Source organism: Temnothorax nylanderi, unplaced genomic scaffold, assembly GCF_030848795.1.
Source record: "Temnothorax nylanderi isolate EJ_2023f unplaced genomic scaffold, tnyl_v1.0 TNYL_tig0008_pilon, whole genome shotgun sequence".
Taxonomy (NCBI): Eukaryota; Metazoa; Arthropoda; class Insecta; order Hymenoptera; family Formicidae; genus Temnothorax; species Temnothorax nylanderi.
Genome location: NW_027249070.1, coordinates 473,589 through 534,618, shown reverse-complemented (window position 1 = coordinate 534,618; position 61,030 = coordinate 473,589). Strand labels below are relative to the sequence as shown.

Below are 61,030 nucleotides of genomic sequence, written 5' to 3'. Positions count from 1 at the left end.
CCGTTAGCTCGCCCCGCTATCACCGCTTTATCACCTTCTCGTCGATCTGCCTTTTTTGCGCCCGCGAAAATCAAAGTGCCGCGGCAACGAGAAAGATTGTGACCAACAAACAATTTTTTCGGGCCGGTAAACAGGTGCATATTGTGTCGTACAAGCGGATAATCGCCAAGAAGTAACCGAACTCACGTTAGAGACATAGTTTTTCACGAGCGAACCCACCAGTGACTGTGATTAAACATCAGGGTGTTGTGGGAATATAATAGTTTATTTAAATAAAAAAAAAAGAGAAATTTTGTGTGCGTGAAAAAAATGTTTCAATACTTTATATACTTTTTAAGTCAACGATGTCAATTTATCGCAATTTATATTTTTCACAATTTTTTATAATTTTTTGTAAAAAAATTTACACTAAAAATGAAGGTAATTTTATAAAATATGTCAAATATAAGTTTTTAACTATTGTTAAAATAACACGCTTAAAATGTTCTCCAAGGCATTAATATATTTTTTAATTCACGATTATTTATCGAAATCATCTTGCAAATTTTGATTAAACCGATTATCTATTAACGTAACTTTTTACTGGTTCTTTTTTTTCAACAATGTATAAGCTCCAATTATTCCTTGCTAGGCAACACGTCATCGACAAATCCTGTCGATCTAATTGGTCGCCAGCAGATAATTGTTCGGCATCGATAATTGGTCCAATTAATTTGAACGGAAAAGTGCGTCGATAATCGTCGTGCATTCATCGATTCACCGATTATGTGAACCGTGTCGTATGCGGGTTATAGAATATCGTTACCGTCGAAAGGACATCGGCGAAAAAAATAGCCGAAACGCAAACAGAAACCAATCGTTTTGGCTGCGCGTGGTAGTGAAGTTATTGAGTTTTTATTTTGTTGCTATTCACATCGTATGATTACAATGCTCGTCAACAGATATTGGAAGACTATTAGATTTTAAGCGCATATAAAATAAAATAAATATAATATCATACGTATTTTTTTGTATAAAGACATGATAGTTTATAAAAATTTTGCTATCATCGAGGATATCAAAGATATAAAATAATATATTTTTAATTGTTCTTTCTTTTAAATAATCAGCAAAAAGTCATATTTATTAAAAATAATTTAATATCGCGCGCATGATTAAATATAAATTCTTTTTTTTATATAACGATTTTCAGATTATATATCAAATCTACAATACTTGATATCGCACGTTATGTTCGATCTTTTGACACTATTTGTCTGCCAACGGTTAAATTGCCCTAGAGTTTTCTTGGCATACCAATCGCATTCTCTCTCACTACATTCTCACCCTAACTCGTTTCTCCTACGAGACAAAAATTTAAAAATGTCACGCAATTCCGAAACATTTTTTGACATTCTCGAAGGGTAAAACTATATTTCTCATCTTTTTCTAACATCTCTCTTTTATTTCAAAGTAAAATTTATACAAAAATGCAACATTCGCAACATTGAAATTTATTTTAAATTTTGTCCTTTGAAACATGTCTATTAAACTATAATAAATAAGTTACAATGCTCTTCTCTCAATGTTATATCTTTTGTAAAATACATACACCAAGGTCCGGAATACTAGCGGATGTAATTGAAAGGGGACATCATTGCACAGTGAAAGAACCTACGCATGACGAAATGCATCTCGGAAGGTCTGCATTTAGGGACGCGGAGGCGTTGCATTGTTCCTCGTAGGGGCGCAGGATTATATAGGGGGCTCGTCTCGTTTAGGGGTTCTCGGCTCGGTACAGATACGTTATGATCGATAGTCTCGTGTTGTCTCTCGAAAGAGTGACGTGTTACAATTCGCGCGTCGCGTTCCGTTTTATTCAGTAATCTACAATCCATCCTTCAAATTCCGTCGGCCGCCTCTTATAATATGACAAAATTGCTTTCATGATATAAGATCAATGATTGATGAAATTAAACGTATGATCTTTGTCATAAAATTAATAATAACGTAGAAAGAACACGAATGTAAAAAAAATTCACATTATTAAAATTTTCGTAAATGCAATGTTTGTATTGTGTTTATATCTTTGCTATAACGAGTCACATCATGTCATGTTGCGTACAAAATTTTTGTGATATGTCTTACCATAATTTATGCCATATTTTTCTTTATTTGGTCTGCTGAATCTGGTCTGGGAATGACTACTTGTGTGTTACAACATGTCCCTCTCTTTCTCTCACCCTGACTGGCGGCGTTCGTCTTCGACTCCGTTCCTGGCCCACACTCTCCGAGAACCCCCAAGCGTCGCACAACCCCCGTATTCCTCGGTGCTAAACGCAACTACACAAGGGGCCTTTCTGCAGTCTTTGTTTTCCCTTTCTTCCCAGTGTCGTTTCGCAGTCTCGCGCGGGGTGATCGCTGAACGACGGAAGCAGGAAGAAATCAACCGAGAAGGGCAAAAAGCCGACCGACAGACAAGCGATCGCGCGAAAGAACCATCAAAAATATTGTTTACTTCTGACAAATGGATCTTCAAATACTGCACAAAGTTAATTAATTGTTTTTATTTGATATCTGCTACAGCTGCATAATCAAATCACTCTACTAAAGTAGATTAAAAAGAAAAAAAAGTTAAATTTCTTTCTTCGCGAATATTAATACAATATTAATATTAGGTACAAATTTTATTAATTAATTTATTAATCATCATGTATGAATAAGTGATCGGATCTAATTTGTGAATAATTTAAAAAGTTTAAATAGTGACACTAAAAGTGAAACATCATGATGTTTAAAGTGTAATTACAACGCTTCATAAATACTAACAATAAGTAAAATTATCACAATAAAAAATTCGTGATATGTTTCACATATAACGTACGTGCGAAAAAAATATTTTTCTCGAATGTTATTGTTGTTGAATGGCAAAGCGAAATAATTTGTTACGTAGTGTGTGCTATCGTGCACCGTGTTTGGATCTATATCCTCCAAGACGTTGTCTATCCGTGCTTCACGTAAAATGTCTCACGACTGTGTATAGTTAAAATCATCGACTAGAGTGTCAATCTCGCACCGCAATCATGCGGCGCGGTGATACGCGGTGCCGAGATTCATCTCCGGAAAATCATCTCCCCCTGAACATCCCACGGGTCCCCCGTCGTCCGGTGCAACGACGACGGAGTCCGGAAGACAGCGCGAGGTTTGAGTAGTCCGCGAGTCGTCATCGGCGGCAGTATCGTCAGGAACGCGGCGGCAGTCCTGCGGGAGGTTGTGCGCGCAGCAGTGACGGGACAAAGAGAGAAAAAGAGAGCCCAAGTTCCAGAGAGAGAGGTAGCGAGATTTTTCCCCACCGCTTGGAAAAACCAACCCCCCACCAGCCGGGTACCGTGGGGGCAGGCGGCGGTGGCGGCGGCGTGGAAGAGACGCGCGGCGGGCTGCGGGGGCGACGAAAAGAGGGGGCGAGGAGGGTTACCCAGGGTGGTCTCGGTGGTGGCTGGGGGCGGCAGCCTCAAAAATACACCGCAACCACACCGCGCGGCTCCACCGCAGAAGCCGCCATCTTCCACCGCCGAACCGAAACGAGACCGCGCGAGTTAAACACCCTATCCTACTTCCTCCGAGTAGAAGCTGCCCTGCCACCCGCCGAAGCAACGGCCAGGTGAAGAATCACCATCGCCGCGACGGCGACCGATTCTGACGGCGAAGGACATTTGGGATAGACATCTGCGATCCTTGAAGCAGAAAAATTTCGGATCGGTGTTGATGTGCGCGAATAAAGATATACTGCGCGGATTGTGATCATCGCCTCGATTGCAAGTTGAAATTCCAACGTCAGTGTTCGCGAATTTTTAATCGTTATTTGATATGTACAGGTAATACATTTTCGTGATTGATCAAGACTTCGATCGACGAGAGAGATACACGTGACGTGCGCGGTCCTCGCCAAAGTTCGGTGAAACTTGGCGCGGTGAGCGCCACGTACGGAAACATATGGTTTGATTTGAAAAGCTTTCTGATATATATCCTAATGCAATTTTAGTGAAAATACAGAAAAAAAAGAAAGTGTGTGAGCATGATGCCATCAATGATAAGGATCACCTGTGCGAAACAGTGTTTTAAGCGCGCGGTAAGAAAGCCATCTCTCTAAGTCTGTTTCCGAAACTGGACTTTCGATTCGATGATCAGATTTAAGTGTTTCAAACAGTCGCGAGTGCTCCTTCGTCTTCGATAAGAAGACGGCAGGCTGAGGACTCGATCAAAGAATCGAGAATACGTGGAAAACAAGGGTCGTCGAGATTGCCGACGATTCCAATAAAACGAATTTTCTCCGCGAGTTGGCAATCGAGACGAAGAAGAATTTGCAAACGGATGCCCTTGCCTTCGCCCCGCAGCAGGATAATGAAATAAGGATCAAAGAAACCTAAGGCCCGCGAGGGAAAGCCCGAGAAAGCCGCCGAAAAGTCGCGCGTGCCTCTCTATTCCGAAGAAAACAAATCCAATTCTCGCCGGAAGAAGATATCGGTGTACATTCGTAATGTGTTCCTCGCCATTGGTGAGACCAATTTGTGCTTGTAAGATTCTTAGACTGTTATCGAGTGGACTCGATATATCGACTGATCGCGCATGTCGAATATAACAATCAATTCTAATGACAAAACTTCAGTTTGTGGAATAAGGTATTGTAACTACTTACATAATAAAGTATATCACAAACGCAGACGTATCATCAAAGGACCAAGCATCATATCGAAATTGATTACAAGGATCGATCTTCTCACGGGGATCACGTGTACAGATACTTCATCTAGAATTCGGGAAAGACAAGACGTAAACAATTGAGCAGCCGAAATCATTCGGAAAGCTTGCAGGGAAAGGTGACATCTCGATCAAGAGAATCAATGATATCGTTCTCATGACGAATCCTTCGCGAGATGTTCGACCCGAGGAACGGCCTCCCGGTCTAGACTATCCTGATCCTAGATCAGTACGCGGCAGTCATCAGGCACATCAAACAGTGAGTCAAATCGGCGGGCCCAGAATACGGAGGACCCGGGCTTCGTCCTCGAGGAGAAGAATGCACTTGGTCAACGAGGTTCCTCCTCAAGGTTCGGCCGGCGGAAATCATCTCCCCGATTATGCTCTCACCGCCGATTTGCTTGCCGAGAGGACATTGGATGGACTTCTCGCCGAGCATCCTGGCGAACTTGTTCGCACAGGTAAAATTATATTTAAAAACAACATTTATATAATATATAAAAGAAATTTTACTATACACAATTATTTACTATTCGTTATCATATTTTTATCATAATCATAGTATACAAAGTAAAAAAAAAATGTAGTAGAAATGTAATTTTAACTTCTTCAGAAAACTATATAGAAACGTTTTATTTTTTTTTTAATAATCTTAAGTTTCGGTAAATAATCTTCTAATATATGAGATATAAATCCGATGGTACTATATGATTGATTAATAGACTTAATGAAAACAAATTTGTTAATGTAGATAAAGAATATAGCGTTTTTTTTTTTATGTTAATATAAGGTTCCCCACATGTGGTGTGCACGGTATTGCCGTCACATTGGAGATCGAACAAGACTTTGCCGGTAGCCTTCAAAGTAGTAGCCCTCGGCGAGGTCGGAGATGGTACCCTCGTGAGCGTTCGGGCTGGAAACGATGAGAATTGTTGCGCGGAACTACGAAATTCTACTGCTCTAATGAAGAACCAGGTCGCCAAATTCAATGATCTTAGGTTCGTCGGTCGAAGTGGTAGAGGTAAGTCCTACACCGTACAACCTACATTTCCTTATATAACAATTATTTTAAAGTAATCCTTACCTTAATCTATATAATTACGCTTTAAATATTAATATGATAAAACACTGAAGAATATATTTTCTCTTTTCTCATTCTTGATATCTTTGTATATTTGCTTTATAAAAATAACTCTCACTGATTGACGTCGAAAACTTGATCAGTTTTCTGCTGGTTCACCTTCTCTTCCTATCTTAAATCATTCAGACCTCGCTACATTAAGGTGGTGCCCCGACTGATGGCCTCGTTTTTCCCGTGTCGAAAGCCAAGCACGGGCTACCACCTGGCCCCTCGTTCCATCCTCATTTTTAATTCACGCGACAAATATCGTGACCCGGTATCTCCTCACGACTGCCACCCACTCCATGCCATGCCAGGGTAAGAGAGCGCACGCGGAGATTTTTTAATTCCCGGCTCCGCGTTTCAATAATTCAACGTTTCTTTCGTCCGAGAAAGCGGAACGTAGGGCGACGAGGGGAGAAAAAATTGGGGTCCGAGGTCTCTGAATAATGCTCCCTAATAATCGCAGCCATTACGGACGGTTAATGCAAACGTTCGCTCCTTGAAGAGGAGCTGAAGTAGGGAGAGGGGGGAAGAAGCGGCACGAGAGAACCTAGATCGCAGCAGGAAAGGAGCAAACTTTCCAACATCCTTTTTTTCTCTCCCTCGTCTCTCCTTTTTCCACGTATAGGAGTCGAGGTAGAGAATCGGAAGATACGAATAACGAGGCGTCCTTTAATTCCTTTAATTCGACCGAGTTGCACCACCGTTCTTTTCGTCCGCCTTCTCCCGTCGCTCTCCCTTTTCTCATCTTTTCCCGACGACGTCGAACTTTCGAGAGAGCAGTCACGGGCGTACCCGGTTAACGAGGGGGTGGTCGACTTGTTTATGGCAAATTGGAAAAGGAAATTGCGGGGTTTGCAATATCGGTGGGTTCCGCACTACTTTTGTCCGACGGTAGACCCTAAACGGCACTCTCCTCCCTCCCATTGACTTACTTCGACGATTCGTTTGGGGTGCAGAATGATAAATTATTATTATTTGTTGTCGTATTTTTGTCTGCATATCAACCTATTTACGAGCGATATCAATTTGAAGCGTCATCCAAACGGCACAGCGGCGTGTTAGGATACCGTTGGTCCCATTCCACATTGGCCTTTTCCACTCCAAAAATGGAGAGATCCAAGATACTCGTTATAGAACAATGGAGACCGGGAAACGGTTTCGAGGATTTTTTAGCGGGACTCGCGAATGAAGATATCGCGGATATATAGGAAATTGTGGGATGGGATGGCGAAGCGCGAGCGAGAAGGACTGAGTGCGAGGGGGATAGATGGAGGTAGAGTGGTTGGCTGTAAGCGGCTTTGGTTTCCATGGCAGTAAGCCCTCATTACTGTATTACGGGCAGCCCCTAACTACCGCCGGTATGCAACGATTTGCCTCTAGATTCCCTATATGAAAGTGATGCAAGATCGTTCCACGCGCGTATCACAATCTCGCCGCTGGATTTTTCTTTCCGCATATCTGACGCCAGCAAATTTCCGTGTTGAGATAAATTTGAATCCTGTCCATCGCAATATGTTTCAAATATACCAGTTGGAAATTATGCGCGCGCGCGCGCGCGACAAATGCAATGAAAGAAAAGAATATTTGAAAAAAAGGGAAGAAAATTAAGCGCGCTGTGTAAAGACCAACTATAGAAGAGGTGAAACGTGTTATTATCTTCAAAAGAAAGGGCAAACAGATCCTGTTAAATAAATCAAAAATTTATGATGTTTGTTAACGAGTCACGTCGCGCATATCGCGCTGCATAATACCACAACGAGACGAGGAGCCCCGGATGCATTTTATATACAGATTCCTCACGCGTTCCACTCGCTTTTTTGCCTTCGTTGTTTTGCACGCATCCCGTGCTCGCGCACTACCGACTTTTTCGGCTGCAAATATTTGTCTCATGCTCGCCCGCGGGCTTTGTCAGGCCAATTTAATATTGCGAATGCGGACGTAGAGAATTGATCGTGGTCGAAATGCGTGACGACGTTGATGGGGTGGCGGCCGAAATCCGCGTACGAAGAAAACGAAGAGTAGAGCTTATCTGCTTGCGTAGTTCTTGTGTCGGTGCAAAATTGCCAGTCATATTCGCCGAACAGCAGATTAGTTTAATAAAGTATAAATTTTTTTAACTCTTAATTTGTACGGAACAGAGCTCTTGGAATCTTGGAAATATTTCTAAATACATAATTCTGCATAAAAATAATTTTCTATATAAAAATAACGGATGATGATGAATTTAGCATATCGTCATGTTTTTGGACGAAATACAATTTGTCCAGTTTATCTCGCAGATGCTAGTTGATTGTTTCCGGAGAAATCGTCATTTTTGTTACGGATAAACACGGATAAAGTCGAATGTGAGAAAAACTTGGACGGTGTCAAGCCGACAAGTTTTTTCCTGACTCGCCGATTCGCTCCGACCCTTTTTAATCGACTATAATCGCTTTCATTCGGTCTTACGCGCTGACCCAAAAGAGGGACCTCTTCTAGTGCGATGTGTGCGGCTAGCGAGTGTAACGACTACGGTCAGGGGTTACGGGGGTGACGGCGGAATATTATCATACCGGCGCAGGGGCGTATATCACTCGGCCACCCCTTTCGCTCCCGACAGGGATTAGCGTCAACCTCCGACTGCTAGGAGTCACGGGCCGTACGGAGACGCGGCTATATATATACGTGTTTCTCTGCGATGCATTGGTGTTGGGGCGCGGATGAGCGGAGAGCACGGCACGGCGCGGCGCGGTGCGGCGCGACGGGAGAGGGTGGCGACGGGCGTAAAAACGACGGGCATAAATACCGGAGTTACCTGTGTTTTATGACGGTCCGGCCGAGGTATAGGCAGGAAGAGAGCGCGAGAATCCGAGGGAAAGCTCCGACTATCGACAGCCAGATCCTGACCGATGTCCTGGCGCAATGGATCCCCGTCTCGCCCGTAGAGCCGCCTCCGCTCTCCGTTCTCCGTTCTCTCTTTTTCTCTCTTTTTCTCCCTTCTCGTGGAAGGAGGACTCGTTTTAGATTCGCCACCGCATGGCAAGCGTTGCAACATACGAGCCCGAGTCTGCCGCTGTCACGAATGCAGATCCGAATCTTCGATATCTCCTTTATGAGTCGAAAGAAAAACGCGTGGTTCGAATATCGAACCTTTGATCATTATTATCACACTATAGAGTGCTTCTAAATTGCCAAGATTTTACTACGTGCAGCGATATTTCTTGTCAAACAAAATAATATGTTCTCAGTTGATTAAAACTATAAACAAATAATTATTATTTTATGTAAAACAGCACAAAATTCTTTCATGATAACGGAACTGCGAGAAGCTATTCGTGGAAGCTGCCGTGAAGAGTTTCGTACGAGACGAAAATGATTTAATAAGTCGTAAAGGTCCGTCGTCGTTGAAAAGGGTCGACGTTCGTTTTCATCGACCTTTTAAAATAGCGGATCTCTGTTCGGTCGACCGAACAGCTGTTGCAATCATTTGCCCCTGCATCGGCAATACTTTGCTTTGAAGCGTGTCCAATCCACTAAAAAGTTCCCCTCGATTTACTAATCTCCCGAATTATAACGAAGCCACAGGCACTTCATTAGTAACTTTCACCTTAAAAAGTCTGCTGAATAACGAATAAAAGCGTCTTTTTTTTAAAAATAATAATTGATGTGAAACAATTATGGTTTCATTCAGTTTTCTAATAGATTCACTTGAAGCTTTAACAGACGTCAACGTTTCAAAATAAATCTAATTTTGAAATACGAAAATTAATTTCCGGTGACAACGACAAACAATTCCCTAAAGAAAGACTGTAACTTCCAACGTCAGAAGATATTTTAGCGTTTTCAAGAATCCGAATACGCCAGTTTTAAATCTGTGAGAGCGGTTGGCAAATCTCGCCAGCGACCATCTCGCGGCGACGTTTTTTGCCAATTAAAAATTAAAAAATCCATCCCTCGGTCAAGTAAGGGATCGCGGAAGGGACTGCAAGGGCGCGAGGGGAGTCGAGGAACGCACGGTCCTATGGCGGATGACTGCGCCGAGATTTTCTACCGATTAAACATTATTTTCCGCTCTGGTCTGTAGTATGAGTCGCATACGTACGTACATATCCGTTTCTTTCACATATATTAATTCCACGTTTCCCTACTTTATTTTCTCGATATTTTTCGCTCCTCATTCCGTCGCGCCAACAGCAAGGCAGGCTTTTGCAAACGCTTCAATGACCGCTCGCCCGGTCGCGCCGTCGCATCTAAAAGTCGTTATGCTCGACGTTGCGATTATTGCCAGTGGGAATTGATCCTGACAGAAATTTATTCTGCTGCAAGATTCCGGCGAAATCATCGCGGAACAATCGCCAAACATATTTATGCGATGACGCTTTCTTCTTGTAATCAATGATCTATTTTCAACAATAACGCCGTACCGTCAAAAATTTGATAAAAATACAAATTATTAGTATTTATAATCAAATTTATAATAACCAATTTTTACTTTGAACGAATGCGCGTGTGAAATAAAGATAAAAAAGAATTTCCTTTCAAACATGTCACGGCGGCACACGCTCAGCCTCGTTTACCATGATTCGGGTAGTCAAAACGTCAGAATCTTAAAACACGACAAACACTCCGAAATAACGATCCGAGCAACCCTCACACTCGCACTCGCTTCACCGGCAAACATGGGGAGTTTTTAACACTGCATGATCTCTGAGTAAACTTAGGGTAAACGCCAGCATATTCTCGTGTCTTCTAGCACAATTCTTGTCGTGTAAGTAAACGCGAGCCAACTTTGCCCGAATTAATTTCTCAGCCGATTCGTTTGAACTCATCCGAAGGATATCTGAGAACATTTTGCGTTCTTGCAAAAACTTAAAACTGGACGCATCCCAGTTACAATCAATCGCCTTATGCAAGAATTGCATACCCGCATTTTTCCTTTCAACTCTAGATAGTAAATTTTAAACTCTAGATTTAAGAAATGCTAATACAGGATATTGCCGCGTAAAAATAGCGAGCCCTTCAGTAATCTTTCGAAAAAGTCCAGTATGACGAAAAATTCTACATCCCACTCGGACATCATAATCTTTATGGATCCTCTCAATCGCGTCTGCGACCAGGCAATATTTTGTTGGATAAAAGTGACGTACGATGCGTGTGGATTAGTAATTTTTTCAAACTTGTTTGCGAGTACAAAGGATGCTAGAATGAGTAAAATCCTCGGTACATAAAGAAGCGCTTAAAGCAAGAAAGCGGCCAAAAAAGTTTTGCACCAATGTTTTCCAATCTCATAAATCGCGTGGTAAATCAGAATCAATTTTGTTGCAATCGGATTATTGCAAAATTTCTAAGACTGAGAAAGCCATTTTCACGTGCAATTGACCACCATGAATCATTCGTGTACAACCGATGAATTAGAATCTCGCTAGACGTAGATAAGTCGGGGAAGAGGGGAAGAGGGGAGAGTGTTGTAGACCCCGAAGGGTAGATCGTTCTTCCAGCGAGTTACACATAATGCCTCATAAACACCCTCAAAATGCCTGCCATCACCCCTGCCATCACATTGCCGTCGCCCTCTCGCGCCTGACACCACGTTGGCAATAAACTTCGGTCTCGTTAACTCTCAGCCACGAAATCTCTCCAACGAAATCTTTCACACCCATCGTGAGACACGTGAGTTTCGATACATCGTTTTCACATTGAAGATGTGTAGTATTTAAATACGTATGACAAATCACTTATTACTTAGAAAACTGATTTTTTAGGAGAAACGAAAGAAATATAAGATCGAGATCACCTAATATCTTGATATGAAACAGAATACGTGAAAATCAGTCCTTGATAAAACTTTGGATGTCTGGCTGGATAGACATCGTGAAACAACATTAGCGCGAAAATAGCGGCCAATCACCGCGCGACGCAAAAGGGAACGCGCTGGAAATGGCACGGCTCCCTTGGCGAAGTTTAAGTCCGGTATTTCGCCCAGCGACGGGCGGTAAGCCGGTTAAATGTCGTGGTTCACCGTAAAAACGCGGTCGTTTACCGGGGGCCAGCCGCGCCACCATAAAATAAAACTACCCGACCACGCGCGTGTACATACCGGCCGCACTTGGCGACGCCATTATAAGCTGTATAACTTTATTGTCGCGGAGCGCGGAAAAGCGCGTAAATGCCCCGCTTTGTTCTGCATATATTTCGTCGCTGCTATTTTCTTCGTTTGGTATTGCAATACGACGCGATGCGACGCGACGAGATGGCTGGCCGCCCCCGTGTTTTATTTCGCGTACGCGCGATTACCGGGACCGAGTTCGATGCGTCGAACGCGTGACGAATTCCATGCGACGCGCGCGTCATCGATTGAAATATTTGTGCCGAAAACATCGAAATTTAGTAAACGGCCCGGCCAGTTACGAGTCGCGCTTCATCTGCGCGTTTGCCAATATTGTTCCAGGTCATCGACGGACTTGGAGAACGAAAAACGCTAACGTGCGAAAAACATATTAACACACCCATACGAGATATTGAAATTATAAAAATCAGAATCTGTACTTCAATGTATCGTAACTTCAATGTAACCGATGAAATATATAATCATGAGAAAGTATATCGTTGAAAAAATAAATAAATAAAATACAAATATGCTTATACTTAAAAACTATTGAAATAATAAAAATAACAATATAAAGTTCACAAGACAGTACAATTATTACAGTATTGTAAATATATGTTGTTGAAAGCAATATTTCAAGATCGGGCAAATTATCGTCTCAAAATTTCGAAGGGGAGGATATCTCATCTATCGAACTACCGAATGTTGTTGAAAGATAAAACAACGAAATCGCGCGTGACGGGAGACTGCGTATTTTAGGGGGTCGCGTTTAGCGCCGGCAACATTAACATATTCCAGCCTATACGGGAACAAACATCGACGCACTGGCGTCACTCGTTCACCCCTTACTTCCGGCACATTTATGTTTTGTTTCCAGCGAGCGCACCGCGCGCGCATTGCCGTTTTGCTCGTGCATGCCGTCGAGCACATATCCTTCGCGATAGCAACGGATTAAATCTGCCAAGAAATTTCAATCCAATCAATCGCGATCGCTGCCAGCCAAACCGTTCGTGTATTAATTCGATAAATACATAAAGTGACGGTCATCATTACGTAAACGCTTGTAAAATACATTCGTTTCACTTCGACATGCAAATGTAGATAGAGCATTTGGTTAAACGTTAAACAATGCAGAACATAAATCGCGAAAGCGAATGCAATTCATGAGATTGTGCGTCCTGAGAATATTTCTTTTCGTGGTCGGCGAATTGGATATGAATAATAGAGTCTACGAAAACCAAGGAGCGCGGAATCAACCGTGTCTTTATGGTTTTTGATCTGGCAACGGAGCCAAAGCACGATATGCTACATCGTCCCATTGGGAAAAACTCGTCTCTCGTTTTACCGCCAGGGGATAATTCTTTCTCATCTCATTCTTTCTCCCAACATCTCTGTGTTGATTTTTGTTTCAGGGAAAAGCTTCACCTTGACGATCATGCTGCAGACATCGCCGCCGCAAGTAGCCACCTTGTCAAAGGCGATCAAGGTAACCGTAGACGGTCCAAGGGAACCGCGATCGAAGACAAGTGAGTACAACGTTATCTACCGAGGATAATAACTTTTTCCTAAAGTCGAGCTATGTCTATATATGTGTGGAAAAAGTTAATTAAGAATCTTAATTAACGAGACAAACCGACGAATATTATTCGACGGGAAAGATGCACGATCGCGCACTGTCGCGATTTATCATCGAATTGCACGACGACAATTCATGAATTCATCCCACGTTGTAGGACACCAGGCCTTTCATCCCTTTCACTTCGGACCTCGTCCATTCCCCTTCGGACACCCACAGGACCCGTTGGGATTCAAACTGTCGGGTAAGTCGGTACTCTCTAATCAAAGACACACGCGCGGCCTCCATCATCTTCGTCGCGACGAATTTGCGCGGATACCTGGTTCCAATGAGGCTCACCTTCAGCCTCTCGGCACGTCTCCCCGTCGATAGATAACTAAGTTTACAACCCCGTGCCGTGCTCCTCCCGAGAGGAGAGCAACTGCGGCAACTTCGGCGGGCCAGGGTCGACGCCCTCTTCTCGCGCGCTAGCTTCGTGGCTGCGAAGGGTGTCAAAATTGAGCGTCGGCAGGCACCGACTCAAAATTGAGTTTTGCCACCGGCCTCTAAGTGAAGAAGACTCTGATTAAGCCCCGGGCGCGAACTCTGCCTTTTCGTTTCGAGGAAGCCGCTCGGTCCCCGCTTACGGAGAAGTCACGAATAAACTTTAGCTCCCTTAACTTTGCCATCGAGTGGCTTACGGCGCGGTAAAATACCTCACCAACTTAAACGATCAAGTTGAAGCATTTTTTTTCTTTTTTACTTTTAACATAACAATTTTTATATTTGCAGTACTATTCGTAAAAATTTTTTTCTTTTATAAAAGATTTCATTAAATAAATAAATAACGAAATATTGCTGCGGATTGTTTTTAGTGTGTACTCAATCAGTCTTTTTCTCGGAGGGCCGATAATGCGTTCGCTGTAATATAAATGATGGTTTAAACGATTTCACCGTCGCCAACGTTTTCGAAAAAGTTTTCAGGTATCCGGCCGGTTCGACAGGACAGTCGGGTGGCACGAATTCCATTGAAACTCGTTCGAAGCTCCAAATTTTGATGGGACTAGCCCGGAGCAGTGAGGGTCGGGTACTGATACTGGTGCACCGACAGTGTATTGTTTCGGCATGATAAGCGGCTTAACGGAGCTTCGCTCCCTCCTATCCCCGAGGCGTACTACGGGATGGCAGTCCTGCCGTCGATTTCTCGCTGCTACTCCCGTCCGACCCCGCAACCCCGGTCTGCTCAATCAAGAATCAGCCACTACCGCGCCCGGTAGTACGCCGGAGCTTTAACTTTTCTTCTCTTTGCGTCTCTTGCCATCGCGATTCGATCCACGGATTGTTCTAACATGATTTCTCAACAAATCATTGGCACTCGGACTAAATAATCAGAAAAATCATGCAACATTTTTAAAATAAATCCCAGGAACTACTAATAGGATGAAAAAAGAAAAAAAAATTACGTTATGAAAATTTTCACAAGCTCAACTTCGTTGGAATGTCAGAGTTCTTTGTCAATATTAAAGTATATCAATTCGTTAGAGATATAATGCAAATTATTGACGTACGGTTTTAGCACGTCATCGGATTAATTGTATTCGCACAATTGGGTCACCTACATTGTTTCGGCTAGGGTGCAAACGGCACTCAACGAATATCGATCGGTTTATTTCGAGTGATGTGCTCGCGAGTTTTTTCAACCCTTTCGCTCGGGGTTCGCCGGTCGGCTCACAGGTTGCGCCTCCATCCAGTCCAGCAGAGGGTCGGTCAGTCGAGCACCTTTCGAACTTTCAAAGCCGCCCAGCCGCTGGGTATCGCTGACTAGGTAAGGGTGTTCAAGAGGTGGTTTATTAGATATCTGCGCCAGGAGGGTTGATAAGGAGAAAGGGAAGAGCACTATCGAGGGTGTGAGACGAGTGGCTGGCCGTGCAGGGTTGTTAAGGTGCCCATTGAGGTGTAACTAGGGGGATGTTATTAAATTTCGTTTGGGCCTACCTCGACAGCAGGGACGAATTTTATGATCTCCCCAAGGGCTTCGTGAGAACGCCGAGGTCCGACGGACGGGCTATGCGTCTTTTCTTCCTTTCGATCTCCGATATCGCTTTCAATTTCGTCTTTTTCATCAATCTCAATATATCGAAATGACATGTTACTCACTTTTACGATGTAATTAATTTTATATTGCACAAGTATCTTTGTCTCGCTTAGAAAAGCAACATTTACAATTTTTATTACAAAAACATTTTCTTCAATAGTCCATATAATATTTTTCTTATTTTTACTAAAAATCACTTGCATTAATTATAATAGATGCGTGAAGTATTAAAATTAGAATTCTAAATCGCAAAAATCTTGTAATGTTCCAAAAAGCTGTGAAAGGTAAACTATTTCCGGCTTTTCTGCTACAATAATATTTAAGAGCTTCACAATACATTCAGGAGCGATCACTAGCAAGCTCAGGGAAAATTAATGTATCCGGCGACAGATACCACACGGTAGATCGTCGCTGAGATTGTCCACGAACGAAAACACCCCGATCGCGCGCGTCCCGGGAGGCCGAGCCCGTCGTCTTTGTCAGTCTGGCTAAGGGGATGAAAAATCGCGAGGTGCCAAGATTCGAGTTAACAAGAACAGCTCGTGCAGCCCCAATCTGCCCTCCCTCTTTCCGCTCTCCCGTGTCAATTAACCGCCTACGAGGGAGAGGCAGGGTGGTAGAGGAGTTGAGGAGAGAACCGGAAAAATCGCGACCCCTGTTTCAATAAGGTGGCCTTTACCTCATTTGGGGGAGATTGTTAGGAACGCTCAGTTTAAAACTGTCGCTTCGTTTCTGGATCGTTTTGCAGTAAATTCGCGACTTTCTTTAAAGCGGATCTCTCTTCTTATCGAACATATAATTTGCGGCCAACAATTATGATAAGTGTAGAAATTTTATTCTATATACTATATTACTGAGACTTATTTTATGCATATATATCGTTATTCTTATAATATTACTGCTAGAACTCTAAATGTGAAAATATCGTAAATCTTATTGACTGCTAGATTGGCCTAATCGCGACAAGTTCTATCGTGGTCTGCTACGATCGTCAGATTATATTCCTCTTCCAAACTTGGGTACCATCGTACCTGATTTACGATGCGACGCGTTTAAAGGGCTCTTTCACGTATACGGAAAACCGTACGCGGCGGCAACCCTTCGGGCGTGCGGTCCTTAAAGGGAACCTTTTTAAGGGTTGTTCCTGTCCACCCCCGTGTCGAATCACTGCGGATCCTTTAAATTCGCGTCACATTTCACCCCCTCAGTGCGTCTTGCAAGGGCGTCTCGGGGTGTTCCGTCTTTTAATCAGGTCCGGCTACCGGGACCTTTCTCTGGAAGCGACGGTAACTAATGACGCTCTCTCTAGCCTCAGTCTCATCTCTCATCTCCTTTCCTATCGTTGAAAATCCACCGAGCCTAAGAGATAGAAACCCGATAGCGTCTCGCGATATATCCTCGAAATCGATCTATCTCAATCCGATTTCTCTTCAACACTATTCTACATTTATGTGATGTCATGGGATCACATCCACACAGGCTGATACGCGCAGCTATTAAACTTAATACTTACTTTTTTAAACGCTTTGTTAATAATGGTTATAAGAAACTTACGTATATTTAGCAAAGTTTTAATTACTAAATGAAAGAAGTGCTATATGTGTTGATAAAATTAATCTGTTTATTTTACACGATCAATTGTAAAACAGGAACTTAATAAAATTATATGTATAATTTTTTAGCGCACCCATTGAATCAATTATTACACAATTAATGATAATAAATCAACATTAAAATTAAAATTATTTATATAATCATGGAACATAATAAATGATAAGAATGAAAATTTATGCACCACTGAGAATTGCCAATTTCTTAAAAGATCCATCATTTTTGCACTCTTTCTCAACTTCAAAGAGAAAATCTCGCGACAGCAGGATAAAGATAGAGTAGAAGGGAGAGAGAGAGATAGCAATTTTCTCGTCCTTTCTCGAAATATCTCCTCGTAGAGCTTAGATCGGTGCCAGGGACCTTTCCAGGGTGGCATTTTAGGGGTTGCTGCGACGCGATAATGAGAACGGGCGCAAAGGGTGGGTGTGCAAAGACATCCAACCAGCAGTAGCTAGAGGATAGAACACGGTGTGGAAAGAGGAACGACGAACGAGTCGGAGAGAGTAACAGAGAGGAAACGAAGAGGTTGTGGAAAGGGGAGGAGATCGAGCTCCGCAAGGGTTAACGCCTTAGCAGCAAGAAGGGCGTTTTTAACGCCTGTTTTGCATAGATTTGAATAGATAAGACAGACAGGAAAATACGCGAATTAATTTATTATGTATCTCAGAGTGGTGAGATCAAGGAGGTTTAAGGCGAAGAACTTGAAGGACTTCCCCCTCCTTCGTTCACAAGCTGCGTGACAATTTTCAAATCAATGTCTCTAAAACATTTCTTAAGTTTCATCCCTGCAAACCCACGCGTAAAAGTTAAGACGTCGAACATTCAAGACAGTTTATAAGATACGATCCGTTTATAAGATATAATCTACGCGATTTATTTTTAGGTTCGAAGAAACGATATTATAATAGTAATTTAGTGAGCGAGTGAAAAGTGTAGTCAAAATTTGAAATCGTGTCGCGCCAACGAGTTCTGTAATCGACGTGACCAAATTTAATTCACCCCGCGGGTGGCTCGGCGGCGAAACGTATATAAAGCTACGCTTAAAAGCTCATATTACACGTGACGTCACATTACCGCATCTCGGGAACGGCGCGACCAAAGTACGTAGCACATTTTGAGCACGCTGCTCGATAATACATCATCCCTTAAAGCCCCCGATGGAAGGCACACGCAAAGGCAACTAACCCTAGGGCCGTAACGTTTAAGCTTAACATTTCTCACCCCTTAAAGGGTAGCAGCGGCTCCTTGAACCCTTTCAGCCTCGCGTCTCCCGCGCTCTGTCTCCCTCGCTCCTCTCACTCTTTCCCAGATCTCGCCGGGTCCCACCCCTCATTAGTCTTCATTTGTTTTCGGAATTATCGCCCGCCAGCCGAACCCAACCCGGCACGCGAGTTCCGTCGAAAGAGGGTGCACGGCATTTTCGAGGTTTATTAAATTGAAAATATGTTACACCCGTTCTAAAAAGGATGCATGTCGTGTCGAATGTTTTTACTTCATGCGAAATTGACAAAGCTGTTTTCGGTAAAGAGAAAGAGAGAGAGAGAGAGAAAGAGAAAATTTGCTAAATATCCTTTAAATATCAAAAATTTTTTTCGAAAAAAATTTATATTATATCTTAGTAATTATAGAAAGCCCATCATAATTGTTACAATTATTAAATCATGTCTCCTTGTGTAATTTTGTCACACAAATGTTTCACCATTGCGATGTAGTCAATAATCCAACCTTTATTCAAACTTTATCGATGATACTGATGAAAGATTATTTTTAAGGTGACAATCTAAACTTGATTAACAAACGAGAAACTGATTGTCAGTTATCGAACAATGTTCGCACAATGCTTCCGTCATCTAATAAGAATCCGCGTGTCTGGAGAGCTTACCGAAGCGGTTCTTATTCATGCACCTGCCAACAGAAGCCGTCCGTTGGCCTCCGTAAGCTCGGTGGCAGCGGTGCTTTCGCGCGTCTCTTATCGTTTTCTTAATCCCCCTCATAAAGCAGGAGGGCTACGAGCTCTCACACGGCTAGTCCGTTCAGTGTGCCACGCCGGTGTGGTAGAACGCGAGATAGCGGTGTCCTCCCTGGCGAGCGCGCGCGGCTTAAAGAGAGCTTAAAAATCACCCCTTCGACCCCTACCGAGCTTTTTCACATCCCACCACCCGTCGCAGCGCGACTGGTGGGAGCGTACGAGCAACCAATGGGGCGATCTGCGCGTCTTTATGGTCACGCCCTCGTGCCAGTGACCGGACAATTCTCCCCGCTCCGTTGAAGCAAATTTCCCCTGTTTGCCACCCCGCCGGAACTCCTACCCCCGTCGCGCACGGTGGCTTCGCGGCAGCCTTCACGGAATTTTTAAACTGCCCCGCACAGATGACGGCATAATCTGTTATTGATCAAGGTCTTTCGAAAAACCGATACCACGTTGATGATCACGGTGCTTACTTCTTGCACCGTTCTTCTTGCACCGCGACGTGCCGAAAATCAATCACGTTACGCGTTACTTACTCATTATGTAAATCAAAAGAAATGGAATTTTCTTTTCATAATCTTTCGATAATCCAGGTAATCTTTGTGAAACAAATACGTTTTGCTTGTAAAAACATGATGAAAATCAAGTTATTGTTTTATAAATAAATACGCAGTAAGAGCAGTGATGCGACTTATGTCAGTTGGTTTGTCCAACCGATCACCCTTGAACGAACTTTTTGATGTCATAAATTTAATTGCATTCAAACACATGCTTGTGCGGCCGCGCGATATTGGCTATTATCGAAAAAAAGGTGATCGATCGTCTCTGCATTCTCTGTTGGATAAATTTAACTGTCCATCCACGTCAAAACCGCCTCTACGTCAAAGGGATGCGTTTCTACGACTCCAACTGTCAGTCGATCACCGTTTACCTGCCAAAAATTATACAACGCCACCGTGATGCCCAGAAATATGTTACGTCTTGTCACAAAACGATCGTATCAGTCACTTTCAGATGCTGTCGTCTGCATTGCGTTACTCAGTTCTGAAAAATCGTATTCTATTATATATATATAATTTAATTTTTCATATAAATAATTATTAAGATATCTAAACATCTTGAGATTATTTTAATGTGTAGACGTATATAAATTACACATAAAGTATATGTGTCTTTCATTGCAAATATTTATAAACGATATGGAGGTCACCGCGGCGTGGCGTGATGACAGCGGAGACGCTGAACAAATAGAATCCTTGGAAACGTGTAATCTGCATTTCTTTGATTGCACAGGATTGCAACACCTGGGTCTGGAGCAAGGCGCGGGCCAGGGATGGGGTGGGTTACCCCGAGGATCTCTACCACCGCACTGTCTTCCACCGCCTCCCGGTCATCACCCACACACACATCCACAGCCGGTTGGTGCATCGGCCTTCAACCCCTTCCATCATGCCATCGAACAGAGATCCCCGAGGCTGCCTGGACCTAACGCCGGTAAAGATACAAAATTCTCGTTATGAAGAATAAGAATTTCAGAGAAAGTTTAATTCGAACAAGAGAACACTTTATTTGAGTAACACGGCATTTTCTCAGGCGATTAATAGGCGTGTAATTTCATATGTCTATAAGAATCTTCGAGGAATGACTTGGGTCCTATCAGTGTGTCGGTGAGGGAAGTAACGCCGACAACGTCACCCGGGAACCCCGGACCGGGCTTGCTGACGACAGCTTCTGTGACGGCACCGACGCCTCCCGCCGAGTCGACCACTACTACTACGACATCCAGTCCGTCTGGACATCATTCGCACTTTCAAGGTAAAGACATACACACACACACACACAAACACGAGATCTGCTTAAAGATCCGATCCTTCATATAGTCTTCATGACCCAAAGAAGCTAATATCTTGTTTATAACACAGGTCTTCATCTGCTGGGTGCTACGGGATCCATCTTCGGATCGATATTCGCGCCATTGTTACCACAGTCCTCTTGGCTCTACAATCCCCTGTATCACACGCAACAGTACATCCTGGAGCCGGAATGGCACGCTCTGGCCTTGAGAATGGCTCAACAGCGATTGCAGAGGCCGGATCAGGCCCGATTGGAGGAACTCAGGAAACTCAGAAGCAGCAGCGACAGTCCCGAGAGCAGCACGAAAGACGAAGAACGGAGAGGAGACGATCAAGGCGCTTTACGTCGATCCGGACTGGATAGTCCTGACGATAGTATCGAAGTGGACGATAAGAACGATCAAGATTTGAATAGAGACCGCGTTAGAAGCGACGAATCTATACCCGAACAAGATTCCCCGAGAATTTCGCCGATCAGAAGCGACCTGGAGGATGCCGCGTCCACAGACGCCACCTTCCAAGAAGCATCGATCCACCTACGGCAGAGCATAGAAAATTTAAACGACTCGGACCTCCAAATCGATCAGGATCAGATCGCCCGTCGCGGTGACCTCACTGTAAAAATTCGTTTAGAAGGTACGGTCGATCTTAGCACGAAAAAGGGTCAAGATAAGGAAAATGTCGGTCAGGATCTGACGACGCGAAGAAAGGAGGATGGGATAGATGTCGAAAGAGAACCCATTAGATCACGAAGAGAAAGAAGTCCTAAGCCTAGACAGGTGTGGAGACCTTATTAAGAATTAAAGTCAGTATATTTGTTCTGCGAGAATTCTTCAAGCGCGATGATTTTAACGAATTCGATAATCAAGACGAAGAATTTGATTGTCGAACAAGTCAGAATGAATTTAATATGATCTAGGCAAATTTTATCATGTGTTTTTTTCAGAAAAAACTTTTTTTCGTTGAGAAATCAACGAATATTGATTAATCCCGTCGATAATCTGAGACTAATCCCAAAAGTGGAACTTGCACGATGTTGTAGAGTAGTTTAGCAATGCTAAGCGATATATCATCATCGTCAAGTTGTCGAGAGATAAACGGAACATACCCGTTGGGTGCTCGAACATCTCGCGCGTAATGCGGTAATCGTCTGCTTGAAAATTAATTATCAGAACTTTCGGACGAACTTTTTTGTCGAAGTTATTTATCTATTCGTGTGCCCGTTGCGGTATCGTCTAAGAACTGTCATGGACTCGAGGACTAACAGGGTTTACGTTCGCATATAGTATGTACATATATACAATGACGTCCGATTATTATATAAGTTAATGTTTCCAGTAAACGTTAAGCACACTACCCTCTTGTCATTCCAATTAAGAATACTTCAACTTTCTGAATGTCTTATCGACTACACGAATATGCTATTGAAGCGCGCGCGGCGTGCATACATGTGTATCTTAATCCTGAAGAACGAATTTCTTAAATTAGAATATATGTTTTTCCGTGATCGTATTTATTTTACTTCTATGAAATATTGTCGATTTCAGAAAAGAAAATACTCGTGTGGCAGATGACATTTAGGGGGTTTTCTGGTACAAGCGAAATTACGAGCAGCCTACGTTGTAAATATCACTATATTAAAAATTTCAAATCCTGGCCGAGTCACATCCTTTATTAAGCCATTGTCTTCTTTTTATAAAACAACGTCATTTTTGAGGTACAGAGATATCGATATCCAGAAAAATGTCATTATACAATTATCATTTACATGATCCACAAGTCGTTTTGACGACGCTGTATGTATTCGTGAGTATTGGCTTTAATCAAAATCATTCATTGTTTAAGTACATCATCAAATAAAGTAATATCATCCGTTCCCATGATATCGATTTACTCTCTTATGTGATCAGAGTAGATTGCGCTGAAGACGTGTCATGCAATTCAAATTGGTAAGTGCAATATTGTTTAATTATATATCATAGGATAATTATTTATCAAAGCGTTATCTTTTCACGAAAACAATAATTATTTTTAAAATAAAACATCTCATATCCTTTTGATACGCTTTGCGCGATAATTAGTTAAATCACTAACATCAAATAATTGACATTAATATACTCTTGTTTGAATACATGTATACATATACATGTACATACATACATACATACATACATACATACACATACATATATATATATATATATATATATATACACGCTTGAACAATCTTACTTCCATTACTTCTTAAAAATGCATTACACTTGAAATATTCTTACAGCGCTTCGCGATAAAGTGAACAAATTGCAATCGTGTATCGAACGACCCACGCGTGCAACCTAATCCGGTCGGACGAGATGCAGCAGATTCAATAATTCGCCACGATTGCAATCGAGCGGGATGCACCGCACGCAAAAACGGGCAGGCTCGATATCCGCACGGTGAAAAGGTCCGCGTGATTGATGGAAAACAGACAAAGCACCCGTCGGCCCCGCGCGCTGACCAGCGTCCCTAAAATCGAGATAAAAAGACCGCAAAACAATTTTCTACATTATTTTCCGATGCGCGCCGGATCAAATGAGCAATAATGCCAACACGTCGCCTCCACGAATCTCTCTTTGTTTCACATTTTTCAACGAGTCAATCTATCTCCGTCCTGCGATCACTCGTGACATCTTTATATCACAATTATTTTTGTTACAGGATAACTGTCTACATTTATCTAATTATAAATATTTGTACGAAATCCGTAAACGGAAACTGAATCAGTTTGTGCGATTTGCATAAATTGTCGAGAAATATTCGAATTTCCGCCATACAAATAAATTTTAGTCAACTTTTACTTTCGTACCGTTAATGAATGCAACGGGTAACGCGTGTCGTGCTTAGTACGTGGTCGATGTACCGTCCCCAGAAGAGCACGAAAAAACGTATAAAAAAAAGGACGGTTATGTTCGGCGACGGCACGGTTTTCTACCCTTCGTTCTCTTTTTTCCCCGAAATCCGTATATGTCTATACTGGTCGGGTTATCGCAACAAACTACCCCAATGACGACACGATTAAAATTTCACGGCAAGCTGCATGAGCTCGAACGCGCTCTCTCACTTTCTCTTCCTCTCTTCTCCTTTCTCTCTCTCTCTCTCTGAACGAACCGTTTCTATATGATCCCTCTCTGCGCCGTGACTGCCCCCGATCGTCCGGTTGCCGTTCTATCCGATCCCCGTAGCCCGTCTCTCGTCCCACGGCTCCGCCACCCCCTCGTCCCTGTTGGGTGATTGGTACGCGACCGCAGCCACCCCCGCTTTTTAATACACCCGCACCTGCATAGGCTGCACCCGCAACCGGTGAGCTGCCATACCATATATATACATATATACGTGACGGGGTGCATCCAACCCCTCTACGCGAGCGATATCCCCCTCATTCTCCCTTTCCGGCCGGTTCCGGCATGGAACTCGTGGCCCTCGTCTCCCTCGCGCCAACGCGCCGCGTCAACGTCACGGTATACTGAGTGATTCATCGATCGAACGTATTCGCGTCGTCCCTGCATCCATTCCCCAAAATAGCGACAAAGACTAGTCCTCTCATGGCGCGTAGTTCGTACACAGGCTCGCGACACTAAAACCGCCGCCAGCAAGTCGCCGGATATAGGAAAATGCATTTCGCGACAGCTCGTAGGCTGATTGGCTGATTCTTTCGATCACGATAACGAACGGAGCTTTGTGTGCCTTTCACAAATCCTGACAGCTATTTTAAATGCAGAGGAAGTACAACTTTGTTTAACACATTAACCGAATTGGTCATTTATGTCAAGTACTCTTAATCTCAAACATAAAATTTGTATTTGTGTAGTTCTTAATTAATTAACTTTTTAAATAAAAGTTTATGAGAATAATGTACGTTTTCTATTTGACGAATAATAAACATTGACCAAAAAAACAGTTCAACAGCATCAAATATCTATCAAAATTAAGTACGTTCGTAAAACAGACACTGAGGAAGAAGAGATAAGAATAAACATGGGCATATCAATAGAATAGAAAAAAGAAGAAAGAAGCAATCACGGATCGAATAAGAAAGGCAGATCGCTTAAGGGATGCTCGTTTATTCTTTTTCCACGTTGGCGAAGGTGTTGAATCTCAGAGAAAAATATCTCAGCCATAAATAAATTATAAGAGCCGAAAAAAGTTCCCCAGCACACCGGCATCCCGCATCCCGCTGCCGCTCCGAGTTCCGGATAGCGCGACGCTCGCTAGGAGAAGGTCAGAGGTGTACTTTAGTACTTTTTGTCCTTCCAAGCTGCCACCGGCTCCGCCCGACCCCCCCGCCTTTTCCGTTAGGAGAGGGTGTTCTTTTTTATTTTTTCGCTACCCTCTCTCGCCAGCCGAGCACTTTAGATAATAAGGCCAGGGCGCTCGCTACGGACGAAAGGGTAAATTGGGTATTCGTCCGAGGAATTATCTCTCTAATTTCTTTAACGTACCAGTCTCTCACCTTCCGTTCCTCTTATGTATGTATAATTTCCATCGCACCGCGCGCGCAACCCCCTTGCCTCCCACTTACTATCGGGACAAGCTCGAACCCTATCAGCGGATATCAGAGTCTCCTCATGCTTCCTGAAGATGAAAGCTTCAGCCAGAAAGATTAGGAATAGCCGACCGCCTGACGTAATTATCCTGTCGATTCTTTTGATGCGGTTCGGCCAGTTAGATTCGCCACAGCCATTATCATCTTTTCAATATTCAGCATGTTAATTGCTAGATAAACGTAACTTATCTTGAAATAAATTAAATCTATACGCAAATAGAAAATAGTAATCTCTTTCTATTATGCAAGTATCTTAGTATCAAGTATATTAGCATTAAATTATACATATCAAAAATGTTTCAAACATATAAACAAAACTGTGTGCAATGTAAGACGTCCGCTTCCATCTCTTTTTCTCTTTTGTAGAAAATATAACGAAACTATTACATGCTGCACGTTGAAGCTAATAATAACAAACGATCGACGATGCAAGGAGGGATGGCGATGTAATTCGTACAAATGATAGTTCACGACTATCGGTTGACGAGGGTGGAAGCTCGTATCCATCGGAATGGCCCTGAAATTAGATCCTACCCTTGGCGCAGGTCCGAGTTCGACAAATTCGGTTAGCCGGATGAAAAATGAAGCGCCTACTATCGACAGCCCAGCAATGAGATCAGCCGGTCGTACAATTTCTTTTGTAAACTAAAACTAATCTTTTATTGAACCTTAGTTACACGCGATTGTAAACGCAGAATTTCTAAGATTCTATTAAATTTTCGAAATTAATTTTTTACTTTTAAATCTTCTCAAGTAATGTTAGCGTGCACACATTTTATATTACAATGATCAGTTTTGACTCGAGGATTGCTTTACAAAGGATCAGTCCATCGTGACTCTCCCGCGGATCAGATGTCAACGCAGAAATAACTGTAAGAGAAGAGGTTTATTCCTCGTGTAGCCCGAAGCGTTCGTCATATTATGTTTGCTTCTGGTGTTTGCGACTCCCCGTGCTCCGGATGACGATATTTCGAATGAAGGGTGGCTCGGTAAGGTGGATATATCTGTATTTGTTTCCTGGGCGCACGAAATATTTAATGATATGCGACATATAATAATCTAGCAATTAAGAATTATGTTAATCCTGGATATCATATCTCTCTCTATATATTTTTTTTCTAAAAATTATAAAAATAACCAAAATCTCAACGGTAATTTTAATCTTAAGTATTGTTGGTAAATCTTGAAATCCTCTATTTTATTCTAGATATTCAGCGGTAAAATCGAACTGTACAGCAAACCGTCAACGACCTTAATTCCATTTAGGTGCGCTTTCCAAATCGTCGGCAGCATCTTTTCAATGGTTGAGACGAACGAATCGAACGGAACGAGTCGATGAAAGGGGAAGCGAAGCAGGAGGTGGCAGCATCGCCAAAAGCGTAACTCTGCCAAAGACAATATAAAAGTTGGGAGGGTCTCGCGGGATTGGAAGTCGTAAATATCATCTGCTAAATAAAGCTTCATCCTCGAGTACGACTTGGGTGAAAACCCCTTTGCACCACGCGCAGGAGGGGGACAAATCCAAGACAAAGACCCGTAACGCCGACTAACATTAAAATATTGAAAGGAAGAAGAGTGGAGTGTACTAAACGGTGTCTCTGCTCGATCCCTTATTTTTTGCATTTGCAAAATATGTTTCGATTTTCATATTTTAACATTAAGACAAATTTTACTAGGCTCGATTATTTCTTTCCCCCGAATGAAAATTTTAAATCAATATATTGCAACATAAGGCACATTTTTGCGTTGATATTTCGATCGCCCATTATTCGAAATGCAAGTTGCTTAGGAATCGCAAATGACACAGAAGAAAATAAAGCGTTTTAAAATTAAAATCTCCCCATCTCCGTGCATCCTAGAAACTTATTCTTCCGCATCGGAGTGTCACATCATGGTTTGCTTAAGGCATCCCTTCGAAAGAGTCGCGCGAACCATTAAGCAGAAGCGTTTGGCTAACCGAGACAAAAATCCAGCGATATTTTTCTATTCCCTTCCCCGTGATAGGCGGGCGACCGGAGGGTGGTTGAATTCCGTGCGTGCCAGCACGGACAAAAGACAAACGCCGTTGTCGTCGTCTTTCGTTTGTTTCAAGCGTCATTTGTTTGGCGGCCTGGATGGGCTCGTGGCTTCTCGAGATTCGAGGGGGTGAAAAAGAGTTCGTGGTGCATTCGCGGGGAAAGACGCGAGAGACATGGGGTTGTATGGTTTAAAAAGGCTACATTTGAATACCACCGGAAAGAAGCACTCTTGCATCTAGGCTTTACAGTGCCATTCCAATGTCCATTGCATACCATTTCAAGCACGATCAATGTATAAATTTATTATTATTAGAAGCGAACTAATAACAACTGAATGTTTTTACGAAAATTATAACTTGAAAATCGTAATGAGATTGAATTTTAGTGAAAGTAATTATATGAGCGACGGTGAAGTCAAGGAAAATTTAAGCCTGACCTCTTTTTGAGATTCTTGAGATCGCCGAGAACATCTTGGACATTGGAAAGTTCGCAAAAAAAAGGACGACAATGACGAAAGACGCAGCAGTAAAAAGAGCAAGCCACGTCGGGAAGGGGATTTCTTTCATCAAAAAATAATTAAGGTTTTCTATGGAGATGATGGATTCGACGAACCTGCCGTTCGTTCAGTCAATGTCAAAGGTTGACAATAGGTTCAATGGTTGGAACGCTCCTTTATTTAAAGTAGCTTTGTCCTCGCGATTGCCAAACCCTCTTCTTGGCCCCTGGTCCATGGATTTGGATCTAGATCTGGATCACAGATAGATTTGACTCACGGATCCGCTTTTCTATGTGGATGACCAGCAAAATTAAGAAAAGAAAAAGAAACTTATACACAGGATCGTGTCTTATAGTTGATTATATGAAAAATTTGAACAAAATTTGACAATAAATTTAATCAAGAAACACCAAGATCTTTTATATCGATCTATTTTTCCATACATACACGTTTATCGCTTATTTTCGTAGCAATTATAAATCTTATTCTTTCGAATATCGATCTCGATCAAGCACAGAAAATTTGCCTCGTCGTGAGTCAAGGAGAATATTACAAAGCGCGTAGAGGACGATCAGTGCCAGCCTTACGTCTCGTACCGAATCGGGCTCGAAACGAAAACAAAGACGAGCATTTAACGATATCGTCACAGGAATCCCCTCGGGGGACCAGAGATGGTTCCTCCGAGCCGTGGCTGACGGGAACCAGCGCCGGATGTTGGATGTTGGGTGCCGGGCGTTCGGCTGGGTGGTATTATTCCGAACCATTTGTCACTCGGGCAAGCCAACAACCCCTTTCGCTTCTCTCGCTCCCTCGCGCGTCTCCGTTTTCTTCTCCCGCTCGCTGCCTTCGTGAGTTTTTATAGCCGCGAATCGTCGCAATATGCCGACAAGAAGCTTACGACACCCGCCTTAAGAAGAAACTCGACGACAGATTAAGAGGGTGCAAGGATTTTTTTCACTCAGCCCTGTTCCTTCTTACTTAGTCGTCGAACAGATTAAGCCCACCTAATCTAGACTTGGCGAAATCATTTGGTGAAAAAGGAGACTCTACTTGACGAACTGCTTAACGCGAAAGGGTTCTACCAGACTGACGAAGACGTATAGTGTTTGTTTTTGTGTGTTTTTTTTTGTCACGTGTACAATAAAATGGAAATGTTTTCAAGTACTCCCGTCGTCGTTCAATGTTTCGTAAAATAACGACGTTGCGTGCGATGCAAGCAACAAATGCGTAAATTTTCCCAATTCTCGTGAGAAGTCGAGATCTGAAATCACGGAGAGAGGAGAAAGGTACTCGAAAACAGTCGTAATCTTGCGCTTCTTCTGAGCATACGGCGCGGCGTCCGAAAAAGAATCCTTGACGATTTGTCGCGACAGTGCACAGAATGGACCAGCGTGTGCGAAATCGCGAACATGTAATCTGCTAAAAGTCTGCTTAATTATGAGCGGTAGTGGCGCGGGAATATCCGAGGCGAGTTGGCGCGGGCATGCTTCTGTTTTCGGACTTTTCCATTAGCCGGATGAATCGTTAGTCTTTTGTTGACTTTTATTGGGGGATGCTGGCAGACGCGCCTGTGTTGGTACGTGGCTCCCGGTATCCGACGGTGCGGGACCGTGATTAATAAAGTAAGACATCTCTTTTTTGCAACGCGATATAATTCTCATCGTACGTTACATGTGACGATTATTTTGTTCTTATTTAAGCGAACAAACGGAATTTAAGCTACATTAATTTTGATAGGAATGTAATTATTGTTTCATCGAACATCGTCAATTGAAAACGCTACTTGCTCGCTCGGCGACAATCAACCAGATTTCCCATATCAACAGAAGCTAATTTAAGGAGGTTCGATATAAAATGAAAAAAGATTTAAAGTACTCTACGCGAAAAGTTACCAAGGATTTGGCCGGTTCTCATGGTCTAGCTCCATTGGATCGACGGGAGGGTTAATTTTCTGGTCAGTTGGTCGCTTCTGGCTCTCCAGGGTTATAGTGGCGATCTCAAGGCCCGTAACAACCCCTACTTTACCCCCACATAAATATCCGGAATTAGCCATTTCTCCTGGCTTCTCTCTCTCACTCTCTCCTCCTCTCCCTCTCTCTCTCTCTCTCTCTGTCTTTCTTCGCGCTCGCTCGGACTTCTCCCGCTTGCACTCCCCTTCTTCCTGCCGCGACTAGCATGGACTTCGGTCATCGGGTGGGGTCTACGATCACTTGACCGATTAAGGACCAAAGCGGAGGGCTTCGATTCGAGTAGTCGCTCCGTTACGCGGGGGTCGTGAGTGGATTGACGTAATTGAGGAGAAAACACGATGCAAACCGTCATTTCGCGGCAGAATCGAGTAAAGCTCGCATTTCCCCCTCTCCTCCCTCCGCTAGCGTTTTGACCTGCGATTAATCAACTTTCGGCTTACCCTTGGTCGAATAACTTTTCGTGCATATGGTGATTCCGTTCGACCCAAAAAATCACGTTCGCGCTCGTGCTCGTGCTCACCAAACATTTACCCATAAACCGTTTGCAATTTTATTCTAAAATGACCAATTACATTTCAACTTTTAAATAAAAATATACCTATATGAGGCAGCTAATTAAAGATTGTGATAGACATATAATTTCAATTTTCTCGAAAACAAAAATATTTTAATGATATTTGCGTGCCATAATGTTTGCTATTATTTATTTTTCTTGTTCTTTGACAAGTATCATTATATAAATTGATATTATCTCGCGCGCCACGGCGCGCGGCGAGCCATAACTGAGATTGCAACGCGTAAGGAGATTCGTCGAGAAGCTCTCAAGCGTGAAACGTTTTCGGTATTGCATACTAATACGTATAAAAATAAAAGTAAAGATCATCGGATGCTTGTCAGTTCGATGCGAGTTCAAAGTTTAGAGAAACTGTTCCTCAACCGCTACTGATGACGCTGTCAGCTTCCGGCTTGATCCTACTGCCTTCGCGTCGGCGAATAGCCGGGATTTCCTCGCGAATGAGAGACCGAGGAGTGACTGCGGCACCGAGCGGCCGGTTAGATCGCTTCCTTTCGTTTTTACTCACTCGGGATTAAACAAAAGCCAAAGCTCCTTAAACTGCGGTAGCGGCTAAGCTGGATACATGCGAGGGTCCCACGAAGCGGCCTGCGCTAGCTCTCGCTCTTTTGTTCGACCCCGTGATCCTCTTTGCTCTTCGCGAACTGCCACGTAACAACTCTCTCGATACGACACAAGACTGGACCGGAACCTATGTTTAGCTTATTTGGCGAGCGCATTAGTCGAGTACGACCGACGTTTCGAGAATTTCCGAGGCGATTCGGAGAATGAGAAACTCCGACTCATCAAATGTTGCATTATTTAAATTTTATTCGACATTTATAAAATTGTTGTCTTTCTATTTCTTTCGTTTATAGATTTTTTTAATGATTCATGAAAGAAATTCTTCTTCGTCGAGATATCGATTTTGTGTTACAAGCAATAAAGATTCTAAAAATTTTTACGAGTAAAATTTTAGAATGCGATACAATCTAACGCAATTGTTTAAAGATGACGAACAGATATTAAAAAACAGAGAAAATTTAACATTTTACTTAACAGACTGTATAAAATTAAGGCACTTTGCGAGCAGAAATCAACTAATCGATATATGTATTATAAAAAAAAATATGCAAATGTTATGATCAGATCAGCTTGCTGGATGTCCAGCCAATTCGCTTACCCCAGAAGAACGGGGGAGCAGGGGATATTTTTCTCCTAATATGAATTCCGTCGGCTCCACAGCCGTGAATCACTCTGATATCTCTGTCTCTTAGCATCGGCTATGAATACAATATCGAATGGTAAGAAGCGGGGATGGCTGTGCCGGATGGGATAAAGTCAGAATTGGCGATAAAAACGCCAAGGCGAAACAGCCTTGGACGCTTTCGTTCGTTTCCTGCCATATCCGAGAGATATCCATATTTTCAATCTCCGTTGCGACAACTATTTTAACGTGCTAATCTCGCGTTGTGGCGATACGTAAAGGAACGTGCAGTTTTATCACGACGCAAACGCTAGCGAAGAATAGAGAATATAGATTATCCTGAGAGATTGATCGCCGGTCATTCCGTCTTGGTTCTCGCGAACCGTCGGCCAAAAACTCGTGTGGGAAAATTCAAGTCGCGCGGAGCACGTCGCGAATTCCCGAGGCCCTTTCCATCCCCTTCTCCCTCTATGCGACAAGACGAAAAGTTCTTCTCCCGAAGCAGCCAGCGGGAGAGATCGAGATCGGGATCGGGATCAGTTACGGGGTAAGGTCGAAGAAGGACTGATCCTGTATTTGAATACGGGACTCTCGGAGGACTACATGCATTTTAACTACCGGCCAGATGCCGCGGCTCTCACGCTGTCCCGTCGCCCAGGCATCGTCAAGTTTCTAAACTATCGTTACTCGGGCCAAGGATGTGGGGCCTTGAATCCTAAAGACAGCCTCCACTTTGAACTCCTGGCTATACTCAACACGAAAGCGATTCCCGTTAGAAGCTCGTCAAATAATAAGAAAGCATCTCCATTGAGAATTTCTTTGGCTAATTTAAATCAGAAATTACATTCTAGTTTTAAGTTTGCATCATGTTTGTTTTAAAAAATTATCAAATTGGCAGCACCGCAAATGATTAAGAAGAATTAAGCATTAACGATAATTCAAACAACAATAAAGCATTAAGCAATATTTTCTGTAGATATTTTTTTGGAGATATCAGTAGTGCGTTATTATTATATTAAAATTACGAATATAATTTTCATGATTTAAACATGATCTACGATTATAGAGTGGACGATTCGTTTGATCCTATATGTAGATGTCGATAAAGCGGGCCGACGAAGCGGGTGTTCCACAGACACGGGGCTTGCGAGGCATCTTATCTAGCGCCCGTTGCGAACATGAACGGCGAGAGGATAGCGTAGATTCGAAGAGAGACAAAGTGGAAAAGGGATAGAAAGAGAAAAGGAGAGAGAGAGAGAGAGAGAGAGCGCGCATGCGAGAAGGCGAGAGGGACGAGGGGTTGAGTGACGGTGCTCGAAGGAGAAGGAGTAAGAGACGAGTCGGGGTGGAATGTGGGGTGGGGGTTGGTGTTGTAGCCGAGTGGGTACCACCAGAGGTGGGTCTGGTTGGCCGCGGCGTCGGCGGCGGCGGCGTCGGCTGTCTTGGACAAAATCAATACTGTGGCCACCCATCCCTCGACACCCCTTTGCCTCATCCCTAACCCTCCTCCCCCTTCCTACTAATCCCCCCCATCACCCCCTCCCCCTCCGATCCCATCTAAGGCTGTGGGGCAAGTCGGAGGTAGAGGCGGAGGTGGCGGACGCAGGGTAGTGTGGGCTGGCTGCAGATGCCGCGTAATTACCACCCTCAAGACACGTGTGGCGCTCGCGCATCCAACCACCCCCTATCCCCGCCGGTCGACGCTATCCGACCAGCACATTGGTGTGTCGGCAATACCGAGGCTGCTGATGGTAGTGGATATCGTTTCTCGGTAGAGATACTCAGGAATCTCTTTATTAAAAGTATAACTTCTGATATCTATCCCCATCGGCATTGATCACGGATTTCACTTTTCCTTGAACCTTATAAATTTTCGCATTACTGTTGAACGAACCTCGGAAAAGGTAGCGTGCTACAATGTGTTTCTGATGATTATTTCGTAATACTCACATTAATTTTATTTTCACCTCTTTTAATATACGTAACATATTGTTAGACAGGCTTACTCGTGCTTGCTTTTATCTACAATGTGTTATTTTATTTTATACTTGGTTTCTTTTCTTAATAAAAATATCATGTGCCGTTACTATTTGATATTCTTATAATCCGCAACACAATCCTTATCAATTACGCTAATGTGTAAAAAATTGTCAATTAAACCTAGGTTATAATTGAGGTAATCACATGCGACGAAAAATCGTGAAATCGCGGACTCCAGTTGGTATTCCCATCCCACCAGCGCTCCCTAATAAATTAGCATTCTCGTTCTAACAAGGTCCAGACTTCATCCCTCAGGGGGCTGCGTCGAGGACTATCTACAACATACCACCCTTGCCGGACATTGCGAGCATAGCTCTTGCCAGACCCTCCCCCGCCCCTATTCCGCGGCACGCCAGGGCGGAAACTACCCTTATTAATATTATAAGACAAACCAGGAGAACACCAGGGCGCGGAAGAGAGAGATGCGCCCGTATGTAAATAACCAGGATGTTTGTACGAACTGGCTGGCTCTCTGGACTCTGGAGAACTCGGACTTTAATTGCGTTTGTAACATCTTGATTTTCAGACCATTTTAACCAGGAATATCTGATCGTTGTATTTGATGATTCAACGAGCTCAAATTCTCGTAAAAATTCATAAATTCTAGCTGATTAAAAATAATTCTGTATGGGATATAGATGGCAATAAGCAAACGCACATATGTCTTTGTCACAATAAAATACATTGATAAAATTTTCGAAAATTTTCTAAAAGATCTAGAGTAAATATTCTAAAAGATCGACGGAGTTTCTCAAGGAGTTTCGATTAGCAGAATTATTATAGATATAAAAAGTCAAAGATAAATTTGAACCGATTAGAAGACATATCTTTGGTAGGCATAATGAGCTATTGATGTGCGCGAGAAAGGGTTACCCACGTGACATGATACGCGGTCTTCAGCCCCTAAATCAAGCAAACAACCCCCAAAAACACGAGAACCAAGCAGTTACGCAGCTGGTTGGTCATTTGCGGTTCCGACAATGTCCAGAATTGCAATGTCTCTGATTTTTCGGTCATTCAGCAATACTGCCACTTTCTGTATCTACTCGCGAGCGTTATGACATTGAATATAATATTTATACGAAGTTTTTGTTAAATTATACAAAATTTATTTGAACGAATAAATTGCTTGATTATTTGATATTATATTTATATAACGTTACGATAAGTATAAATGCTCATATATATAGAAATAGATAGATATATTGATCTATAATAACGCAAATCTCGTGTCAAAACCAATCGGAAGCTTCGAATACGTGCTTACTTAAAACGAAACCAGCGCACGTATTCGACTAATCATACCGCCATTTCCTTTAATATCCGTAGGTGGCCACCCTATCGAAATCCGTACCCAACGACCTACAGTACTCTCGCGAGTCTTAGGAACTTCCGGCGGGTTCATGCCACCGGCAGGCGTCTCGCATCCGGCGTCTAAATGTTTGAACCTTGCGTACGAAGGGTAAAAACGCGGCAGCAAAAAGACTTACGCACAAAGCTTTATTTTAACACAGAATCATAATTCCCCATATTCCAATTCAAAAAGTTTATAAACTAGAAAGTATTCAAGCATTGAAAAGCTATATATTGAACAATGCTTTCTGATATTAATATATTATAATTATATTATAATATAACTTATAAATATAACTTATATTTTACAATAAAGAATCTATTATTATTTACACAATCAAGAAATGTTAAGTAATTTTATATCTTGTACTTTTATTACAATAAATATACCATTTATAGCGTTTAATAAATAAAAAATGTCACTAATATATAATATTGTACAATGCCGCACAACTCGGCAAATTTATAAAATTAAAACGACATTAGATGTGTTTTAAGCACTAAATTGCAAAAGAATTGTAAATTTATCTTTTTCTACTAGATAATTTGTTATTCGACAATCGACACGATGCAAAAACTATATTCGGTTATCTGGCGACTACCAGACACCATTATATCATTGTCGTTATATAAGAGAGCAATAGGCTTTTTATTCGCTTAACACGATCCACGCACTAGCGTCCAGCATAGGCTAGGTATCGATAGTCCGAGCATGCTCTAATGACGTGCGTGTGCTGTGAGAGATTTGGCCAATGAAGAGAGAAGGAACGAAAGGGTGCATGGCGCCGTAGATTTAAGCCAAAAAAGGTCCAGAAGGAAACGCGGGATGTCCTTTCGTTTCAACTAAACCATTGCAACAATTCCCACAAATTCCCGTATTGCTTCAATTTCATATTTGTTATTTATTTAAAATGTTTTAAAGTCTATCGCACAAAACAATTAATTACAGCAATGTCGCGAAATTATGGATAATACTATGACAGTCAAAAACACATGTCTATTCCATATCTAAGAAATAAAAGTCGAATAGGACGCTATATATAAAACATCTTAATGAATTTGCCGCTATCAAGAGAGAAGTAAATTTTTTTAGACAATTTCGCAAGCACGCTCTACGCGTCCTCTAGTTGTACGATCTAGCGCGAGCTTTATAGCTCCGGGTTTCCAATAAACCGCTACCACCCTTCTTTTTTATCCATTCGCCCTCATCCACCCCCGCCCACGTTCCCGTTTTCTCTTACACGGGGTTTAACATCGATCCCGGGCACGCATTTCCAATCTAACGAGCGCATCTACACGTCTAAACGGCCCCATCAAACCGAAACAAATCTTCCTTGGAATCCTTGCCCGGTGATCTCCTACCGCCCGAACTAACGGAGAGACACAAAAGCGAAAACCAGTTACAGCGAAACCTAGGACGATCTCCGCGGATGGAGTAGCGGCATAAAGGGAGCCAAGAGAAGGGGGGGCAGTGGCGGATGGTGGCGGGTTCGTGTGTATAGTTTCTCCCGGGGGTTGAAAATGTGACGACGACCCGGCCGCCCGAGATATTAAACTATAAATCCTTATCCCGCTTCGCGCGGACCGCCAGAACCCTCCGACTCCGTGTGCACGTCGAGGATCTTGTCCTCTGTCGCAGGATTCGCGTTATGCTGGATTCACGCGCCCTTTGTCCGCTCACCACGGTCTCCTTCCGACTACCGAACCGCGGTAACGAACTGATGCTTATGAGCAGACTGGATTTATGTTACGCGCGGCTGTTCCATTTTATAAAAATCAATTAGGTATCGGGTTAATCTATCTAAAACTCGCACAATTGTTTATTCTTTACAGTTCCGAGCACATTTATTTATTATTTAATATTTATAATACCATTTCCTTAAATACCAGAAAAAAATCAACTAATTTTATAATTTTCTTTAATTGTGTATATGCCTAATAGCGTATAACAATAACATGCATGCACAATTTTGAGATATATTATCTGCGTATATATACTGAAAAGAGAAGGAACGAACAAAGATGAGAAAATATAGCGGCCTTCCCCGCGAACGAGTTAACCCTTCCCATTGAACGCCGTTTTCACGCCGTGCGTATCTGAACGCTCACCCCATAACAAGGGTCTTTCTCTTTGTGGAGCAAAGTCGATGAGGTCGCCAGGTCGGACCTCTTCCGACTTCCTCCTTCCTTCTACGTCGAGTCGTCTCCCTAGCCAAGGTGTATCGTTACTTCATGGTGCTTTGAGTCAGTGGCAAGGAGTTGGAGGAGGTCGTACGGGTTGGCGGAGACGTAAGAGGGGTTGCTCTTAGCCGCGTTAATGCCTTGAGAGGGGAGCGTTAATTAATAATTGCAGGAGGGTGCCACCAGTCCCTCGAGGGAGAGAAAGAGAGAGAGAGAGAGAGAGAGAGAGAGAGAGAGAGAGAGAGAGAGAGAGAGAGAGAGACGGGAGAGAGAAAGGAGAAGAGAGAAGAGAAAGAGGAAGACCGAGAGGTGAGAGCCAGAGGACCATACGTGCAGCTAACAGCAAGTAGAGATCATCGATCGTCGTCAACAAAGTACGTTCACCTTTCTTTTCTCGAGTCGCGTCTTTATCTCGTTACAAAGTGCATCCATCGGTTGGCGCAAAAGGCTCGCCGATAATTCGGAGCAAAGTGCATTCACCCGCGCTATCACGTTCTTGCCTTACCCTTGCAATCTCAATAAATTGCATTTTTCAAATTAGCAGAAAATGTAAATATACTTTGATTTGCAAACGATATTTTCATTTTCAGATTGAAAACAATAATCGTGATAATAATCTTTAAAAAAGCGAAGCTCTTAAGATAAGGAAATGCTAATTTTATCAAGATTCGTTTGTATCTTTTCTACCTTAGTAATTATAAGATCATTAAAGACTGATTAGATTCAATTCATAGAATGTTTTAAGATTTTGTGGTACCGATAGAAAGTATCGATAGAAGGTGGATGCCGATGGGATACCTACTCTGTCGTTTATACGCAAAAGGGTTTTGCCCTTTCGGCGAGTCTAGAATCTAGTGTCGCGAGGTTTGAGGGACCGAAAATCCAAAGGAGGAGGGAAAGAGGAAAGAGGGGGTCTAGAAAGGACGGGGTTAGCTGTCAGAGAGATAAATCGGTCCCGGCTTAATTAAATCTTCTTCCGTGCTACCCGCCCGGGCCAGTGCCTGCTGCCGGACACCATCCTCGGAGGGTCGAATTGTTTCGAGGATATCAACCCTGATTTAGGGCCACGCGTATTCCCCAAGTACACCGCGAGTACTGCCTGACCAGTCTGATCTTTCAGTATTTTGCGGATCCGCGTTATTCTCTTCGACGAAATGTCGCGCCCATCAACTTAATCGCCAACATCGCTCGTACTTAAAGGTATTTCATAAATATTAATATTAGTTTGAGTTAGACTGATCTAATTTCTTATACTGTTAATATCGTAAGTGTTACTTATTCTCAATAGTTTATTCCAGTAGCAATAATAAATAAACTTAAATACCACGAATAAGATATAATTACGATCCTTAATGACATTGTAGATTGTATATAATATTAAAGCAACGAATTCTATTATATCGTTAATTTACGAATTTCAAATAAATAATTTCAAATAAATAAATAAATTTAATCTTTCTTATTCCGTTCTCATGTGTGTATTCAACGAAAGACTCGTTTCATAATCGGATTAATAGATTATTTTCCGCAAGAGACTTTCATCTTGCTAAATTATTAAGATCTGGTCTATGGTCGGCATAATCTACGTCTAATGCTACGTCTAAAATGATAAGACATGGAAAGCCCTAATTCGCCGACAGACGTCTCAATAATGTGTTGATTTCGCTCGTTCGTAGGCCTCGCAGGAGGCAAGCAGCCGAGGCAGTCCTCCGACTGCATCTATATTCTCACTATCTCGGCAATCGCGAGTTACAGAGGTCGGTGAAGCGAATGTGTCGGAGAGAAATCCGGATAGACGGACGCGGGAAGCATGTCTAGGAGAGAAAAGGACGGAGAACACGAGAGTATATCGGAAAGAGGAAGACCGCGAGGGAGCGTGAGGCCAAGTCGGAAAGAGAGAGAATAGGAAACGGAGTGGAGAAGGTGAGGAGGTGAGCCGAGGGTGGCTGTACGTCGATAGAGCGGCGCGCCACGGAGGCCAAGATACGACACCGCCGCCACCGCCAGCAGACCCGTAAAGGGGCGGGGGTTCTCTCTCTCTCTCCGAATGGGTGGCGAGGGGTTAACGGGGCAGCTTGCCTCACCAGGGTAGAGACGACACAGGAAAAGCGGGGTTTCGTGTGAGGTGGGGGCAGAGACGCAACCTCGCTCCTTCGCAAGAAGTACGACGGAGACACTCGGCAAGGTCTTCCTCCTTCCTCGCTTCGTCGCCTCCTTTTTGCACAGGCGGCGCAGATGTTACACCGACGGACGTGGATAAGAGTGCGTCGTCGACTGCCTTTTCGGTACAGGATAGACGGAATTTTTAATCGGCCTTCTACCGTCCGATCTTCTTCTGCCCTTGCCATTCCGTTGCCGTTATCGCTGACCGAGAAAAACTCGGTTCGAGACGGCATTAACGTTACACTTTTCACCCACGGATTTTCGGCCGTCCAATTAATATCAGACGAGCGCAGAAACGATATCGAATATGAAACACTTTTGTAGAACCTATACGCTGCAAGATTATTTTATGTTAAACAGATAATAATAAAATCGTAAGTTGGTTCGACAACAACTTGAAATGATATCTATGTTTAATCTATATACATCCAACATAGAGAGACAATCTTCCTTTTATCTTTATCTTTATAATATTTAACAAGATAGTTTAGTTACCAAACTTCTACGTATATATCTTATTCATTTGCAAATATTCTTCTGTTATCGCATTAAATGGAAGTTCTATAAAAGGATCTGCCTTTTTTTTATGGAAAATGCATATGACACATAATATACTCTCGCATGGACAGGTGTGCGTAGAATTACGCGCTGGTGGCTATATATGCGTCGCGTATGTCGCAGATGGAGTCGGGTAAGCGGGTGAGTATCGGTATTCGGTTAATTATGGTCCCCCATCGGGCCTGCATGAATTCTTGACGCGGGGGGTGTTGCAACACCCCGTGCCATGCGCGCCTGTCATATCCCCAGCAGCATTACTGCCAACGTCACGCGCCGATCGGTACGATAGGATCGTACGCTGACGCGATCAACCTAATGTAGGATAACGCCCTTTCCTCCGTGATATATGTATATATGTATATAAGTATATATACATATATATATCTATATATATAGTGGCCGCTGTGTGTACCTGCGAATGATAAACCTCTGGCAATCAGCTTAAAAATAAACGGAGATAACCAATCGTTTCTCATTACTATTCAATAGCAAATATCGAAGAACCAGTAATTGCCAGTTATCTATCCATAAATAATTAAATTCAGACATGCGAGAGACGTCAAAGGATGTGAAAAGAAAAAAACGAAAACGTAATTCAAATATTAGAATACAAAATACTGCACATTTTAATTAAGATATTTTAACGTTTAACGATATTTATCATGTCTGACTTCTGACACTGAGGCCAGATATGAGCTCATCCGTTGAGGCGGTTTTCGTGAAAAATATTGCTCGTTTTACAGGCGGTAGAAGCCGAGCCACGTCGGAGTGGGGGGTTGTATTTAATTAAACCTCCAGGGGCTGCCTGATCGAGCATCAATACCCAGCGGTTCTCAGATCTTTCGAAAAAGCCAAACATTAAATAATCTGCACATCTATACAAGTCAACTATGCTATCTCAAAAGAAGATACAAGTGTATATAATAAAGATAAAAAATAATTATATATAGTATAGAATTATATACATAATTTTGTAATTATCAACTTTAAAAAAATCTCACAATATTTCTTTCTTGGTAAAAGAAATCTCACAAAATTTCTTTTATGGTAAAATGTCAAGGAGAGCTCTCTCTGTAACAAAGACACATATTTGCGCTTGCTGTAATTACATAATCTAATCAATTGACAGCTGGAAGCAATATTTTGCACAGTATAAATTAGGAACAGGATCGATCGGCGATGTGTATGCGAGAAACTCGACTGCCGAGTAAGCAGATTGTTTCTTGCAGCAAGAACGTATCTAAAGCATAGAAAGTCTACAGATGCAGCTGCAGCAAGAAAATTAATTGCATCGAGCTGCTGCGGCTGCGAATTACGGCTGATGTAAACCAATTTTCTCGGAACATTTATACAACAGAGATTTGTTTCAAGTTGGCGCAAGAGCGACAAAATTTCAATAATTACTAAAAATTGCGATTAAAATTTACAAAAAAAGAATACACATTTTTTATATAATTTTGTGAAAAGTAATTTTAAAACGTACGTATCTCTGAAAAACTTTTTTGTAATACATTAACGCGAAAAAAGTGTTTCAAAATTGAGTCGCCAAAATTTTCTCTCCCTGCGATAACTCTTATCGGGATTCGTCTGGATTAATCGGATGGCCGCGTGTAGCATTCGGGATGAGAACCGAGTAGGAAAATCCCTGTCGGCGGGATGTACGGAGGCTTGCGAAGCCTTATTAGTGATTTAGGGTGGGCCGCCCCTTGTATTGGCTCCAAGCGCCCGATCCTGGGAATTAAAAATCGCTAAATTCGGTTACGCAGACGCCGCCCGTCGTTTTATTTCGCGCAACCCCACGCAATTGCATCGAGGTCTGGCCAATCAAGTTGAAAAATCCGTCGAATTAAAAAGTCACGTCGTCAAGAAGCGAAGAGAAATTATTTTGCCAAATAACAGGAAGGAGATTCCTATGATTTAGAGAAATCTGAATAATAGTCAGTTTCACCGAGAATAAAAAATAGGATTTGTCGTCATCATTTAAACAAATAATCGCATCGCACGCACCCTAAAATATAATCGCAAATCGCTTTGCGGATTCATCGATCGACAAAAATCTGCAAAAGTGTCGATTGGACAGTCCGAAGTTATTTTTTTCGGTTAAGCTCTCGCGGTTAAAATCTGGGATGACTTTCCAGTTAGTTGAATTGAAGCGGCCTGTGGAGGGACGAACGAGGCACGTGGGTACAACACCGCGAATTTTATTCGGCTATAGTGGCTGCTTCCGTAGACGCGACGAGAACATTTCCTCCACATTACATTAATTCCATGCATTTAAATGGTCATTACCTGCCTTGCAGAACAAACTGCTGTAGCACTGTGCACCGAGCCGCTGCTTTGTGCTGTCTCTTCTCGAAATGTATCGCGCCAATTTTAAGCAAAACACGACATACATTTCTCCTAAATTTTTCTTTTTATTTCTCCGACATTTCCAAAAAACTGACGGAGATATCATATTGTTCACATATTAAACCTCCTAATCGGTTTGATTGTGGTTCATCTCGGTATACGATAATTAAGGATGATGGGGCTTACGAGAACTAGAGATATTGGATGGTCTCGTATTTACACCCTTTAGGGTATTCGTATTAACCTCCCTTAAAGCACGATGCCCTTGAGTTTGTTGACCAACTAAGTAGAAAGGGCCAAACTTCAGTATCCCTTATGTTTGTAGGAGTAATTCGCAGATTACCTATTACATGGATATTAATTCTATCTTATACTGTAAATAACAGATTGTCATTTATCGAGTCTACCATTTCTAAATTATAATTATTCTCATTGTAAGCTATTGCGTATATACTACAAGAAATGATTTCACATTAACTTGAAAATCTCGCATATAGATTATGCGAGACCATGTTGTTGGCACTTCAATCAGCTCCTTCCTTCGCGTTTCTGCCCTTCGTTACACCGGTCGTCATCGGGAAACTCGAGACGCGATAAAAAGAAAGCGCGAAATTCATGAAGAATGGCGATACTCAATCACGCCAAAGACAACCGCCTGGGAGTCTGGCGTCCGAAACAATACGAAACAAACGGCCTCCGGGGGCGGATATTAGTTTTTCGATTTCTCGAGCCCCAATCGGCGACCCCCTCCCTGTCCCGCTTCTCTTCAGCCCCTTCGGCAACCCGCTCTCTTCCGCCAAGCCCTCGGCGTTATTTTTCTCAGTCATATTCCCAACTGCGCATTTATCACTTTTAAACGAGACTGGAGAAGCCGATGGTGCGGGCGCTCTCCTCTTCTTCGGCCGTTCTTCTCCTCTGTCCCTTTCTTCTTTTTTTTTGTCACCGGGCGCCGGATGCAAAAAAGAGAGGGCTCTTCGAGAGCCAGCCTGGAGACAAGCTCTCCAGCGACACCTCCAAGGGCCATAACTCTGCCACATGGAATTTCCCCTTTCGTGAGGTGGTGGCGGTGGTGGTCGGTGCCTCTGTGTTCTACGCTTCGGCATACAGACACCTCCCTCTCCCCTCCGTCCTCTTCGACGACGATCGGTAGGTATATCTACGCTCCGGTTTGTTTCGCACTCATGATTCACCGCGTATTTTGTTTTAAGAGTTCACTTCGTTCTCAAACATATACATCAACAAATTTAATAGCAAATTCAACGAGATACTTATACACGTTTACAATTTATACTCCGATAAAAATAAATTGTTCTTCATTCTTCGGACATCAAGCAATAAATATTTCATGATATCTTAAACAATTTTTACGATATGCTAACCATAATATCCAATATATCGCTTTGACGATTCTTAATTACAATACAAGCCTGTAATTTATATGCTCAATTTCGTGACGTATAAAATCTAAAAGAATTATGCAATATCACTTTTTATTTCAAGAACGGTTTATCTTAAGAGTAGTTTTCGGCATTAAATGACGACCAAGGCCCAAGATTCTCGCGTTTAAACCTGCAGCTAGGAAAGCATTCGATTCTATCTCTGTCCACTCTCTTTTGCACTCGGCTCGCGTGCACTCTGCCTTATTAAGGGCTGATTCGCCCTCGCCATCGTCTCCTACCGATAGACCTCATCCTCCGGACTGTCCCACAACCGCCGTACATCACCGACACTGGCTCCGAGGGATGAGTTATGCCCCCCTCAAGCGCACGATCCTACCTCGTACCTACTACCTACACCCCAGCAGACTCTGACTATCTCGCGCTCTCTATCCTCTGTCTGCGAGGTCTGGATACATGCCGCTGTTTTCGATATATATATCAAGATCTGTCTGAGGTTTGCCGGTCGAAGATTTGTTGACCCTGACTGCCTTACCTTTGCCCACAAGTATTCCAGTGTCTCGGATAAGATTAGGATCGATTCCCCGATTAAGTCTCGCCAATGTAAAGCACGCAGGAAATTAGCCATCCTCGATATAGATATTTACGATTGGTAATATAGAAATTATTAAAAGTATAAATTAAAAAAAATATATATATATTTATCAAATATCCATTCATATTCTCGATAAATTAATTAGATATTTTTAATTTACATTATAATAACACTAATCAAATAAGATTATCGTATGAATAAACTGACAGATGAGAAAATGTGCCGAAACGTCTCAAAAGCATCGTGATCTCCTATAAAGTTTAGCGCTAACATAGAGAATCCTGCTAGCCTTGAAATCAAGGGATCACTGACGTTGTTTGCCCAGGACGGTCACTTATTAATGCGGGCGCAGGGCCAAGCTAATTCCCTAGCCAGAGCACAGCTTAGAAAGGACTTAGCCGATATTTGGATCCTTGCTAATACCCGACTCGACGTACTTGGGGCCTGCTTGTCTTTCAAAACAGCAGCGGTTCTATTCAGTTCTTGCAGCCATTCGCGAAAATTTGTGAATCTGATATCCAGAATAAATTGAATTAAGTTTAAGTAATTATCGTTCGTAACAACTCAGTCGGATTAATCATTGAAACTTGAAAAAAATACATTCTAATGGTAAAAGATTAATCACTTCGACAACGGAAAGATTTAAAAATGTATGAAGAAGCATTTCATAAAAACAATTCGTCGTAGTTTTCGACGATAGCAGGAAAGCCGATGTTAACATAATCGCCGATAATAGTCCGGCTACGCTTATAAAAACGGGAAAACTTTTCTTCGTTGAGTCTCCTGCCGCCGAGTCGACTTCCCACTTTCTCCAAGGCGGTAACGTCCCCCACGCGGTGCCGACCGAGAAGTTGGTTTACCACCCCCGGGGGTGGTTAGCGGGTCTAGTTAAGGGGCGTCTTAATTACCCACGGTAATGAACACCTTGTCGTAAAAACTTGCGTCGGTTTAATTATTTCAGCTGGCTCCCTCCTTGGCCGCCTTGCTCGGTTACCCTCGTTCACGAGCCTCGGTCTCGGTTTCCCTCAAAACTAAACGACGTCGACGACATGCGGTATAGATTCTCTCTCGATTATCGAACATCATCTCGACGATACCACTACGTACACTGATTTCTCGATGCCTAGTATATGTCTGAATACGATCGCGCGATTAATCCCTTATGTAACAGCAATTGCTCACGAATAGTTTTTGTTTATATAGCACACTCGTAACTGCGTACAACTATTGCAATGTATCTCTACTGAAAATTTAAATAAAATATTGTTAAAACGCAGGATTACAAAGATACGGGCGAGGAGAGTGGCAATAAAGGCGCGTGGTCCTCCTACGACAGCGTCGGATCCAATTACGGGCACGTGGGATGGCAATACTTTTTAAGGGTGAGTCTGCAACGAGGAGGAACACGGAAAAGGCCGCGCAACGGGTATTGCGGCACGGTTTGTCGTCTCTCGCTCCTATAAATTCGCGGGAATTAAACGAAAGAATGCGGTCTGCCTCGACGTACAACCTACCCACCCTTAACCGTGGCCCTCTGGCCCCTTCTCCTTCTCTCTTTCGCGGGGAGAGAGAGTGCCCTTTCTCTCTGAGCGCGTCTCTCTTTCGCGCGCTACCGCGGGGGCTCATTTTTGGGGGTTCGTTGGATTTTTAATTAAGGGCGCGGTGGTGACTCCCACGGCAAGAATGCGCGGTATCGCGCGAGGTATTTCGTCGAAAAACCTCCCTCCGCCCACCGAAGCAGCGCTTACCCCTTCTCGCGATGCGCTTCGACTTGAACGCAGCGTTATTTAATCATTTGTGTTAACTTGTATTGCTATCGACAAACGTGATGCTTTAAATAGAAAGCATAAAAGTAACGTATATAACGTTACGTTTGTTATATACGTTACATACGCACATATTGTGAAAATTATAGACGCTGTCTAAGCGAGGAAAGCATGAGCAGGTTGACAACAACAATATCTTAGCCGTAGCGCTGACATTCTAACGATAAAATATTAAAATGATGAGAGTCAAGTTCATCGACGAATAAAGTGCACGTTAAGTCGTCTAAAAGAATTCCAGGTTCCCGCGCGGCATCAAAGCGCGCGCAAGAAATCAATTTTTAAGAGAACGAAAGATGTCGAGCGGATGTTGCAGACTCTACCAAGAGGGTACTTTGCTTCTCCTCTCTCATCACCGCGTGGATCTCTCTCCGCGGACCAGACCAAGGGAGGGTAGTTTTGATTTATGGAGACCGGCCGGCAGATTTACGAATATCAAATTCGCGTTTAAGGGAGTCGATGGTGCCACCGTGGAGAGGGCTGCAAAGGCTACAATGCTACCTAGGGGTGGGTCGCGTCTCATGTGTGTACATTACGTGGGGATTTACAGTGTTGTAGGGTACGCCAAACGTTGCGCATAACTTTCGAAGGAGATGAGGGAGTTCTTATTGGACCCTGCAGTCTGCCGAGGAATTTCTAGGTACATGCCCTTCGCGACCGTAATACCGGTTATAAAATGAGTTTCTAGTTACGTACAACTCTGATGAGATATCTGAGAGAGCGTTAGCTATCGGTAACGTGAAACGATTCTTTCGTTTGTAACTGTAAAAAAATCGCTCAATAGTAAAAAATTATTTTCATAACTAAAACATCAGAAAAAAAGCATTGAGAATCTAACTACAAAAAATTTTTGCTGGTAGGAAAGAGAATCATTACATTTTTGAGTGCGAATAATTCGCTGCTGAAATGATTTCAAAGCCTGCCGAACTGCTCGTTTAAATAGTTCACTGACTGAGGATGTACGTGAGAATGCAAATTCCGTCTCGGGTAAACCTCACAGTCCGGGTAGTAACGCGACGAATAAATCATGCGAGACACTCCGAGCGACTAAAAGGCGAGTCGGTGCAGGGTGCCCTCGTGTTTATGGTGCCAGAATCGACATATTTCAGATGCGCTTTTAAATATTAAATCCAACGGAGGGTGCATGCCCTACCTTCGTTTCGCGGCAGCCGTTCCTCACATAAAGCACACTAATGCGCAGCCCGCTCAGTTGAACGAGGAACAAATGCTACATACCGACATGTGCAAACTTGTAGAAAGTCTGCGACTTCCGTTGCTCGGAAAAACGACGGCTCGTTTATTACGATGGGAAATACTTGGTTATACCTATAGTTCGTGGTGTGTGTGTGCGTGCGCGCGCGCGCGCCTAACTTCTTTAGTTTAATAAGAAAGAAAAAGAAAAATAGCACTTATTTGCTATTTGCATAAAATAAATTTAAATGTCATAAGTCAATCATTGAATTATGGAGATACCTGATTATGTAATACCTTTTTTAATTACGGTATATGTTATACTTTAATTTAAAATTGCTTTAGTCTCGGCGTAAAAATTCACGCACGCAGTAATCAGTGATCGCGAGCGAATAATTTGGATGATGCATGCGCAGTGAAGCGTGCTCGTCAGATTTCCTTTTTCTCCAACCGGCAAAGATAATTCTCGCTCTCCTCAGATGTTCACTCCAATCTCTTGGCGAATATTTGAAGAGGCCAGATCAAAGTGCGTCTGGTCAATTTCATCAACATTTGAATACGTGCCTCCTTTTCCTTTGCGAATCGATCTATCTTTCTTTCCCTTTCTCTCGTGTTTCTTCCTCCTCCTCCTTCCCTCCCTTCCCTCCCCTCTCTCTCTCTCTCACCACTTTTCCAGATCTACCTAAACAACCTCCAGCCCTTTGGATCTTTTTGCGTAGACGGCCAGCTAGCGAAAAGAGCTGTGAAAAGCAAAATGAATGAGAAGGGACGAGCGGGTTGGGAAGTTTTCAAAAGTGTTGGTTGAAACGAAAAGCGTTAAAGGAACACGCTCTGATAACGTAAACTCGTAGTTTTCTAAAAGATACTCGGTTCGATACGATGCTCTCTTCACTTTCCATGGATTTCTGGTTTTACTTTGAAAAGATATTACGCTCCTTTTTAATTTTATTTTCCTTAACTCTTACAATCCAAAATTATTTATAATAATCGAAAAGCAATTTATATTAATATATATTAAATTTAAGTATAATACTTCATAGATTTCGTATCACGGTGAAAGATAAGGACTCTCTGAATGATACCATATATTAAGACGGTAGACGGTGCAAAATGCCGTCGGGGAAACGGTATTAAGTAGGGGCGGGCACTGCGGCGCGATCAAAGCGTAATTTTAATTAGGCAGATTATACAGAAAGATAAAAATTATTAAAATTATTGCCTTAATGAAAGGGAGCCTTCGTCGCTTCACGGAGGGACGCGTAATTAAACGTCGGGAGTAGCTTCCCCAGGCGAGGGTTGTTTCAATGCTGGCTGAGTGAGCCAAGTAATATACAAGCCTACGAATTTGAAAAGATCGTTTAATTTCTACCCGCTTGCTCATGTTAGACATATGGTATGCGCGCTGAGCGTATCACTGAGCCAATCATTGTATTCTATAACACACAAAAGATTGCGGTAACTTGTTAAAGCCTCGTATTTATGTGCATTATATCTCAGTATAAGTACATCTAGAACTTATCCGAGGGAAAAAGGAATGTTTTTTAAATGTTTCTAATTTATATTATTTAATATTTCGTATTAAAATGTATTAGAAAAATAAAAAATACTTTGTTACTTTATGATCGCTGACTGTGTATTTTAATTATTAAATAATTGTATACAGTTTTTCTTCCCCTGTACATAATAGTCAGTAAATAATAAAAAAAAAAGAAAATCAGTATAGAGAGACTATAGGACATCAGTCAGCATGTTGATTGAATCCTTCACTCTAAAGTCAATTCCTCACTATCGTAAGGAGAACCAATGGAAGGTCGATAAGAGGGCCGCCCCCTTCTGGTGGCAGATCAGCCCGCAAACCGCAAGGTGCCACCACACCCCCAAAAACCACCCCTGACACCCCCGCGGCCAATGATCGGGCCTAGCCACCCCCAGAACCACAAACCAACCGCAAGACGATGCGCAGAACCGCCTCGTTCATGCACGCACCGCGCATTCCAACCGCAAAACAAAATGGAGCCCAGGAAACTGTTAAGATTTTCAACGGTAGGTCGGCATTCAAGGCGATTCTCCGAGGAATTTGAATTAAACGCGATAATTGCGAATATTATAAACGAAAAAGGGACTTATTAAGCGGACCGTCTTTTAAAGAAATCTTGACAAAACTTCTTATCGCTCATAATTAATACACGTCACACACATTTTTTATTAATACCATACTCTACCTAGTCTACATGGCCAACAGAAGTGAATGCCTACGTTATGCATTAACTTGCTTTACATAATAGACTGCTAAAATTTTAATATTCATCTAATACATATATCGGTCAGCATAATACCAATTTAACATAAGTTCAAAAAAGATTTATCTTTTTATTCTAATTTTATTTTTGTCTTGAAAAGAAGGACAATAGGACATCATGACAATGTAGAGTGCGTTCACGTAGAAATCATGTCGCGTCTCTGTTTCATCTCCCCGGTGAAGCCCGTTCTGAATAGCCGTCGTCAAGTTACGGCGATCGACTAGAATTTTTCCATGAGAGTTCTCACGAGTCTTGACACCTCGCGGAGGTGGGCAACCTGGCAGGTTGCAGCCTGGGGTTCTGAGGTACCCCAGCGTGGCCGTTGCGGCAGCGACTGGGGGAACCCGCGCACCCGCGGTGAGGGAGGTGAGTGCGCGACCGTAGGGGGGTGCCGGATGGATGGTCGAGAAAGCAGAGGGGGGGAGGATTTTGAAAGAGGGTCGGTGGTCGAGGTGGTAGTGGTAAAGGTAGTTGGAGGAGAGGAAGAGGAGGAGGAAGAGGAGGAGGAGAAGGAGAAGGAGGAGGACGAGGAGAAGGAGAAGGCACAGTCTCGTGGAGGAAAAGGTGGCAAGGGGTAGAGAGCGAGAGTAGAGATGAGGAGAAGGAGGAGACGGTGGGCCCTGGGGGTGGGTTGCCTAGCTACCGGCGAGACCCGGCCAAGATACTCCGAGATCTCTCTCTACTGCTTCAGGTCAGGCTCTCGCATATTTCTCTGGCGCGTTTGACCAGGTTCTTCGGAGTCGGAGAATCGAACGCTGAGAAATGGCTAACCGACCAACTTGACGATGACCCGATGCGCGGATGCTCATGATTCACACGAAAACTCGCCGGATCAAATATTGTTGAATGTCGCATTCAGAACAAGTAATACTAATACTCTTGCACGTCAAAATTAATGTATAATACTAAAATATATTTATATTTAGAAAGTAAAGAAACATTTCTTGTATTTTCTTTTTGAAAAACAATCTTAGAGACGCATTTTTTATTTACTTTACAAATAGCAGATATTTTAAAATATTTCCTTGGATAAATATCTTCTCGTAAGAAAGTTTATTTCTAGTAAAGTTATTCAGATGTCACAATGGCGAGAAATAAAAGGATAGAAAAATTATTCGCGGTGAAATAAAATAATTATAAACTTTATTTTGCAATCTCTTTTAAATAAATTAATTTGAGATAATCAGCGCTCATTATAGGAGGAAAAGTTCTCGCTGCAACTCACCGCGAATTACACTTTGCAAACTCGTTATTAATGACAAAAAAAAATTAAAGTCCAAATTTGAGGAAATGCAAAGTATACATAATGAGATTAAGATAATCTCATTGTCTTATCAATCTTTTTTCCTAAGGCGATACTGGTGTCGCCCTCGTACGAGGAAGATGGTAAAGACTTTTAAGAAGACTCACCCTCCTCCTTCTCGCAGCCTTCTTTAGCTCTAAGAAAACGTCACCCTCGTGGTAAGGCAGCTCGCCAAAAGGTCGGTAAAAAACAAGTTTTAAAAAATGCAAGAAGCATTTATCACTAACATAATATAATTTATTAGTAAATTCGTTAATTTAACATCTTTAAGAGGCCAACCTTCCAATTTTTTATTTTTCAGAGATTCAGAAATATTTTTTCTCACGGAAACTTGGTTTTCTTAATTCAGAAAAATATTTAAGGATTAAAAAAGACAGTATAAAGTCTCTCATTTCGAAGACTCGACTTTCATAACTTGTACATTTGCTGCTGAATCGACGTAAGATTAGCGGGTGAATAGCTATTAAACTTGGAGCAAAACGAGTCGGTAAGAAAGAAAGAATAAGGATATTTTCTTAAAGAAGGTGCACCGCCGGCAAGCGTCTTTTAAGAAGCCACCAGTACGCTTAGTCACCACTAAGAAAGATGGCGCCTTCTTTAAAGAATCTTATATTAATACAATAAATTATACTTTTTACATCTTATCCAAGTTCTTTTCCTTTTCTATTGCTGTAAAATACAAGAAATAACCGTACGTATCTTTCCCGGTTGCGAATTGTTGCAACATTGCTTATATTTTAACGCTAAATATTTTGTACCGTTGATAAATTGTAACAGGTCTGATTTCACTTTACAATCTGAACACGCGAAAAATCCCAGGATCACCGTACAAGCGAAGCTTTTTTCCCCGACGTTCCCTCTTTTCCCTTTCCTTTCGGCGTGTCGGCATTTTCGCCACGCTGCACGAAGAACAAAGGACGGCTTCACGGTCGGTTAATTTAATCTAAGCAAACATCATACAGATGGTACGGCAATGCGTTTCAGGGGGTGTCAGGGAGATCGAGAAGGGTGGAATACCTCGGGTGCTGCAAGCGAACGGAGACGGGGAACGGGGATCCGCGGGCCATGGATCTAGATACATACGTAAGTACAAGAGTATTCAAGACGGTGCCGTGGAGCGATGTTTAGCATGTAGATGAAGATCTTGGTAATCAAGGGCTGGTGGCCCCGCGGGCACACTTCGTCAAGTCTCTCTCTTATTTCCAGGCATCGTCATGCAATGCACGAATCAGCGTGGAATTTAATACGATGCTGTCTACTAAGAATTTAATGCAATCTTAAAATATGAGAATTATGTTCACATATGTTGAATAAAAGTTTGAATAAAAATGTAGGAAATTAAGTGTCTAATTTATAAAATATAAAAAATATAATAACGATCTCTCCTCTACTTTTTAACATCATCTAATAACTGACCTCAACGTAGTAAAATAAAGGAATCTATGATAAGTCTATTTTAGTAACTGCGGTAAAAATAAAATACAATAAAAAGGATTAATTTCTTGGATCAACTAATTATTATTTGTTTAATTATTACTGAACCAAACAGCTCGTAACAAAGAATGGAACGTGGTTTATCACGATATTCATACGACACCCTTTCCCCGAGACGTCTCGAATCCGAGTCGTATCTCGTTCGAAATGATCGGGTCTCGTCCGAAAATTCACCCCGTAATCGACGGACAAAAAGTAATTTCCCATCGAGTGCGACAAAGGGTGATTTTGCATGGAGGAGGGGGAGTCGTGTCGGCGATAGCCAGGGGGTGGCAGTGACCGGTGCGTGTAACGACCATTCTCCCCTGCCGCCTCGTCACCGCGATTCCCTCGCTGCCACCTCCAAAACCACCCCCGTACCGCCGCGGCCACCGCCGCTGCCGACCAGAGAGAACGTTTACGGGGAACGCCACGTGCGCCCTATGCGTAGAAAAGATGTGGGAGGTATGCGTACGTGTGTACAACGCGTTTAGTTCGATTATGTGTTGGTATGTAGGGTTCTGGGGCATTTTTTATACGTGCCTTTTCATCTCCAGTTTCTTTCAAAAGAAAATCAGTGGATGCTAGGACAATTGTCTCATTAATGTAATAGCTAAATAGCGTGTTGATTGAATGATTGACTCAGTTACACAAAATTGATGTCATCTGACATAATTAATGTAATTTTTAAAAAATTATATCAGAAATTATGCGATATTGTACAGAAGCTATTATTTATATTAACAGTATAATTATGAAAATTGTAATGGAATATTACTATCAATAATATTACTATCAATTGACTTCAAAAAAATTTCTTACAAAAATTTCTTATTGCATAATTTATTGTACATTCGAGCCATTCTTTTATAGTCTCTTCAGGTTTAACTTTTTTCATCTAGGGTCGACCACGTCATAAATTACATTACAGCGAGTAATTATTGCTATTCTTTATTACTCAGGAAGTACGCGCAGTTGCATGCGCAAGTTGTGAGAAAAAAGTTTCGATATTCGAGATTCTCCCTTCTTCACCGTTTCTCTTTGTACGATGTATGATATATTCTCATGCCGCAAGGATGCCCGTGAGATAAAAGAGTAAGACGAAAAAAACGTGAGAGAATCGCACGGAAAAAGATGAGCACCAAGCAACGCCGACAGAATCGTGGATTTAGCGCGGAATCGGCAGCGTGGCGTGGCTGCGGGACGATAAATCGGTATGGCCAACTGCTCGAGTCAACGAGCCGTGTCCAGTTTGCTACCCCTCACCAGAGAGTGGCTCGGTGGACGCGAGTTCTCGCGAGGAGGAAAAGGGACAGGGAAACGAAGAGTCGCCGCGGGAAGCGGAAGGGTGAGAGGGACTATCCCGACATTCACCACACGCTATTCTTCATACTCCATTATCCGTGCTCTACTCCACTCTACTCCATTATGCCGGCACCGCGTATAAACGACGAGTCGTTCCCGCCCCCCGCCCCCGCCTCCGACCCCGACCCCGACCCCGACGCGAACCGCCATATGTCCATCAGGTTACTCGTCGTCCTCGCTGTGTGCAACAGCGATAAACACTAGCCCGTGCGCGGTGGCTCGGTTATCGAATGAGAAAAGTACGTTGCTTTATGCAGACCGCTTCATAATCCGCATCAAACTTCGCCAGAGTGTATCCTTTGACCAATTTCAAGTCAACTTTTCGTTTGCGATATTCAGATATAATTAATGTCGAGTGTTGTTTGGTATTAATTATTAAGAGTTTGAACGAGATAAAATTGCTCTATGAAAATTATGATTTGCGACGAATAGCGATTACTCCATTCTTCTTCCAAGAATATTATATGTAATTATTATTATCAGCATATCTGCATTAGTAATTTTATAACAATACATAGTTAAAATTGATAAAATTGATATTCGAAAAAGGATGACGTTCCACTCCTTAAAAAATATGTATGTCGCTGTATTACTGAAATATACCACATTCACAGTGATAAACTTAACTTGGTGTACTAAATATGAAACACGTCTTCATCATATACGAACATACGACTTGGCTAAAGCTACGAGGCAGACACAAATTCCCCTCCCGAGACCAGGTTTAATTAAATCTTTTGCAAATTTGCATATACGCACTTCCGTCAGTGAGAATCCTTTAGAACCCTTGGCGTTACTGAGACCCCTGTAGAGATTCGTTTCGCTACCTACCTGTTATGTAGATCTGCCACTAGTCCTCCGAGATGATGATGATAATCTGAGCGAAGACGACTTCAAGAGGAAGGATACCGTCCAAAAAATAAGACACTAAAAAAAAAAAGAAAAATTGAAATGTGAATATTACGCCAGAAAAAGAACAAGTTTTAAAAACGTATATAAAATTTTGATGTAATAAAAAAGACATCTTCTAAATTGAACAAAAATGTGAAAATTCTAGAATAATAAATCGAGGACGGTTGGAAACAGCGCAGGAGATTAAAGAGAAAAGTCATGTGGATTATATTTTGAAATACACTTTTACTTCGACTCGGTCAAAAACTACGATAACAATAGGTTGGTAGATATGTATATCGGAAATCATTTTCGGAAACGCAGAGTGCCCGTCGCCGGTTTACAAAAACGGATAAGCTTCTTGTCGGCGCGGCGCGGTGCTTCTCGCAAAACTATTTCGCGAGTTGTTCCTCGAGAGCTTTCGTTTCTTTGGCAGAAATTTCGATGTAAGATCTTCGATGCCGGCACGTCCGTTCATTCGTTCGTTGAATACTTGCGAACATTTCGCCGCTCGCGCGCTCTCCGCGGCGACATTTTCATGCGACAGGGAACTTTTTCACTTCACGCGAATTGAATCCCATTCGATTTTATCGTTGGCTTGACCCGAACGTGACCGCACGTGATAGCCTTTCGCGAATCAGTCGATTTCTCAAGATAACTCAGGGTCGCTGCAAATATCTCGCCGAAAGCGTGGAGCCGGATTTCTTCAGTCCAAAAAGATGGATTTTGAGAAAAACGCGGGTCGAAGGGAAACTGAACGCGCAACGTGGAAGATATATGTATTTACAAAAAAAAGAAAGCTAATCGCCGACGCCAGTCTCGACGATATTGCACGATCCCGCAGCAATCGTTCGCAATTATATACTATGAAAACGTAATCGATGAAACTAAATCGCATCGCTCAAAACGGCGAATAATAATTCGATGAAACGACAATGTTCTAGCTTTATGTACACGTATATACATCCTGTGGATATCATTATTGTAGTCGTCATCACACATCACATCCGTGCTCGCTCTTTCGTACGCAATTCGTTCTCACTTAATTACAAATCTCCCTTCGTTCATTTGCACCTCTAATTATAAGATTCATTGGCGTGAGACACAACCGATAAAACAATTTTTATGTCTCGAAGCTTCCCGGAAAAATGTCCCTCGGTGAACGGACTCTCGCCCCGAGTTCTTTCCGGATCAAGTTTTAATGCCCACTAGTGCTAATTCGCCATCGAGACTCGTCCTCGACACTTGGATAGTTCTCAAAGAGAGAATCACCACGTCACACATTATAATTATCGATCTCGTCACAATAGTTGATAGCCTCAAGAGCAATCCGTTAAGCGTTACTTCCCTCTTGCCTTCCAGGAATTTCCCAATTTCTCGATAGTCGAATTGTTCGATAAGAAATCGCTCGCTTCTGCCTCTCAGTACGGTCTCCACACGTTGTTATCCGGTCTGACTTCCTCTTGCCTCACGCTGCAACTATCCGCGACGGCCCTCTGTTCGGCGCTCTCGGGATTCTGGAACTGATTCCCATAAAGCTGCGAGTAGAGAATGCTGGGAAGCACACCGGGCGTTGGAAAGTAGTTGCCGTAATTCTGTCCAAAGCCCTGCTCCTCATGAACCGGACTCTCGGTTGTGCTAGAGTCAGTGGACAATGATCTGGGTGACACGTAGTCCTGATATCTCTGGGTGGAAGAGCTACCGGACATGAGGCTGCTCAGCGGATCCAACGGATCGGACTGACCCGGTGTCGTGGTGTCCGGTACGACTGTGACATTCGAGGAAGGAGAAGCTACGCTATTTCAGTTTGCCAAAGACAAACAAGACGACCGATCTAACTTTTTGAGAACTAAGATTCTACTCATCTTCCGAATGATTAGATTTTCAACCGTGAGGCATAGCCCATCACTCATGTAATCGGTACTTCCGATTTATTTCTCAATTGGTTTTCACACGAGTAAAAAATTTGACAAATTATATTTCAGTCTGTATAATCTCGTTGCTCTTAAATCACTCTTAAGCTTGATTTCAATCATAAAATTATCACACCTTTGGACAGTCAAAGTTCAAATAAACAAAACACGTAGTGAACAAACTACATAGTGAACAGACAGTTAAGCGATACCTCATGGTTGTTCAAACGTCAAAATCATGGCAAAATTCGACGTAGAACGAGGTAAACTTACGAGAGGAGACCGCGGAAAAAGCATCCTGCTGCGGCGTGGTGCCGGTATTACCGGTGCCGGATGTGACAGTCGAACCCGCCGTCGAGTCCGGTGCTGTCGGCGTAGTCATGGAAGCCGTGCCGGCGAAAGACGCTAACGTGGACGACGGCGGTGGTGGCGGAGGGGGTGGTGGCGGAGGTGGAAACGAGGCCTGTGCAGCGCACGACGAAAGGGGACCCGGAAGGTAGCCGGCATAGCCGGCCGTGCTACCGTATCCCCAAGAATTGCTCGCTGTCAGGCCAAACTGGGACATATCTAGAGAAACCATCTATTGTACGTCTCGCCAAAAATATGAAATGCGAAGAATCAATAATCACACAAAGAGAAAGCGACGAAAGTCTTGGTAAAAATTAAATTGCGGAAGCGTTAACGTGGTCGAGATGTCCACTGCAAAAAATCAATGGACGGCGAGACAAGCAGCGCAAACAAACACGTATAAGGAAAGCGTGCTAATATAAAAACATCGATAGCAATGCCGGATGGTTTCGGCGGTCACATCTCGGTGGAAAAGATAAATAATAATTGCAACAATCAAATAAAACAACAGAAGGCTGAAAAGGCACGGCAAAAGGCAAATTTTTGCCGGATTATATGCCAATTCGAATCACTTGGCGAGATGCATCGGCGGCGACGACGGCGGCGGCGGCGGCGGTTCTGTGCGCCCCTTGGCGGATGTATTTTTGCGGGGTATAGGCAGCATCCCCGATAGATTTTCCAATGAGTCACGGGGGTTGAATGCAGAAAGGACTAGCACAAACGTTCGCGAGAGGGACACGGGCGGACACGGCGGAAAGTGAGGGGAACGGAAGAGTACATCGAGATCAAAGGGTTGGTCATCCCCCACGTAGCTGGGGCCAACTCAAATAACCGAGCCCGCCTCGGCGAGCGCCACCGGACCGTCGTCACGAGAGCTAACCCTAAATACTGCTATCCGCCCGGTGCTTTCACATCCTTCGGCATTACCGGATTCCTTGCGGTCCGGAAAGGAGCTCCCTTTTTATGGAAAATCACCGAAAGTTGCGCACGAGTCTGTCCAAAGTATTCGGAGATTCGCTGCGGGATTTAAATACCTGACTGAATCCTCGCTTCAAGCCCAATTCGTCATTTATAGAAAAGTTTATCAAGTTGCGTTGTCATATTTTTTAAACAAAACTTTTACTTTAGTTATATATTAATTATGTCGAAAAAAAAGACAATTATATCGCAACACAATGTACCACATTCTAAGTTTTGACAATTTTATTACAGAGAAGTAATACCGTGTGCGCAAGTGTCTCTCGAAATCGAATCCGCCAAGCGTATAGCGTGAGAATAATATGGCCACGTACGCATATTATATCGGACGACCAGATGCCCGATGAGGGAAAAAAGTTAATAAAGGAAATATTCGGCGTGCTTCGTATTTTATCGGGAAATTTGCTAGTAACGGAGCAGTCGGCCCTCATGTCTGAGGTAACTCATTAAAACGGCTGATCTCGAATTATTGTTTAAGCTTTTTTTTCTCGTCTCTTCTTGCGCACTACCGGAACCCAGAACCGTTTATCGATATACGCGCCCGAGAAAAGTATTAAAAATTTTATCGTATAGATTATATATGTATATTATGGATTATTATAGTATCGTATATAGATTACATATACATATATATATATATATCGTTCGCACGTTCGGCGGCTAGATTTGACCAACTGCATAATTTTAATCAACGAGCAACAGCTTCTTTTTTTAAATAATCAAAATCAAAGAGCAACATTCTCTCGACATTACTTTGCCAATGCATTTTACGCGCAAACTCGCGAATTTACGTTATAAACGCGGAGAGAAGGTGAGGCTGCGCCCCCAAAACAGGGAGCCAACCGACTGGGACGCGCGCTTCCGTGGCAACCCCTTTAATATAATATTTAATCTAGCTTTGAACAGGCTTGCGGTTTCCGCCTCTGAAGCCGAGAAGCTTGCTGCCGAGCCTACCCAAAAGCCATGCTTCTGTACTCAGACCAGTAGCAGTCTGGCTGAAAATATTCCCAAACTCGACAGAAGCCACCTACTCGATGACAAAAATTATCTAAATTTCATAACGCCACTAAGCAAAAGATTGTTATAAAATAAAATTTTAAAAAGGTACTTCTTTGCGTACTATATTCAATTTTTTGCATATCTTACTTTTTATATATATGCTTTTGCTACACATGTACAGGCTACTAAAGTAGTACATTTAAGAAATTTTTAACACTAACAACAAATGCTCATACACAAGTCGGCTACATTGCAAAAAGAATGATACATGCATACACAGAGAATAAGTAATTGACGATAAATTTAAAGCTAAGCCGTATAATTGAAGACGAGATTACGATCATGCGCAAACGCGGTCAATTACTTACTCTGACAATTGCCAGGCATCGCGTGTCTAAAAGAAGACAACGGATCCCTTGGCTGGAGCGGATTTGGTAATGGTTGCAACGGGTTTGGCAAAGGTTGCAGCGGATCCACTAAGGGCGAGGCGAAGAATGGACCGCCTCGTTGCGAAGCGAACGCGAAGGCATGAAACTGTTGTTGCTGCCCTAAAAGAGACAGCACTGCGATCAACCGTGCGCCTGTCCACTGGACCTCCGATACATGTGTCAATCGTATTTTTTTATCTATGTATAATTTTCTTTTTATTACATTCGATTCGAAAGCGAACGTTTCAGCACCGACTCAACACTTTATTTATACATACGAATGTAATAGGAATAATTCTTGCAAAATTTAAAAATGGTATAATTTTTCTGATAAACACGTGAAAATAAATTCGTACGTTATCTAGTCCGACAATTGGTGCAAGGCGCATCTTTCATTTACCAAAACGACAAACGGAACGATACGGGTAAACGCCAAGGCCGTCCCTTCGGAAGCCGGGAAACGAACGAGGGAGACACGAGAAAGGCATCGATACATTTTATTTCCCTGCAACGCGACGGTGTCGCCAACCCAATTAAAGACGTCCCAACAGGCGGACGTCCTATCCGGCTGTCCCTGGCTAGAGGTCGCCGCACAGGACAGCCGTGTGCCATACCATACAGGTTCGTTCTCTTCCCCTAAAGGCAACGATTCAACGTGGAAGGCACCGGAGGCCAGAGAGACCGACACGAAGCGCGAAGGGTCGCTGGGCGGAAGGGAGGTGGCGGACTCCCGCCGTCCTGATAATCCAATCGAAGCCCTAATTCTAACTCGGCAACCCGAAATTCCCGCCGGTTTGCTGAATAGGGTACGCTCGATCCGGGGACACAATGGGGGCGCGACGGCGGAATACCGACGGGTACCGAGACTAACGAGATCCTGTTAAACGACCGGCGATTCGTGCACGCTGCAGGACCCGAGCGAAGGAGAAACTCGGCAGAAAATTCTATGGCTCGTGCCGAATTTCTTAGGTAAGGCACCTTTTTATTTCCTTTTAAGAAGTAAATAATTTGTTGCGTCATAAGTTTATATACCTAAAATCGATTTTCAACGTTACCTTTACGGGATGAGAAATGGGCACCCGCCACGCGACCGGAACGCGATCGGAAAGCGGCAACTTCGAACGAGGATTTGTTTTGAGATACCGGCAGTTTCCTACGTTGGCGGCTTGATAGATTTAATAAATTATGCCGCTCGACCCACGCATTTATCACGCCACCCTAACCCTTTGAATTCGGCGCACCGCCGTTCTTCGCAGTATTTCATTAGGCGTCGAGCACTCGTGCGACCCTCCGAATAGACATACGTGCGATCGTTCGCTCTTCTAAATCTCCCCCCCCCCCCCCCCCCGATGCTTTCCCGTTTAAACGAAGTAACAAATAATCAGTGGTCAATCGTTCACGTAACTATCCCGATATTACTCTATAGGTACACGAGCACGTATTTTTACACGATCTCTCAAGTATCTCGATCAGTTACAGATTATGCTCATTCTGGTTTATGGCAGCGGACGATCTTTCACCG

The 61,030-nt window shown here is 42.8% G+C and overlaps 2 protein-coding genes and 1 long non-coding RNA gene across 10 annotated transcripts in view; 2 read left to right on the top strand and 1 right to left on the bottom strand.

Annotated features, from left to right (window-relative positions):
• Positions 1-2,703: 2,703 nt before the first annotated feature.
• LOC139783410 (uncharacterized) lies at positions 2,704-22,687 on the top strand. Its single transcript, XM_071722563.1, has 7 exons — positions 2,704-5,198; positions 5,528-5,758; positions 13,361-13,474; positions 13,682-13,768; positions 20,472-20,672; positions 20,808-20,993; positions 21,101-22,687. Exons 1-7 carry the CDS (start codon positions 4,895-4,897, stop codon positions 21,826-21,828), a joined length of 1,851 nt encoding a protein of 616 aa, XP_071578664.1. The 5' UTR covers positions 2,704-4,894; the 3' UTR covers positions 21,829-22,687.
• Positions 22,688-23,268: 581 nt separating this feature from the next.
• LOC139782526 (uncharacterized) lies at positions 23,269-27,079 on the top strand. Its single transcript, XR_011720912.1, has 3 exons — positions 23,269-25,291; positions 25,983-26,605; positions 26,824-27,079. It is a non-coding gene; the product is annotated as an uncharacterized lncRNA (long non-coding RNA).
• Positions 27,080-55,068: 27,989 nt separating this feature from the next.
• Positions 55,069-61,030, bottom strand: part of LOC139783368 (uncharacterized) — a 19,186-nt gene continuing 13,224 nt past the window's right edge. For 6 of the 8 annotated variants that reach the window (XM_071722531.1, XM_071722528.1, XM_071722522.1 and 3 more), the window contains exons 5-7: positions 59,449-59,643; positions 57,029-57,322; positions 55,069-56,610 (exon numbers count right to left, since the gene is read on the bottom strand). In XM_071722531.1, the coding sequence (XP_071578632.1) occupies positions 56,264-56,610; positions 57,029-57,322; positions 59,449-59,643 (836 nt within the window). In that variant the 3' untranslated portion in view covers positions 55,069-56,263. The remainder of the gene's footprint in view (positions 56,611-57,028; positions 57,323-59,448; positions 59,644-61,030) is intronic. The other 2 variants (XM_071722552.1, XM_071722558.1) reach the window with 1 other exon arrangement.

Bases quoted from the DNA above. Each gene is read 5' to 3' on its own strand.
- LOC139783410 (XM_071722563.1), top strand. From the start codon at position 4,895: ATGACGAATCCTTCGCGAGATGTTCGACCCGAGGAACGGCCTCCCGGT. The intron at 13,475-13,681 runs GTGAGTACAACG...CCCACGTTGTAG, and splicing joins GGAACCGCGATCGAAGACAA to GACACCAGGCCTTTCATCCC. The intron at 20,994-21,100 runs GTAAAGACATAC...TTTATAACACAG, and splicing joins ACATCATTCGCACTTTCAAG to GTCTTCATCTGCTGGGTGCT.